This window comes from Benincasa hispida, chromosome 3 (genome assembly GCF_027475165.1).
Source record: "Benincasa hispida cultivar pf3 chromosome 3, pf3_genome.v1.1, whole genome shotgun sequence".
NCBI lineage: Eukaryota > Viridiplantae > Streptophyta > Magnoliopsida > Cucurbitales > Cucurbitaceae > Benincasa > Benincasa hispida.
This window is the reverse complement of record NC_143480.1, coordinates 65,147,806-65,219,894: the sequence shown is the minus strand read 5'-3', so window position 1 is coordinate 65,219,894 and position 72,089 is coordinate 65,147,806. Positions and strand designations below refer to the sequence as shown.

At 32.9% G+C, this 72,089-nt stretch overlaps 2 protein-coding genes across 2 annotated transcripts; one reads left to right on the top strand and one right to left on the bottom strand.

Annotated features, from left to right (window-relative positions):
• Nucleotides 1-16,243: 16,243 nt before the first annotated feature.
• LOC120074040 (pentatricopeptide repeat-containing protein At1g80270, mitochondrial-like) lies at nucleotides 16,244-20,704 on the top strand. The gene is made up of 3 exons (XM_039027019.2): nucleotides 16,244-16,466; nucleotides 17,655-18,276; nucleotides 19,352-20,704. Exons 1-3 carry the CDS (start codon nucleotides 16,432-16,434, stop codon nucleotides 20,564-20,566), a joined length of 1,872 nt encoding a protein of 623 aa, XP_038882947.2. The 5' UTR covers nucleotides 16,244-16,431; the 3' UTR covers nucleotides 20,567-20,704.
• Nucleotides 20,705-23,621: 2,917 nt separating this feature from the next.
• LOC150037469 (uncharacterized) lies at nucleotides 23,622-30,329 on the bottom strand. Its single transcript, XM_090312016.1, has 2 exons — nucleotides 30,207-30,329; nucleotides 23,622-24,209 (listed from the first exon to the last, which is right to left on the bottom strand). The coding sequence occupies exons 1-2, from the start codon at nucleotides 30,327-30,329 to the stop codon at nucleotides 23,622-23,624; spliced, it is 711 nt and encodes a 236-aa protein (XP_090168142.1).
• Between the last annotated feature and the right edge of the window lie 41,760 nt (nucleotides 30,330-72,089).

Genomic DNA, 72,089 nt, shown 5'->3' with positions numbered 1-72,089 from the left:
CGTCAACAAAACTGTCACTTTTCTGGTATTGTATGTTGATGATATTCTGCTCATTGGGAATGAGGTAGAAATCTAGCTGACGGTAAGAGATGACTGGCTTCACAATTCCAAATGATAGATTTGGGAGAAGCACAGTATGTTCTTGGAATCCAAATAGTTCGGAATCGCAAGAATAGAACATTGGCATTATCTCAAGCATATTATATAGACAAGATGTTGTTTAGGTATAAAATGTAAAATTCCACGAAAGGGTCTTTACCTTTCAGGCATGGAATTCACTTGTCTAAGGAACTTCTAAGACACCTCCAGAGGTTGAGGAGATGAATCGAATTCCATATGCATCTACAGTTGGGAGTTTGATGTATGCAATGTTATGTACTTGTCTCGATATATGCTATGTCGTAGGAATTGTCAGTTGATTTCAGTCCAATCCTGGTCATGACCATTGAACTGCTATTAAAAACATTCTCAAGTATCTTTAGAGAATTAGAGATTATATGCCTATGTATGGTCCTTAGGATCTGATCCTTACTAGATACACTGATTCTGACTTTCAGATCGATATTGATTCTAGAAAATCAACTTCGGGGTCAGTATTCACTCTTAACCGAGGAGAAGTTGTGTGGAAAAGCATCAAGCAAAGTTATATTGCAGACTCCATAATGGAAGCTGAGTATGTAACTGCAAGCGAAGCAGCAAATGAAACAGCAAAAGAAGCAGTATGGCTCAGAAAGTTCTTGACAGATCTGGAAGTAGTTCATAACATGCACCTACTTGTCACTCTCTATTGTGACAACAGTGGAGCAGTTGCAAATTCAAAGGAACCATGAAGCCATAAAAGGGGAAAGCATATTGAACAAAAGTACCATCTCATCAGAGAGATTTTACACAGAGGAGACGTTATTGTAACTCAAATTTCTTCCCAAGACAACTTAGTTGATCCATTTACAAAGACCCTCTCGACTAAAGTGTTCGAGGGTCACCTAGTAGAACTAGGTCTACGAGTTTTGTATCACTAGGGCAAGTGGGAGAATTTATGGGTATTGTAATGCCCTAGTTTATTATATTTGTAATTTTATTCTTTCCATGTAAACTCAGCATTGTATATATTTGTATATATTGATCCACTGGAGTTTTAGTCCAAGTGGGAGTATTTTTGGGTTTTATGTCCTAAAAACTCGTAGTTTGTAAAATAATAACATTTTCTATAATCAATATACTTGTTATTGATCTCATAAATTGTATGAAAATCTAAATCTAATAAACCAAGACCCATAACTATTGTATGAGTACTTGAACTTTATGTAGAGACATAAGAGTGGATCGGGATCAAGTAAATAGTCAAAATGATCTATGGTACATGAATGAGGTTGGGTACCTTATTCTGTAACACCATTGGATGCGGCCTACTCTGTAGTTGTTACAAAGAGTTGTAAAGTGCTACATACGATATGATCCTAATTCGTACATGTTGTGACATGAAAAGTGGGGGCATCCTATGCAATGAGTTTGCATAAGATCAGGACCAAGAAATAAGTCACTCTTACTTTATAACGTTGTTTACTATTTAAGACTGACTATTTCACCTAAATAACTTAGGTAACTCGATCTTAATCCTGAGCTAACTATGAACTCCTATTTATTCAAGATTACCCTTAGATTTGCATAGTTGAGGGTTGGCTCAACAACACCGGCTCAATAAGACTCCCATTTCAGGGGTAAGATTGGATAGATAGTTGGGGACATAGGGTGCAAGACGGAGTTCACGCCTACCCTATTTAGGGATAGGAGAAAGGTTGTTCTTTCAAGTACTGAATCCATGTCTTGAACAAGGGGTCCCACCCTCTCATTGGGCTGAGAGAGTTTGGTTTAGTGATTGGATCACAAAACAGTTGTTCATTAGAGGATCAGTAGGGACTTAAGGAATAAGACGTAATCTCGAGGGTAAAACAGATATTTTACCCAGTCGTTATTACGAACAACTTGTGAATGGTCGACTTGTTGATTATGATTAAATCATGTGGACATAATATATCTACAGTGAGGGGAGTGAAACTATGGGCTTTAGTGGAGTGACCCATTAGTTAATAAATGAAGATTAATCTGATCTAATGAGTTTAGCCAATTAATCTCGGATCGTTGGAGCCCATGATCTGTAGGTTTGTGAGGTCCCCCTACTAGCTCGTAACGGACTAACTCTATAACAGTGTGATAAGTTAATTTGAAACGTTCAAATTAGAATTAAAGGAATTAGTAATTATATGAGATATAATTACATGTTTAATTTAAGAATTAAATGAAATAGGAGAATTTATATATTTAAATATGATTTAAAAATATAGAAAGATGGATATGTGTTAAAATTAATTTAATATTTGATATTAAATTAATTAAGTTTTATTTAATAATTAATCTATGACATTAATTAAAATTTTCATTTTTAAAATCAAAATTTGATTTTTGAGATAAAATTGAAAAGGAAAAAACAAAACACACAAATGGAAAAATTGGTTTTTCCATTATCTATCTTTCAAGTAACTCACACAAAATGCATTCAATTTTTTCCTTGTCTTCTCCAAGCATGAGCTGCAACTCACGCAGGTCTCTCCTTCGCATGTTAATTTTCAATATAATGAAGAGATTTGAGTGAAAAGCAGGCATGCAATTTATAGAGAATTTCAGTGAAATTCGGGTTGAAGAAAGAATTCTTCAATAAGATTACTCCAGTGAGCATTTCTCCTTCATCCTTTGATTCAAGCTTGTTTTGAGTCCCACAACTCAATCTAGAGCACCAAGAGAATAGTGGGGAAGATCTTGAGGTGGTCTACAACAAGATGTGGAGAAGATAGCAGTTGGAGAAGGAGTTTTGAAGAAGTTCTACAAGGTGTATGTCTGAAGACTCACTTGTCTTTCTGCAAGAGCATGCTTAATATTTTGCCAAAATTAGTGAATTTGAATGCTTAGATGATCCTTGTGCTTCCGTTGTTGTTGATACAATCCTACAAGGATTAGTGTCCTAATTCTCCCAGTGGTCTCGTAGTTTGTAAACAGTTTGTACACATTGTTATTAATAAAATAAATATTATTTTATTTGCATTTACTCATATCGAATAAACTAAGATCCGTGGTTATTTCATGTAAACTTAAGCATGTATGTGAGACATACAAGTTGAACATGCCTTAAGTAATAACCTAAATGGTCTGTAGTATAAGGATAAAGGAGGGATATCTTATCTTGGTGACACTACGGATACGACCCGCTTTGTAGATATTTACAAGTGTTGTAAAGTACTACAAATGGTTTGATCCTTACCATTCATGTGGAGACATGCGAGCAGGGGTGTCCTATACAAAGAGTTTGTATAAGACCAGACCAAGAGATGATTTGTCTCTTTATATAACACCGTTGATAATTGAGACTTACATTTCACTAAAATGACCATAGGTGACATGACCTTAATCTTGAGTGTTTTGGGAACTCATGCCTATGAGGGCGGTTCTTTGATTAGTATGGGTGAGAGTGACCAGATTGCCAACTCAACAAGCCTAACTTTTTGGGGATTCGTCTAATTGAAGAGTTGGGAACTCAGTTACACAAGACGAAATTCACTTCTTCTTCGAAGTAGGAGTAAGTAGATAGATTGCTTCCTTAAGGACTGATTCTAGGTCTTGAACATAGTGACCACACCCTCTCTTTGGAAGAGAGGACCCAGTCATAGTAGGACTATGACTTATTGTTCATTAGAGGGATCAGTGGTACTTAAGAAGTTATATGTAAATACAGGGGCATAACGGTTATTGCCCCAGATGTACTTACGAGCGATCTGTGAAGGGTTATCGCACTGTTTATTGGTTGATATGAATACATAATATATCTGTAGTAATGAGAGTTCAGTTGTCGGTCTTTAGTGAAGTGCCTGGCAGTTAACAAATGGTGGACCCCGTGACTAAAGAGTTTTTAGTCAGTTATTCACGTACTGTTAGAGCTTCAAGCTACAGGTCCATGAGGTTGCCTTGGTAGCTCAATGGGTTCAAGTTGAGAATTAGATTTTGGGTTAGTTTGAAGTGTTCAAATTAACAAGAGGAAATTCAATTATATGTGATATAATTGGTGTGATGTATTAGATACATCAATTTTAGAAACTAATATAAATAAGATTTATATTAAGTACCATAAAAAAGAAAAAGAACTATGGTTTATATGTTTCATATGATGAAAAATTAAAACTGTAGGTTATAAACATAATATGATAAGTTGGTTATCATATTTATTCATAATATATTAATTATATGATATTTAAATTGTTTTTCTCTAATAACCAACTGAGTGGTATTGGAAGTGTTATGGTAATCGTGAGATAAAAGAAAATTGTTTTTCAAAATTAGTAGTTGATTCCATTCGAAAAATTCTCACGGAAAAGGGCTATCAAGTGAAAATTATTTTTACTAAGCGATAGCCGTTGAGAGTCTAAATGATCGTTTAAGAGTTGGTTATGCGATAGTTACTCGTTTGATCGTTGCTACAAAATCAAGTAGCAAAGTCTATGTGATAGGATTCATTTACTAAACGATCGAGTACATCGTCTATGCGATAGACAGTGTTCTTATCTCCCACTTACTCGATCGTCTATTGGATCATAGACCTCTTGTCTTCCTCAAGCCAAGATCGTACAGAGCCCACAACTCCTGAATTATCACACCGAGAATACCAAGGTAACACTTGTGGTGGTGTTCTAAACTCATTTCATGAATCGAGTTGGACTCGATTGGGTTCGAGGAGCATTTAGACGATCGTTGTGTTCATGGTCATGTTATTCCAGTCGTTCAAGGGCATTGTTGGACGCGTTGGAGATTGTTCGAGGGGTACTTGAAGAATGGTTCTTCAAATGTACGCATACTCCATCCATTGATTTTATTATACACTACAAGAATTTTCACAATTCCCCATGCAAAAAAATGTCGGGCAAAGTATTAAAAATGTCAGGATAGGTTATGCCGATGCATATTTTTGCATCAGTAGAATCGTCATCGTATCCATGTCGAGAGAAGTTCCTCCTGACGAAAACGATTCTCGTCGGCATAAATACCATTTTTGGCAACACAACGACTTACATCAACATATGTTTTTTCCCAACAAAATACAATTTGCATCGAGAAAAGCATAGTCCTACACAACAAAATTTCAATTCAATATGTAGATTTTTGCCCACGTTTATTTGCGTTGGCATAAGTTGTTTATAATTTTATATATTTTTTGTAACAATTAAATAGCCAATTTTTTATTTCGTTAATACCTAATTATACACAAATAAAAATTAATCTTCAAACAAATCAATCGAGAATGAATATAACAAAAGTAAGCTTATATATTTAAAAATAAGACTAATATTCAATACACAAGCTATAAAATTTTACGAACAAAAACTGTATATACAATTATATTTGATCTTTTCTAACTTCTTACAAATCCCCTATACCAAAAAAAGTTTAATCTTCCCTAAGCCAAAATAAATGAGATATTAAACAAAACTAAGTAGTCATCTCCCAAAATCTTCTTGCAATCTCCAAAAAAAGTATCTTTAAGAATTTACACAAATAACCTGAAATAGGAAAAACAAAATTTTTAAAATGGTTATGAGGAATGATCCCTTTCTCAAGCTACAAACAAGTTGTCAATGTTCATAATTAAAATATGAACACCACAAGCAATGATTTTGCTATCTAAAAAGTGATTAAAATGATTACAATTAAGACATGAACCCCTCCCCACATTACGAGCAACATATACAACATATACATAACGCCATTTAAACCACAAAGTAGCAACAAATACATAGAAAGCATCGAAGTGAATCATTCCCCTTTAAATCCACCTAAATTTCTTTCAAGGCTAAACCCGTCATTAGATAATCCTAAAAGCATATAACTAAACTCTCGGATCCCTACAAATAAATCCAAGAATAAAGTTCATTTAAAGTGGATAATTAGGCTTCTAGATAATCTAAAAAACAAATACAATATATACATCCTCCCCCCCCCCCCCCCCCCCCCCAAAGCTACAAAGGCATCCTAGTTCCACCTAAATGTCATTTAAACCACAAAGTGGCAACAAGTACACTAAAACACACATACTTAAAGTGGCTACCATAACTGCAAGATAGCCACAAAACAAACAAATGAAGTTCCTAAATCCACTACAGTACTTGTATTTGAAGTGGCTACCATAACTGCAGGATAGGCACACAACAACCAAATTTTCTAAATCTACTAACCAAGAACTAAAAGTTGTCATAACGTACCTAGTTATTAGAAGATCCATCTCCTTGCTTTTGTTGCACACCTAACTGTCTTGTGATTTCAGTCAATTGAGCTTGAAAACCCGAAACTATTGACTTCAGCATGACATTTTCCTCCTTTAAGCTTGTCATCTCTGCCTCAAGTTTTTCATACTTATTCCCAATAACTTTCTCAATTTGTGAGGAAGATATAGCTAAATTGGGTTTTGGGTTCCATTCAAGACCTTTAGTGTGGCCTGATCGTTTTCCCAAAACCTGTTCACAAATAATTTCCTCCGTTATTGGTTCAACCCCATCTTGTGATGACTTTCTAATCTCCTCTTGCATTGCCAACTATATTTATAATAGTTTTTTAGGTTATATATATGGATTAATATAAAACTACGCATATATGATACAATATAATTTACATATGCTTCTTTGGCGACTTCACTTATCTACCCATCCTTCTCTGAGAAGTGACTTTTGTAAAACAATTCTACTTGGCCTACTTTTTCACCCTTCTCGATCGCCTGTAATTCAATAAACAAATTTATTCTTCACATTTAATGGGAAATGAATAAAACAATAAGGAATTTACATCATACCATACCAATTCATTTTGCACTTGAAGAAAAGATTTCGACCCACAATAATGGTTGAAATTGAGACATTCTCTGCTCTTTTTGTTCTTCTCCCTTTTTTCCTACACAAATTATAATTTATTAGTACAAGCAATTTATGTAAACAATAAGTACAACAAACATATAAAATACCTGCCATTCAGGAGTCTACCATCGATCTCAAAGAATCTTCCAATCTTCTTTATTTGTTATCCTATCTGGTGGACTTTCACGAGCAATTATAGGATTCTCAAAGTTACAATAGTGCTTATGCAGTTCTAATCTATATTCTCTAAATGAGTTATGTATTTGCCAATTTATGTACTTATTGATGACATTCGAGGATAGATCCACAATAAAATATGTCTACATTTTTAATAAAAGTTATGATAAGTACATATATGAGATTAATACAATAAAAGCATAAAACTTACCTGTAAACGAGCCTTTATAGTGACAATGACATCATTAGGTACATCCTTCCACTTAGAACAACGCAATGAAATTGTGTCTCGGGTCGCGGTCCCAATGGTGTTGCTAAACTTTGTAGCAAAGTACATCCTTCCACTTAGAACAACGCAATGAAATTGTGTCTCGGGTCACGGTCCCAATGGTGTTGCTAAACTTTGTAGCAAAGACGCTTACTGGTTTTCCAACATCCTCAGAAATGGTAATTGGGATCCGCCCATGTCAATTTACATATACATCCAAATTAATGTTTCGACTGTGCCTTTGCCCACGTTTCCATTTTGTTCTAGATTTGGATCCTGTAACAAGATCAAATACACTACTTCAATTTGAGGTTACAATAATATTTAGATATTCAACCTAAGACATACTATTATCACCTGATGCGATAGTCGTTCTTGCCTCTATCGAGGGACTCATAGTCAAAGTGTTAGCTTTCCTCACTAATTCATCTGCTAGACGATCTTGACGTTGCCCTACCATAATTCTACAACCACACTTGAAATAATGAATTATTATGAATTACTCGTAGCCAAAACATGAATAACATTAAACATACTTGTACAACCACAACAAACATGAATAACATCAAACATACTTAAACATACATAGCACCTGAAATTACAAATTACACGTAGTCATCAGAATTTAGATATTGAAATTATGAATTACACTAGTGTTTTTATACAGTTATTCACTATCATGATCATCAGAATCTTGATTTGAACTAGAACTCTTCTCAGTGGATGCTTCTACATCTTCGGGTTCATCATTTATAAAATTGTCATCGTCTGAATATGGTACACTATGATTCAATTGTTGTAGATTAACTCGAGGTTCTACAGTAGTAGGATCAACGTCATCTCAACATAATATGGCATCCTGGATAGATTCATCGACCTCAATCCTTCCAACTATGTCCAACAACTCTAATTCATCATTTTCATCTCCATTTGCTTCTAAAATGTCCCATACGTATTTATTTTGGACAATTTGCACAACCTTCCAACTATTGCCAAGTTTATTATCGTTGATGTAAAAGACTTGTTTGGCTTGAGTTGCAAAGATGAAGGGCTCATCTGTATACCAATAATGAGATGTATTTATTGACATGAACCCTAAATCCTGTCGTACTTTATTTTTCTTAGGGTTTGTGTCAAACCACTTACATTTGAAAATGATCACACGTCTTCCATTACTATATTCTAAGTCCAATACATCAACTAGTATACCATAGTAATTCCTTTCAACTCCTTCTGTTTCTCTAGGAACCATGATGCCACTATTTTGAGTTCATCTTTTATTGTCACGATCAATACAGTGAAAACGAACTCCATTGACAATGCAGCCATTGTAGGAGCGGACTTGATTAGAAGGACCAAGTGATATTGAGTAAAGATCATCAGATGCTTCTCCTCTTTGATGCAGTGAGTAAACCTATTAATACTTAATGGATTTTTGGAACTCAATATTTTTTTAACTCATTATTGATGTTCAAATATCTAATTGAATAAGTATACTTACATGATCTTTGAACCAAGTAGGGAATTGTGATTAATGCCATTGAGATAATTTTGAAGTTGTGTCTGATCGAGTATGAATCAATCTCAAATGTTCCCTAGTCATAAATTTAACATTAGATATAATATCGACTTTGAAAACTAAGGATATTAACTAAACATATAGGATCCGAAACATATCTAACATATAGGATTTGAAACATCCTATGATAAGACGTTAACTCATCATCATCATTGTGTGCAGTAGGTTCTTTCCTTAATCCATCATCTGCTGAAGGAGCTAAAGGAGTCCTAACTCTTTGAAATTGAGCTAAATTTATCGATTCTCCATGATAAATCCATTAACTATATGAAGGAGATATTCCATGAGCAAATAAATGTCGTTCTACTCTATCTAATGTTTGAAACATTGAATTTTGACAATTTTTATACAGGCATCTCGTTTTCCCCTCTCCATTCACATGACACTTTGCCACTTCCATGAATCTTGCAACTCCATCAATGTACTCTCTTGAGAATCTATCTCTAAGCTTAATCCAATCGTTATTCATCGTTGAACCAAATGAATAAAGCATATCTAAGTTTTGGCTATATGAAGGAGATTTTCCATCATCTCTAAGTTTAGGCCTTTATGATGAGAACAAGAGAGAAATCACTACATTTCTAGTGTTCCTTCTTACTTTACAAAAGGGTCGGTCTACATCAATCATGTGACGAGAACATTAGTAAGGAAAAATGGTTAAATATTTACGATTGTGAACCTTTATTGATAAAAGCTAAATAAATGAAGCTAAAGGGTCAAATGTTTTATATTTTCTAATTTTACTAGTTTTTTAAAATGACTCTTTACTATATATATATATATATATATATTTTAAATGATATGATATCAAATTTACATTTACCTATCAACTTAAGTTTTTTGGGTCACACGTTGATTTAACACTAGCAAGTAAAAAGTATAAAATTTAGTTAATTTTCTTTAAACATCCTTAGCAATTTCATAAAACTTAAAGCATATTATATCCATAAAAAGGAGAGATTAAACTTCAATCTTAACAAATGAATCTCATGTACAAAATTAAAACCAAAATACACAAATAATTCATCTTTCATTATATCAATCCATATACAAACCAAAGATAGAATAACAATTTCATTCATAAACAAAGCTATATCCTAATTCGAATCTGAAACAAAACCATTTATCAGAATAATAACATAGACACAACCTATGAATAACATTTATTAGAAAAAAGCAAAGAGAAAAAGAACCAACCAATGCATACGATGGCGAGAGTAGTGTGCGACAGCATGCGTTGGTGTTCGGTATTAGAGCGGTGGTCGTTTTGTGTAAAAAATGGAGAGAGAAAGGGAAAATAATAGGAACATGAGGGAAATTTTAATCAGTGGGGGACTTAAAGGAAGGGAAATGAAATGGGTGGGGAGGGTAAGCGACTGAAAATCGAAGAAAAAAGAAAAAATTAAAAGAAATGGAAATGGGGACAGAAAAGGGGAAGGGGGCTGGGGCTGGGGAAAAAAGAATGGGAGGGATGGAAGGGAGGGGGTGGGGGGAAAAGAAAGGGAGGATAGAGGGGAGAGGGCTAGGGGATGGAGAATGGGAGGGGAGGGGACTCGACTAAGGGAGAAAGAAAGGGAGGAATGGAGGGGAGGGACAGAGGGGAAGGGGAGGAATGGAAGGGATGGAGGAAAAGAGAAGAGAAAGAAGAAGGTAAGGGTCAGCCGAAGGGAAAAAGAGAAGAAAGACGGAAAAAAAAAGAGGAGTAGGGTCGGTTGGAAAAAGAGAAGAGAAAGAAGAAGGGGGAGTGGGGATGGGGTCGGCCGAAGGGGAGAAAAAAGAAGGAAAAACGGAAAAAAAAAAAAAAGAGGAGTGGGGTCGGCCGGAAAAAGAGAAGAGAAAGGAGAAGGGGGAAAAGAGAAAGAGAAAGGAAAAAGAAAAAAAAAAAAAAGGAAAAATTGGGGGGAAAAGAGAATATGGGGTTTTAAAGACTTTTCCTCATACATATTTTTGTCGGAAAAAGTTTCAATTTTCGTCAGCATAAATTTTTTTAAAAAAATGTGCACGTTACTCTATTTTGGCCGACACATTAAATTTTCGTCGAGATAAATACGCTTATTCCAACGAAAATGAATGCGTCGGAAAAAAAAAATTGGAATAGGTAAAAATTCTTGTAGTGATAGCATGCTGTAATTTCTGTATATGCATAACCTGTTAGTTTCCATTGCTATATGCATACAGTATCACTTCCGCTGCTCATGGAGATCTCTGTTTGTGATTTTCTTCAGAAAACTCCATCCTCTCTCTCAAAATAACTCTCTCAATATCACATAATTTTTTTCCTTTATGGCTCTGATCTTTGAGATTCTTTCTCTGTAGAAAGTTTCCTCCAAGAATCCCACCTCCTTCTACCTCACTAGCCCAAGGAGAATTGATGAAACCATTTTGGTGGTGTTCACTTGTTTTGCAGTAGAGGAATCAAGCTCGTAGATCCAAAAAATTGGTGAAGCCCTTGAGTCTTTAACCAGAGTAAGGGTTTCTAAATTTTGTTTCCTTTGTTAATTTGCTATTAAAATCTGAAAATGTTCTGAAATTTTTTCCACTACGCTTGGGATTTTAACCCAGCACAAGGACACCACCACTAAAAAACTTTGTTATTCTCTGGAGAGAATCGTGATTGTGGGAAATTTACAGAACAACTTTTCTATAAAAATGTGTTGAGGGAGATCTTGGTTTTGATAGAGAGAATTTTCTTTGCAGAGACCACCAGATCAACAATTACGTTCTCCAAACTCACTCTGTAAAAAACTTCCTATTATGTTAAATGAGAAAGATGGATGGATGAAGAGTTACAACTCCCTTCCACCATCTCGTAGGGAGTTATTCTAATTTTCTATCATTAAAATAATATAAATATAATTTAATATATAATGAAAGAATAATATTAATTAATTAATAATTAACTATCATATATTTAATTTAATTTGAATCATATTCAAATAATATCCTTTCACATAATCTATGGTTTAATATGAATCTCATTCATATTAATTATAACCTATAGTTTTTGGGACAATTGCAAATATAGACATTAGACCCAAAGTATTAGCAGATATAACATATTGTAAAAAAAAATTACAAATATGACCAAATTTAAATAGTCTATCAGTGATAGACCATATTATTGACGGGAGTTTATTAGTGATAGACCATATCACTGGTAAAAGTCTATCAACAATAGAAGTCTATCAAAAGTCTATCGCTGATAGACTTAGCTATATTTTCAATTTTTTTTAAATGATATTATACACTTGATTATTATTCCTAAAAATGCTACCAATTGTAATTATCCATAATTTTAATATGAATCTCATTAATATTAATTATACCCTATAATTTTAATATGAATCTAATTTATATTAATTTTTAACCTATATATGAATCTCATTCATATAATTAATATTTGAATCTTATTCAAATGTTTATCTCTCTATGTTTAACCTATATATGAATCTCATTCATATAATTAATATTTGAATCTTATTCAAATATTTATCTGATGTGAATTCAACTATTGAACCATTGCATATACCTAAAGGACCAATTACAAGAAGAAAGGCAAAGAAGATTAAGAGGCATTCACACTAGCAAATTCACAAGAACCGATAAATAATTTTAAGGCCAAATTTTTATATAATTTTAGTTCAATAAGCCAAGAAGAGAATGACATGAAGATGACATAAGAAAAGTCATAGTTTGGCAGATGACATGGTGGTAAAAAAAAGTGTGCAGATTTTATGAAGAAAATGTTGTCAAGTGTGCGCTATATGGAAAAAAGTGATGTCAAACCTTGTCAAACGTGCACATCTACTTTACCGCCTTCTAGAGGAGATATTTAAGACAATTTGAAGACTTTATACATTTCTAGTTTTGCATTTTGACTTATAATTTAGTATGCAATTAAGTTTCAAGTTCCTAGGTGTTATTTTCTACAATTTGCAATTAATTGTATTTGAATGACTTTTGAGTTTTTTGGCCTATCCACGACACTTGGCCTATAAAATGGCTTGTAATGCTCTTAAAAATTCAGATTATCAATATTAAAAAGCTCGTGCTTATTCAACACTTTGGTGTTGTCTTTTCTTCTAAATCTTGTTTTAGATTTGATGTTTAAATCAATTCATTGGATTAGCCTTGATCAAGCTAATTCTGAAGTGAGTTGTCTTAAGATCTAAGAGTGGCCATCATAGATTCTAAATTTGATCTAAGTTAGCTTCTTTTGTGAGTGTTTTCAAGGATCCTAGAAGGACCTCTAGCTTTGCATCCAACAAGCATCGCAAGCGCTTATCGTTTGGTATTAGAGAAATTGGTCATCGTTCTTGGCCGACTTTAGAGGTGTTATCTTTACTTTATTTCAATTTATTTTCATTTGAACCGATAAACAATTTTGAGGCCAAATTTTTATATAATGTTAGTTCAATGAGTCAAGAAGAGCATGACATAAAGATGACATGGGAAAAGTCCTGTAGTTTGGAAGATGACATGGTGGTAAAAAAAAAGTATGCAGATTTTGTGAAGAAAAATCTGTCAAGTGTGCAGTGCATAGGGGACAACATTTTCTACAATTTGCAATTAATTATATTTGAATGACTTTTGAGTTTCTTGGTCTATCCATGACCATTTGGCCTATAAAATGGCTTGTAATACTCTTGAAAATTTAGATTATCAATATTAAAAAGCTTGTGCTACTTTAACCCTTTGGTATTGTCTTTTCTTTCAAATCTTGCTTTAGATTTGATGTTTAAATCAAGAATTTGGATTAGTTTTGATCAAGCTAATTCTAGAGTGAGTTGTCTTAGGATCATCATAGATTCTAAGTTTGATCTAAGTTAGCTTTCTTTGTGAATGTTTGCAAGAATCCTAGAAGGATCTCTAGCTTTGCATCCAACAAGTATCGCGGGTGCCTATCATTAACTTTCTCATATAATACAGTATAGTTTTGAATCTCATTCAAAATTAACTTTATATTATAAAGTATTTATATACATTATATTAATTATATCTTGTACAATTAATTCCCTTATTTAATTTGAACAATTCAAACTAATCAAAAAATAAGTGATTATGTTTTTAGTCTTAGTGAGTTAGCAAGAGGACCTAATGGACCTATAGATTAGAAGCTTCAATGGTACGAGATTAATTAATTAACCTCTTTATTAAATTAATCAACATTTATTAACTGTAAGCCATTCCACTAAAAACCCACAAGTGCACGATTCACACTGTAGATATATTTTTGTGCCCACGGACATATCCAATCAATAGTAAAACGACCCTTTACGAATCACTCGTAATTACAGTTGGATCAAAATACTGTTTTACCCCTGTAATTACGTCTAACTCCTTAGGGCACACTGATCCTCTAATGAACAATCTGTTTATGGTCCTACTATAAACAAAACCTTCTCGGGCCAGTGAGAGAGAGGGGCACTATTGTTTTAGACCTGAAATCAACTCTTAAGGGAGAAATTCATCTACCTCCCCTAAAGACGAGAATGAGTGGATTTCATCTTGTGTAGCTATGTTCCTAGCTTCCTACTCGGACAAATTCCCAAAATGGTAGGCATATTGAGTCAGAGAATCTGGACATTCTCACCAATATAAATAAAAGGATTGCGCTCAAAGACAAGAGTTCATAACTCACTTAAGATTGAGGTTGAGTCACCTATGGTTATCTATGAAATGTTAATCTCTTCAATGAATGGTGTTATAAAGAAAGACTAGTCATTTTGTAGTTCGGTCTTATGCAAATTCTTTGTATATGATACCTCCATTCACATGTCTCTACATGAATGATTAAAATCAAATTGTTTGTAACACTTTACAACTCTTCTAACAATTACAAAGTGGGTCATATCCGTAGTGTCATCAAGATAGGACACCCAATCTTATCCGTATACTACAAACCATTTAGGTTATTACTTGAATATGATCTACCTAATCTATCACATATTGTTTAAATTTCATAAAATAATCTTAGATCTTTCTTTAATGGATAATTGCATATATAAAATAATCAACCCTTATTTTAGATAACATATTAACTACGAGACTTTAGGGCATACATTCCAACCGATTCGCCATTAATAAGCCTTAGAAGAGACACTAAAGTCATACACAAATTGATTAGATGGATGTACTCATCATTAAAACCCATTTGTTTCATAAGCCTGCATGCCATTCAACTCTATTTAGGGTTGGCAAAATTTCCCGCGGGGAATCCCCAATTTGATTGGGGATGTGGTCAAACCGGGGATTTTTTCGAGGCCCCGTCTGGGGACGGGGATGGTATCCCCGCCCCGACCCCGACCCTGATTTTATATAGTTATATTTTTAATATTTTATAAATATATATTTATAATATATAAAATAACTTATTTATATGTATGTTTATAATGTATACTATAGACTTATAGTGTTGTGAGCCCAATATTGAATATATAACTTCTAAATTTAAGCCCAAAAGTCAAGCCCAAACTTAAAATATTAAAAGAAAAAAATGGAAAAATCCCCGCAGGGACCCCGTTTCCCCGACGGGGAATCCCCGCCCCCGTTCCTGCCTTCAAATGGCGGGGATGGGGGAATTTTCCCCACGAGGTCGGGGGTAGGGGACCCTCCTCGCCCCGCCCCACCCCGGCCTTGTTGCCAACCCTAACTCTATTATACTAACCTCAACCTAACTTAAATAGATAAGTCACTATAATTATTTTGGGGAGAGAGTCAATTTATATAGACGGGTATAAATTAAAATTCTAAACTAATAATTGTATCAATTTAAATTTCCAAATCTTCATTAGTGTGGATCAGTTTTTATCATTGACAACCTGTAACTATTTTCCACTTAATTATATCTAAAACCAGTTTAAAATCGCTTAAATAAAATTATTCTTATCTTAAACTTCTATGAAAGTTATCTTAAGAAAAAGAAAAAAAAGAAAAGAAACCTCTACAAAAATAGCCAGAAAAATTGTCCCCATGATTATTTCCAAATAAGTAAAAAAAATTAAAGATGATGGGAAGATGAAAACCTGACCATATTAATAAAAAAATAATCTACTACCTAATTTGACTCCAATACTTCTCCCTAATTTATATGCATTAATGGTTTTGAAACCAAATTCTAAAGAAGATTCAAAAATATGTTTGAGAATGATTTTGAAATTATTAAGATCACTTTTATGTTATTTCAAAACGTATTACTAATCCATCAAATTCAATTTGGATAGCATAAAAATGACATTTGAAAGTATAAAATAAAATATTATATTGACTTTGGATGATTATATATATATAGTGGGCTTACTACTTTGAAGCTTTCGGCAGTTATGTATCAATCAATTGAGATTTTGCCTTGTGAGGAGGGTTTTTGGAAGCACTAGGCTTCATTTCGTCTCAACCTCACTGATCTTCTCCAATTCCCGCCGGCACAGCTCCGAATTTCCTTTCCGTCCATTTCTCCGGTCGCCATGTGGGCTCTTCGTCGAGCTTCTACGCCCATCAGGTATTCTTCTATTCTTAAACTGTAAAACTTCTTTTAGGACGGAGAATGGCCTTTCATAATCATTCTTCCCATTTAACCGTCTCTTTGTCAATTCAACTCCTTTTCTTAATTAGAAACTGAAAACCCAAAATAAAAAGAGAAAAAAAAAAAAGGGCACCCCAGATGTGTAACGAACAATCTAAGGTAGAGTTTTGCAAGAATGACATGATTTTAACTTAAATTTAGAGAAATGAAACAGGAGAAAGGAGAATATTGTTGTTGGCTTGCTTGGCTTACTGTTTCCGTGTCATGAAGTCCATGAGTGTAAATTTATTTCAGGCTGCTAATTTTTTATGCGTACCGTATTCCCCTGAATTTACAGTGTCGAATAACGAACTTTAAATCTTTACTTGCAATTTTATATTGAGTATTAGCTTATTTTATCTTCCATTTGCTCTTTTGTATTCTTGACGTCTTAAGGGAGGAAACCCTTTCTCCAAGGGATCTTGCAGGCTTTTTTTTATTTTTTATTTTTTATGCCTTTGTATTCTTTCATTTTTTTTCAATAAAACTATTTGGTTCGATAAAAAAAAATCATAAGAAAGTCAAATTCTTTTTCTGGCATGTTTTACATGGACGTGTCAATACTACTGACCAACTTCCCAGGAAGTTGTCCGTTAGTGCCTTTCTGCTGTATTTTGTATCAACAAACAGAAGACCTGGATCACTAGGTGGGAGTTTGTGAGAACAGTGTGGAACAACGTCTTTCCAGAGTCTGGTTTTGTGGTTGCTTGTCGCAAAAAGGTCACTTTTTGTGGTTAGCAAGGTGTGTGCTTTGTTTTGAAACCTCTGAAAGGAAAGAAATAATAGGATTTTTAGAGGTGCGGAGAGAGGGATCCTTGTGGCATTTGGTCCTTGGTGAGGTTTCATGTTTCTCTTTGGGTTTCAATTTTGAAGATTTTTGTTTTAATTACTCCACAGGCAACATTATTTGTAGTTGGACACTTGGACCCCTTTTCTTTTGTGGAGTTTTCATGGACATTTGTTTTTTGTATGGCCTTGTTTTCTTCCGTTTTTTTCTCGATGAAAGCAGTCTTTCCTATAAAAAAGAATATATATTTAAGAAATAAAGGGTAATGTAGCCCTCCTCATATTTCATGTTTCAGAGATCATCTGATTTGCTTGTTCACTTTTTTTAATTGCTTTTAGGAACCAAATACTTGGAATTGGGGCTTCATGTACTTGTCTTAGATTAGATGTATTGACTACTTGCACAGATGTAAAACGTGGCATAGCTACTTCCCATGTCTCATCTGATAGTTCTCCAATTTCAAATTGGTTTCACAATGCGATTTGTGGGCCTTCAGGACATGGTGTGGACAGACGCAGTCTTTCTTCACAAGCTGGTGCAAGAAGTAGTGGGGAGGAAGATGACTTGGAAGATGGGTTCTCTGAACTTGACTCACCCAAAAGAACAATTCCAACTCAAACTACTAATTTAGAGGAAGACGACATGTTCATTTCTAATCCAAAAATCATTGAAGATGATGATGGTGATTTAGCAGGGCCCTCTCAAAATGATTTAGATTTATCAGAGGCTACGTGTCAGGACCTTCCGCCCTGTGACAGTACACATGATTTGGATGAAAAGAGACCAATAAACAGAAGGGCTTACTCAAAATTGTTTGAGGCCATAATGAGTTGTCCAGGTTTATCTGTTCATAGTGTTCTGGATAAATGGGTGAGAAAAGGAAAGGATTTAGACAGATCTGAGATATCAGTAACCATGCTTAATCTCCGGAAACGTCGACTTTATAGAACAGCATTGCAGGTGATTTCATCAATTTATCTGTAGTTCAAATTGTTTAGAAACGTGTTGATTTTTCTTGTACTTTAAGTCTCAAGTAGAATACAATAGGCTTAGCCTTGCACTTATACATGAACAGTCAACTTCCTAAGGTTTCAAAAAGAAAATAATATGCATCTTTATTCTATCCTGTTAAAAAAAAAGGGAGTAATTAGCATATAATTTTAAAGCTTGTGATACCATCAATGCAATGATTTTACATTGTAATAAATATTATTTATTTATATGTATTTTCTTTTGGAGAATAATTATGATTTGCTTATCAGGACCGGCTTGAGGTCTTCAAAGGATAAGACGTCTATTTGTATGTCGATTTTATTGAACTCTGGTGGTTACTCCCTTCACCAAAAGAACAAGATTCAAGTTCACATTTCTTCTTTTTTTCTTACCACTTGTACCGAGCTATTCAGCACCATATGATCTATGGGCTGTGAAGGTGATTGTAGACATCTGCCTGATTAGTCTATATAAATGTGTTAATGTGAATCAAATCGGGGAAAAGCTGTTCGTTACTTGGTCTGCTGCTACCTCACAATCATTCAATTATGTGGCAGTTGTCAAATATTATGGTTGCTTCTTGTATGACTTGTTCTTTCTTGTTGCTTCTTGTAGAGTTTGCTTCATTCAATTTCTGTACTCTCTTCTATGTGCCAGCTTGGTTGAAGGCAGAAAAACGTGGTTCAAACTTTGGAATATGGTTTCAAACATGTTAAAGAATCACTTGTTATTCATTTGAAGTTTCTTACCACAATATTTCTTATTTTAGTTATTTCCTAAATCTACAAGTTTTAAGTCTTGCAAAAGGACATTGGTTTCTGACGAAGATTATTATTATTGTCATTGTTTCCTTTGTTACTCTGGAATCCATATATGCATCCCATAACAATACTTAATAAGCTAATAATGTTGGTGGGTAACTGAGGTCACACCTAGGTAGTACGCTATTGTTGTAACTGTGATGCGCAGTCATAATAATTATTCTTACGATTGAATTGAAGAATTTTTTGACGGCATAATCTCTTCATGCTTGGTTTTGCAGTTATCAGTGTGGCTGGAGGTAAATAAACATCTTGACTTTATTGAAAGAGATTATGCTTCTCGCATCGACTTGATAGCAAAGGTATGTGGCTTATCAAAGGCTGAACAATACGTTGCGAAAATCCCAAAATCTTTCAGAGGTGAGACAATCTACCGAACACTATTGGCCAATTGTGTTGTTGCCAACAATGTGAAGAAAGCAGAGAAAGTTTTCAATCAAATGAAGGATCTTGGGTTTCCGATTACTGCATTTTCTTGCAACCAGTTGCTTCTTCTTTACAAGCGACACCACAAGGAGAAAATTGTAGACATTTTATTAGTAATGGAGATAGAAAACGTCAAACCCTCAGCCTTCACTTTTAAGATACTAATTGATGTTAAAGGTCAATCCCATGACATGGTAGGAATGGACCAAGTTATTGAGAAAATGAAGGCTGATGGAATTGAACTAGACATCGACACACAAGCCGTCATTATTAAGCACTATGCTTCTAGTGGGCTTAAAGAGAGAGCTGTGGAAGTTCTCAAGGATATCGAGGGGAATGACCTGAACAAGAAGCGTTGGGTTTGCCGTTTTCTCCTCCCTCTCTATGGAGTATTGCAAATGGCTGATGAAGTGGAGAGAGTTTGGAATGTCTGCAAGTCAAATCCTCGAATCAAAGAATCCATGTCTGCCATTGTTGCTTGGGGGAAGCTGCATAATATTGAACAAGCCGAAGCAGTTTTCGACCGTATGTTAAAAACATGGAAGAAGTTGTCGACGAGGCCATACCATGTGATGCTGGAGGTTTACACAGACCATAAAATGCTGACTAAGGGCAAGGATCTCGTGAAGCATATGGCAGACAACGGTTTTCACATTGGCTCCTTGACCTGGAACAAAATCGTTAAACTTTACGTGGTGGCAGGAGATGTGGAGGAGGCTGACTCTGTTTTACAAAAGGCGATCCAACAGACATCAATGAAACCGATGCAGTGTTCTTACATGATGATTTTAGATCAATATGCAGGAAGGGGAGACGTTCATAATGCTGAAAAAATGTTCCACATGATGAGAGAGGCAGGGTATGTGAGTAGGCCTCGCCAGTTTCGTTCTCTGCTGCAGGCTTATATCAACGCCAAGGCACCAGCTTTTGGCATGAGCGAGCGAATGAAAGCAGACAATATAAAGATTAATAGAACTTTGTCAACGCTTTTGGCTCAGGCGTTAGGCTAGTGTATTTACTTTTAGAAACACAGCAGTTTCTGATTTGTTTGACTCAGGATAAGTTTCCATATGTTCTTGGATTTTGTTGGTTAGGAATAATTTTGAAATTTATGATTCTATTTTGAAATTTCATCTCTATTTTGATCACTGTATTTTCGTAATATTCTGATTTTGACCTTTTGGTACTTTAACTTTCATTTCGGTTATTTTTGTTTCTTATACTCTCAAAATGAAAAATAATAGACATCCCAACGTAGTAGGATTAGGATAAATTTAAATTAACCTTGTTAAATTCTTGGATAATCTTTTTTTTTTTTTTTTTTGGTTTCTCATTTGAATTTTTGTTTTCCTTTTTATTTTAATTCCTATTTTTTTTCCATAGTTCGTTTCCAATTCTTTATCGAGGGAATCACTCTTAGTTATTCATTGATAATAAAGTCTTTGATTTGAATCTCCTTTAATCTCTTAAGCTACACCATATTGGTTTTATCTCAATCTTAAATTATATTTAATTTTTTGTTATCTTAAGAATAATGTAATTCGGTTATTTTATAAATTAAATTTCGTAATAAAATTATACAAATGAAACGAGAGAGTGATACAATGGAAGTTACAAGAATCATTAAGCACTCTAATGCATTAATTTTGGCAGAATATAAAATATACTCTGAGTTTCAAGTCATACCTTTGTAGAACCCTTGAAATCTGGATTTTCAGTTGCAAATCTCTCTAAATCTTGTTGTAGACCACCCCAAGATCTTCCCTTCTAAATTCTATTGATTGCATGACTCAAATTCACTCCAATCTTTTCAATATGTTGTATACCATCATGCAATGAAAATGGTTGCATGAGATGCAGTTAATGCTTGGAGTAATTGAAGACTTAGGTGGTGGGTTAAGGATGAGCTACTTGAAGATGATAATGGAAAAACCATTTTTTTCATTTGTGTATTTTTCTATTTCGAAAATCCAAATTTGATTTTAGAAAAATAATTTGATATAAAAAAAATTATTAATTTTATAAATTAATTTTCTAATAAAATTAATAAATAATTATTTAAACCATTTAAATAATTCTAATTAATTTAATATCAAATATTAAATTAATTTGACACAAATCCACATTCATATATTTAAATCATATTTAAATATTAATTCTCTAATTCCATTTAATTCTTAAAATTAAACATGTAATTATATCTCATATAATTACTAATCATTTAATTCTAATTTGAACATTTCAAATTAACTTATCACACTACTCTAGAGCTAATCCATTTACGAGCTATTAGGGGGAGCTCGCAGACCTACGGATCATGGGCTCAACAATCCGAGATTAATTAGTTAAACTCATTAGACCAAATTAACCCCCATTCGTTAACTAATGGGTCACTCCAAAGCCCATAGTTGAACTTCCCTCACAGATATATTATGTTCACTCGATATAACCATGATTACATTAACCCTTCACAGGTTGTTTGTAATAAGACTGGGTCAAATCTCTGTTTTACCCCCGAAATTACCTCTTGTTCCTTAAGTCCCACTGATCCTCTAGTGAACAATTGATTTGTAATCCAACCAACAAATAGAGTCCCTCTCGGGCCAATGAGAGGGTGGGGCCCCTTGTTCAAGACCCATCTACTATCCCTAATAGTGAGTAGGAGTGAATTCCATCTTGCACCCTATGTCCCAAATTATCTATTTGGTCTTACCCCTGAAATGGGAGGTTATTGAGCCAGCGCTGTTGAGCCAACCCTCACCTATGAAAATCTAAGAATAATCTCGAATAAACAGGAGTTCATAGTTAGCTCAGGATTAAGGTCAAGTTACCTAGGTCATCGCTTTGAAATAGCCAGTCTTAAACAGTAAACAACATTATAAAGTAAGAGTGACTGATTTTGTGGTCCGATCTTGTACAAACCCTTGTGCATAAGGACACCCCCACTCCTCATGTTATAACATGTACGAATTAGGATAACTTCTAGCACTTTACAACTCTTTATAACAACTACAGAGCAGGCCGTAGAATAAGGCACCCAACCTTATTCATATACTATAGTTCATTTTGACTATATACTCGAACCTGATTTACTTTTATGTCTCCACATAAAGTTCAAGTAGTCATGTAATAGTCAATGGACTTTTTAGGTTTATTGGATTTCTAATAAGTAAAACATCTATTAAATAACCATTTATTGAATTTTCAAAATAAGTTCTATTGTTTACAAACCACGAATTTTAGGACATAAAACCCAACAAACTCCCACTTGGACTAGAACTCCAATGATAACCTATATATCCAATATATAAGACTGAGTTTCTGAGTTTTATCGAGAAATAGAATAAACTAGGGCATCTCATACCCATGGTTTACCATTCGATATCCCATACCTGATATTTCTTCCACTTGCCCTAGGTTATTAATCTGGTATTCCTAGTCTTACTAGGTGATTCTCAAACACTTTAGCCAAGAGAATCATTGTAAACATGTTAGTGTCCAATAGACTTTTAATTAAACTATATGGGAATGCATCTTATTCTCAATAATGACCAAGAAATCACACTTTCCTCCTACTACATTGATATACTCTCAACTGTTTGAGTAAGACACATCTGACCTGTCTCAACAACTCTTGTTAACAGTCAGATCTAGAAATCTTTAAACTTTCTATGCTTTGATCTAGTTGTTTTTAAATATCTGTATATTTGCAAATTACTTTTAACAATTTGATTCTTAACAGAAGTTGCTATAAGATAGAACAAACATAATTTTTTGAAAATGAATATTTCATTCACAACAAAAATATATACAATTTGTTCTTTACAAGATCACAGAAGCAAGTAAGATCAAGTAGCAACATCTCCCACTAGTCAAGCTGAGCAAGCGGTCCCAGGAACTAGTTTTCTTGTTTAGCTTTCTTTGCTCTTTTCTCGGCAAGGTAGTGAGGGCAATTTCTCTTCCAGTGCCTTTCTTCATTGCAGTGGAAACACTTCCCTTTATCTGCAACATTTTTCTTGTCTTTCTTTCCAGCATGTTTCTTCTTCCTTTTCCCTTTTCCCTTCTTCAAAGGAATACTCTTACTCTGCGAAGAGGAAACAACATCAGGCTTGGAGGACTTCCCCCTTTCTCAGCATTAGCAACGTTTACTTCTGATTCTAGACCCTTTGTTCTCAACATAGTCTGGTAAGCCTGTAACTCATTCAGCAGAGTCATCAAACTATATTCAATTTTATTCATCAGTGCATTCATATAGAATTGCAGAAAATTCTTTGGAAGAGCTTCTAGAATAAAATCGACTTGACTTCTCTCATCAACAACAATGTCGTTTACTTTCGCCATATTAAAGTGGACCATCATGTCTAGGACATGTTCACGATCAGAGGCCCCCTCTTTCATGCAGTTGTTGTAAATGTATTTTATGGCATCATGCTTCAAGGTGAAGGACAGTTGTCCAAATATCCCTCGTAGAGATTCCATAATCTCTTTGGCAGTACCCATATCCTCATGTTTGTTTGCCAAAACATCTGATATGCTGGCCAGGATATAAGCATGGGCTTTATCATTTTCCCTGATCCATCTATCATACGCATCCCGAAAAGTTTGGTTTGTGTTAGAGCTCGGAATGGGAGGACAATCCTCTGTTAAGACAAACTGCAAATCGTTTATCACAAGTATTGTATTCAAATTTGATTTTCAGGTCACATAATTATCCTCGATCAGTTTATCCGACGCCAACAATTGTATTATTGAACTCGTCATTCTGAAATTATAAACAAATTTTATAAGTGAATTGCTTTTAAACCCAATTAAGTTTTAGCAAAGTAACAATAATGTACCCAAGATTATTTATTTGCAACGATACTACAACAAGACATTCTTGACTAAATACTATCTCCAGAATAACTCATATTTCGATAGTCATTTAGGTACCGCTTTTGGTCAGAGATTATTAACACTTAATAATTCTGTAAATGTAACCCTTCATTTTCATATGTCAGAGGTTGGCCCCAACTATGCTACCAAAGTGGAGAGTCAAGGTTGGGAATGGACCTAAGAAATCTTATCTATTTCTGGAGCTTGAGTTGTTCCGAATCCTATGTTACAACCCTCTGTGAGGATAGCCATCGTTAAACTACTAGCAAAGGGCCGCTTAAAGCTAACCAGCAGGTGCAACATAGGAATTTCACGATCCAAATTAACAGAAGAGATCAATAATATCATTCGACTTAATGTAGATATTAATTAACTATCATCCTCTCACTAACTAATGTGTGTAGTACTTGTTACTATCTTTGAAATTATTCTTTTTAACTATTATATTATTTTGGGACATTTATCTCATTTCTAAATTATCAGTCTAAGTACTGATGCATGAGACCTTTAATATTAATATTGTTGTTTTCAAAACTTATTAGAGAAATATTGTTGTTTTGAAACTTATTAGAGTAATATTGTTGTTTTGGGAATTCGAGGCTAGAGGTCGAATGTTGAGAACTCGACTAATGTGGAGGTCGAACGTTGAGAACTCGACAAACAAAGAAAAACTTGGAAACAATACATAAGCTGAAACTTCAACCCTCGACAAGGGAAATCTCGCGAATCTCGCTTAGGTTGTCGAAGGTTGAAGTTTTGACACACATCCACCCTCGAGATTGCAGGTTTATTACTTTTCTTTTTCCCTCATAGAGGAAATAAAGTAATGAGATGATATACTATATGTATCTATATACTCGAGCTGCTTCTAACAACCTATGTATTTTGTTATCATTTCGAATTAGATGGAGACTTGTGGGATTGACGTGAGGGGGTGGGGATGGCTATATTTCTGGGAGCGAACTCCGAACGAATATGAAGCACATGGATACAAGTTATGCCTTGGAATGAAAGACAATTCCAAATTAGCTTTGTCTACGAACAAAAAAGTAGATCCATAATCAAAAAAGTGTTTGTGATTGTTCCAGAAGAAATGAAAGCTAGTAATCATTAATGGAAAAATAACAACAATAACAGAGAGAGTGAGATATTGAAAGAGAGCGAGAGTGAGAGAGCGAGATCTTAGGAGAGAGCGAGAGTGAGAGTGAAAGGGCGAGAGCGAGAGTGAGAGCGAGATCGAGATCGAGATCGAGAGAGCAATATCTTAGGAGAGAGCGATACTGAGAGAGCGAGATCTTAGGAGAGAGCGAGAGTGAGAGAGCAAGATTTTAGGAGAGAGCGGGAGTCTTCACTTTATTTGAACTTTCTATAGAAATATATATAAAAAAAGAGAAAAAAGAGCTAATAATCATACTATAATTGAATATATTAGATTATTATACTATAATTGAATAATCATTAGACAATAAATTGAATATATTAGATTATTATACTATAATTGAATAATCATTAGACAACAAATTGAATATATTAGATTATTATGAATATATTATTAATTATACTATAATTGAATAATCATTAGACAACAAATTGAATATATTAGATTATTATACTATAATTGAATAATCATTAGACAATAAATTGAATATAATATATTAGATTATTATACTATAAATTGAATATATTAGATTATTATAATGTAAAACTTTATTGATTACAAAAAAAAAATTGAATATACAGTAGATTATTATAAAAAAATTGAATATACAATAAATTATAATAAAAAAATTGAATATACAATAAAATGAATATATAATAAAAAAAATTATTTATTATTCAATCCCTAACTATCTGGAGCCCGTCTTAGTAACGAAGGACACTTCCTTCGATTATGTCCTAACTGGTTACAAAATCCACATCGTTGTCGAGTAGCTGGTTCTGTCCAATCCATCTCGTTGTGATAACGTGAACTTTTCGGGTGTCAGTTTATGTTTATCGTGTCGGGTGTCAATTTCAAATTCAAAAGTTCAACAAAGCAATTAAAGATATCAAAGGAATAAATCGGAGCTGTCTAAGATTTTTTGACAACATTAGTTTAGAGCAATGGACTTGCACATGATGGAGGATTCAGATATGGGTGGATGACGACAAATATATCAGAGTGCATAAATGGAGTCCTCAAAGGAGCTCGAATGTTGCCTATAAATGCTCTTGCTCAGATAACATTCTTCAAATGCATGAATTATTTCGTGAAAAGAAGAGTAGAAATAAGGGAGGCATTGGAGCGTCAAGATAAACCCAGGACCTGTTGATCCCGATGTTTTGTATGACCAGTCCATTCATCGATCATATGTTGTATGGCGAGATCGTACTACTGAAGAAATATCTTGCAGACGTCGAGAGGCAGGATTTATTCAGTTGGACTGGCATCTGATCACAGCCTTGGTCGAGAGATGGAGGCCTGAGATGTATACATTCCATATGTCTGTTGGAGAGTGCACTATCACTTTACAAGATATAGAAGTGTTGTTGGGGTTACCTGTTGACGGTGAGCCGGTCACCGGAGTGATGTATGATGACTAGTTAGAAGCTTGTCAACTGTACCTCGATGCGACCCCACCTGCCGACAAGATTAAAGGATTGAGGTTAAGTTTAATATGATTAGGAACACAATTTCGTGAGCTCACAGATGATGCAGACGAGGAAACCATCATAAGATATGCGCGAGCATATATACTACAAATGATGGATGGAAGTCTATTTTCAGATAAATCAAGTCATTTTGTTCACTTGATGTTCCTGCCACTGTTAGCTAACCTCCATGATGCGGGGCTGGGGTGGAGCATGCTTGGCATGGTTGTATAGACAACTATGCAAAGCAACAAGACCTGAGGTTCGAGAGATAGTTGGGCCTCTCATACTTTTGCAACTATGGGCTTGGGAGCAATTTCCAACAATGGCTCCACAGCTACATCATGTTAATGACGCTTAGTTAGTTGGACGAGCCTATGATTCTTGGTATGTTGTTTTAATTCAATTTAATTTTTATATCACTGATCTAGTTAATTTAAATTCTAAATTATCAATTTAAAAATTTAAGTGGAGAGACAAAATTTGTGTGACTAGGACAGCCACACATGTAGTCAACCAATATAGATATATGTTTGATCTACTTCAACCTGAATAGGTACATTACACTAAACCTAATTGATTATTTTATTCACATTTTTATTGTAGTTGTCTTTAATATTCTCTAATAAAATATTTTGTGTTTCAGGTTATTTGGGAGCCGTACAAAATTATTGTGCATACTTTGCCTAATTTTTGTACGAATGGTCAAAACATATGCCGGACGATGAGTCCTCTCATATGTTTTCACATTGGTGAGTGGCATCTTCCTGACAGGGTGATGAGACAATTCAGTTTTCAGCAGGATATCCCATCGCCTTGTAATACTGAACCCGTACTGTATGATATTGACCTAAGGACTGGAGATTGGTCCGAAAAAGTTACACATCGCCTTGTGATGGCACTATTGTGCAAGGTTTATTGCAGTAGGGGTTTCTCTTGAACAGTTTGACACAATTGTCACTCCAGAATATATTCAGTGGTATAATAATATCACAAGGCGCTACGTCACTCGTCCGGGAGCAGCTGTGGATCATCTGGTAAATGAATGAATATTATCTATTTTTTTTATTTAAATTTATTTTAAATATTGTCTAATTATTTTATAATTCACAGAGATTGAACAACAGTAGACTTCGTGAGGTTGCGAATGATCTGAACCAGGTTCTTGCTATATGTAGTGACAACCAAAGCTATATGGAGGAAATTCATTATATGTACGATATACCTATTGTTTCTCCACCAGCTCCTAGACATAGAGGATCTGTTCGGGAAGATGATGAATTTGATGAGGTTGCACATAATGTGGAAGAGTTGCCCCCTATGACATAGACGCAAAGTCAAACTGATTATGTTAGTCCAATGATGATGATGCCAACATTTGGTTCAGGACATTATGACTCAGAGGCTGGTCCTTCGTCTTCATACGTGCATGGACATGGTCGGGGTCGTGGAGAGCATAATGAATATTTATATTATGAAGCGCCTGCAGAGGTACCAGAGCAACATCAAGAAGAACCTGAGCAACCTCAAGTTCGAAGTTGACGACAACAACCAGCTCGAAATCGACGACGTCTGCCTTATGGGACACATTGATTTTTGTAATTATTTTTATATAAATGAGATATTTAATTTACATTTTTTTATTTTTATGAGTTATTATTTTTTTTAATTTATTCTTTTTAGAATTTAAATAAAATAATAATAAAATAATAAATATTTTTAGAATTTTTTTTATAAAATGGAAAATTAAAAAAAAAGAAAAGATTAGAAAGAAGAAGGTGGAATGTGTAATAATTAAAAAGGAAAAAAAAGGGAAATTTGTACGGTATTCTCGCTCTATATCAAAATCTTGCTCACACTCTCGCTCACGCTCACGCTCTCGCTCAAAATCTCGCTCTCTCAAACTCTCGTTGTCTCTCATAATCTCGCTCTCGAATTTGATTGGGAAGTTCAGTGGCAAAAAGAAGGAGATTCATTAGTTCGTTATTTAGTCAGACTTGCTGAGATGACAGAATTCGTTTGAAAACAACAATATTTTTCTAAAAAAAAAAAAAAGAAGGTCGAGGGTTCAAAATTCGACCTATCTAGGTTGAATTTTCAACCCTCGACTTATTTAAAACAACAATATTTTTACAAATAGTTTGAAAACAACAATATTTTCCTAAATAGTTTCTAAAAGTACAATATCCTTTTAATTTTCCCCTGATGTATGCATATGTTTTTTTTTTTTTTTTTTTTTTTGAAGCAATGCGTATATATTTTGATATCATAATCTTGAGGTTATTTATTTCATTTAATTAATTGTCACAATGCATGGTTAATGTAAACTTTGTATGAATAACTATTTTAAAATAAATATTTAGTTAGTTCTGTAGTTAATTTCTTTGAATACACAAAAATTCTTCCCTTTAAAATTTTCATTATGATTATGCTAAAATATAAAGTTTTTAACAATTGTAATTAGTTTTTGGGTCGAGTTTGTTTGGTTAAAGCCAACAAAATTGATTTATGAATCAATTGTTATTATTTTCAATTTTAACAAAATTCATTTACTTTTTTATTTATAAAATTATCATTAGTTAATTTGTTAGTTAAGCAATATGATTTATTAAAAAAATGTAATGATAAGGTAACATAGTAAACTTAATGACTAAAGAGAAAGTACTATAACAAACCGTCAACCAAACGTAAATTGGTTAAGTTAACCCATATTTCACACTTTCAAAAATAGTGATCCAAACGCCTCTTTTATTGTCTATCTTGTGTTGCTTAGTAGACTAAATGAGTGAAGATTTTGAATAAATCATTAAAGTAATAATTAAGATGATAAACTTTTACCGAAAGACTACATGTCATCCATTTATTAAAGAGAGTTTTTGCAAATGTTTGTGACCATAGGTCATAGCTAAATGCACAAGACATTTTTTAAAGAAGGGTAGATTTTAACTTTTCATTTGCAAATATAGAAAATCAACCTTTCATTTTCAAAAGTAGAAAAATAAATGAATGTATAAAAGTCTAAACTATTCTGAACCATACAAATGAGATTACAATTGACTTATTAAGAAATATTCGTAATTACACTATAATTAAAACAATCATCTAGAGACTGCACCACACAGATCTCTTCTCCAATCAAATTGCCACCATTTTCCTCTCCAAAATCGGCTCCTCCACCAACAATGGCGACACATTCGACTTGAATTCTGTCATCATCCCTTGCTCCGTCAAGCGTGGCTCCTTCTCCTTCCACCAATACTTCACCATCAGTTTTGACTTCAACACCTTCTCCACCGACTTAATTTATTGCTCCTTCGGAGCCATTAGTGATCACTTCAATTCGATCTTTTTCTATCTCAACTCCTTCGACACAGACTCTATTGCTGACCTCAACTCAACTCCTAATAATGGTGTTGTCATGAATAGAATACTATCTCTGAATCTATCATTGCAATCATAATTTTCTCCACCCTACTACTTTGAATGTGATTGGTCTATCTTCACTCTTCGTTCTAAATTTTTCAAATTAATTAAAAAATATAATATTTCATTGTATAAAATTTTCAAACTAATTAAAAAATCAAAATGCAAAAACATAAAATAAATTGAAAAAGGATTAAAAATCAAAACAAATAAATAAAATGATATTTGAAAAAAATGGCCTAGTTTTGATATTTGAAAAAAATAACAATATGATTTGATAATTTAAAAATGAGAGATATTTTAGGAGAAGATAAAGATGTATGATAAAAGGAAAAATTAGTTAAATTTGGATGAAGGTTTGGTAGTCATAAAAGGTTTTTTGAACATTTTTTGTGATACTCCGGATGAGATATTCACATGACCTACAAATACACCTTAATTAGTCCAAACTACGCCCAACAAATACACTAAACATAAAAACAAATACACTACAATTGGAAATCAACTAACCAAACCATATAAATCGCTTTTGAACTTACCCAAAATTCTATAATAATATTTTTTGTTGTTCTAGATCCAAAATATCAGTTTATAAAATGAGGGCTAGACGGATAAAAACTGCATCTAAACAATTGCATTCATAAAGAAAGAAACCGATTTAGATTAGAGTACGAAAATCCTAATTAAAAATCGTCAATTAAATTACTAACCAATTATGATGTGGTGTTGATGTCAATTGTGGAGATCTCATGAACAGAAAAGAAACAAACCATATTTGATGATGGTATATCCTTTCTTGATCGAATATTTCAAGGTGGGTTTAAGGTCCAAAGTGCTCTACCTTTTCACAATGGCTCGATAGGAATCGCTTTGGAAAGAAGAGACTTTACGACTTGAACTCTTGGTCAACGGTTGATTAAGTCGAGCCTTTTATCTATGCATAATGGATTTGATCGATTAAGTAAAGCCTCCAAAGTAGACTTGTCATCAATTGAGAAAAAAAAAAACAAAATCAATAAAAAAAATGGAAATTGAAAAAGATGTGCTCGAAGCAACCGAAACTTCAATAAATTGGAAGTCATGATAGTGGTTATTTTCATCCCACTTACCATTGAATAAAACTCTTGATCGTTGAACATTCATAACAAGAAAGTGTTCAGAGGATGAAGAAAGCTAGGACTATGTGTTGTATTCTAATATTTTAGGTTTGAAACAAAAAGATAATAAATATAACGTTCAAAATCATTTAAAACCTGTGAATCTTGATTAAAATTAATAGAAAGTATAATAAAAAATAATAAATCTCAATCAGGATAATTAATATAATATGTTATCTTTGTTGACATTGAAAGTGTGTTGGGATATGTTTTGCTATAAGGACGATGAAAGCATTCTAAGCTTTCAAAAAATTAGACTCACGTGATATTCATATGTTTTGCTATAATTCAAAAGGTTCTCGTCTTTTACTATTTTTTCAAATGATAGTGTAGTTATTGCTATATATTTGATTATTATTATTATTATTTTATTTAATCTCAAAGGTATGTTCCATAAGATGGTGCCATAATGTGAGACATAAATGCACCTTGCATTGATCCTGTCATGAAGGCTAAAGAGCTTTTACGGTTTTTTTTTTTCTTTTTAAAATTTTTTCTTTTATATAAAGAATTCATTAAACACTAAATGGCCAAAATCGAAGCACCACAATCCTCATTAACAACGTTCACTCTTCCGAATTTGAAGATTCAAACTGCTCAAAAAGCATCCTCAAAACTAGGCACAGCACGGGCTATGCTATGAGCGACGCTATTCCCTTACCATTAAAAAATTATTCGGGTTCGATAATTATTTAATTTTTGTTTTTATTTTTAAAATTTAAGTCTATGAATACTATTTTCACTTCAAATTTTTTTATTTATTATATACTTTTTATTAATGTTTAAAAAACTAAGTCAAATTTTGAAAACTAAAAAAAATAGTTTTTGTTTTTAGAATTTGCAAGAATTTAACCATTATAATTAAGAAAAATGCAAATCATGATAAGAAATGTGGATGATATAGACTTCATTTTCAAAAACAATAATAGCAAAATAAAATAGTTATCAAACGAGACTCAATTCCACCTCGGCAATAGAGTTTTTCAACTCTGTGAGTCCTCGTGGTTACCAAAGGAGTCACGGCCAGCCATCTTCTCATTAGATGAAACTCGTCAAATCACAAAAGAGCTCGTTGACACTATCACAAGTCAATGTTGTGGGTTGTGACAACATGCTTGACCATCATTAGAAAATTGTTTATTGCGGTTAGACTTTACTAAAGATGAAATATAATGGTTAATGTTGAGATTATACGTTGGAGTTTAAAGAATCTCACATCTTATAAAATAGATGAGTTATTCCTCTCATTGTCAATTGATTTTGAGATTGAACTCCATATTATTTAATATGGTATTTGAGCCCATAAAACTCTAACAGTATTCCGTCTAATAAAAATGAAATTAGAATTCCATAAAAAATGGTGAACCCAAAATATGCATCATCTTAAAGAGGTAGATTGAGAATCTCACTTTGAAAATAAATCCAGGAATTTTACCTATAAACATGTGTATGTTACTTTGTTCAAAATTTATCGAATCTTTTGAAAAGTTGGGCTAAATTTTGTGTTTACTCGTCAATTTCGATGAGTAATATGATTTTTATTTTCCAAAGAATATTTCATTACATTAGTGTCGACGTAGACTATCGAATATTCAACCTCAAGCAAACAAAATTTACTAATGTGTCTTAATCTTTGAAATGAGCTCATACCGACAAATATATTGTATTTATCTTATAAGAAATAATATAAATCAAGAATACCATCATATATTACATTATTGTACTAATGCATATAGTGGACAAAATTCTATATTAAGAAACGAGAAAATATCAATTTACATCCCTAAATTTTAAGTGTATCAATTTAAATTTTAAATTAATAATTATACCAATTTGTATCTTTCATCACGTTTTGTTTGAAAAAACCACATGTAAAACTTATAATTGTATATATCAATTCAATCCTTTAAACTTTCATAAATGAATCAATTTAGATTATAAGCATAATTTATTTTGAGAGTCGTTTATGCATTTACTCTATGAAGAAGTTGAATCCCAATGTGGAAGCGATTTATCATTTTGTCCCAGTTTTGTTGCCGAAAAAATTACAAAATAGAAACATAAAAATTAGGCTAAACATGTTTTATATAGTAATTAGTTAGGGAAGATGAATTACAACCTTTGTAGAACTAATTCTCAAAGACCTTTTTCCAATCGTCTAGATCCACTATACGATCAAATCACGAACAAGACATGACTACCAATCTTTTCTGCTATTCTCATTGGAACAAGAAAGTTTGTGGGAGTTTTAGTATTCTTGGAGAAGGGGAAGGAAAAACTGGAGAACCTTTTTTTTATTTTTTATTTTTTATTTTTATTCACGCGAGAGCAAGAGAGAGCTATTCTATATCTATTAGTCTTCTAGGATTCAGAATAAAATGTGACTCCCCTCACCCCACTAACCATTACTTGCAATGCAGGGGAGTTGAGTGATGAATATATTTAATTTGGAATTCAAATTAAATATAAAATATTTAATTAATTTAATATTTGAATCATATTTAAATATCCTTCTCTCCCATAACATATAGTTTAATATGAATCTTATTCACATTAAAATTACTATATAAGTTTAATATGAACTAATTCATATTATTTAATATATGAATCTCAAATATTACTCTCTCATATTATATAGTTTAAAATTTGAATCTAATTTAAATAAATTAATATTATAATATTTATGTATACATTATATTAAATTGTATCATATACAAAAAATTTCCTTAAACAATAATTTGAACACTTCAAATTTACAACACCTAAATCCTTTTTAAATCATGTTATGAGCTAGCAAAGGAATCTTATGGACCTCTAGTTGTAAACTTTAATAATACTAGATTAATTAATTAAACTCTTTAACTAAATTAATCAACATTTATTAACTACAGGGCTCTCCATCATAGACACATAGCTGCACTTTTATGAACTGTAGAATATTTATAATGTCCATTGATTTCTAACCATTTCCTGTAAGTAATTTCTTTACAGGTTGTTCGTAACTACAACTGGGTCAAATTACTATTTTACCCTTGTAGTTATTTTTTGCTCCTTACATACTACTGATCCTCTAATGTATAATCTGTTGATGGTCCAACCATAAACAAAATCCCTCACAGGCCAATGAGAGGGTGAGATCTCATTGTTCAAATTTCGGAGTCAGCTCTTATGGAACAATGTATCTACTTACCGTAAATGAGGAAATGAGTGAATTTCGTCTTGTGTCTCTATGTTTCCAACTCCTCACTTGGTATTGTCTACAAGATGGTAGGCTTATTGAGTTGGCAACTAAGGCCACTCTCACCCATACAAATCAAAGGATAACCCTCATGAGCAGGAATTCATAATTCACTCAGGATTTAGATTGAGTTCGATGTTAATCATTTGAAATATTAATCTCTTTAGTTAACAATGTTACAACAAGAGACTATATATATCGTGGTTTGGTCTTATATTATCATTGCATAGGATATCTTCACTGACATGTCTCCACATGTACGATTTGAATCAAGTCGTTTGTAAAAATTACAAAATGGGTCATATCCATACTGTTACCAAGATAAGACACCCCAACCTTATCTATATACTATAGACCTTTTAGATTATACTTGAACATGATTTATATGTCAGTCACATACTGTTCAAATTACATGAAAATAACCTCGGATCTTAGTTTATTGAATTTGAGTTATACAATTAAATAAATAAATATTATTTATTAAAGATAAATAACATTTTATTTATATAGAAAAATTGTTTACAAATTTACAAACCACGGGTCTAGCCATAAATCCCATACAACTGTATGAACAGGTTTCCATATTACCTCCATTTATGTTTTTTTTTCTCAAACTCATTTTTCAATGAGTCATTTTGAGTGGTCGTAGAACAGTATATATTTTGCTAAAATGACTTTTTATTTTCAAAATTAAATATTTGAAAAGTCATTTGAAACACACTCTTAAAGTGAGCACCAAAGAAAACTTGATGATAGCTATTTGAAACCTATAGACTTAATGGAAGCTAAACTCAAAATTGAATGGTAAAAGTTTAATACTTTGAAACTCTTAAGGACCTAATAAAACGAAATTCAAAATTACTGATAAAAAATAATATTTTAAAACCTAGCAATCAAATTGAAATTAAACTCAAAATTTAGGGAACTAAATGATATTTTTCCTCCTAATTTGTTTCCATTAAGCATGTGGACATTCCCATCAACATTTGTTTGCATATCCAAAGATTCAATATTGATATCAAGATTTATCCATTTCTAAGCTTTTACTTCAACACTCGTAAGATAAGAATCTCAAAGTGAGTACAACTCAATGATAATTGATATGCACTTCTTTCCTTGAAATCGATTAGAGTTTTAAACCTCCAACCAACTTATTGTAACAAAAAAAAAAATTACAAAAGAGTCATCAAATTGTTAACCTTTAAAATAATAATAAGTACCTCAATGTACTAAGTTATGTAATGTGCTCTAATTGAACTTTTAGTTGTTATAGATTTCACCATTGCATCATTAGGTGGATATAAGAATATATTTAGCTCTAAACTCTTAAGCAAGGTGTGTATTAAATCCTAGCACATACCCTACCCTATGTTATTACTATCACTACAATAAAAAGTCTAAATTGTAGTCCAATTAGTGAAACTCCAAACTACTTCGTATTTTTTCAACAAAAAATAATGAAAATTTTTTCCTTCTCTTCTCTATTTTTTCTATTTTGCTACTGTTCATGTGTCAAGGAAAGTCTAATTATTGTAATCACTACGAGAAAATTAAGCTATTTCGATAATCTTTTATTGGAGACTATAAAAAGCATTTGAGAAAGATATACATTTATTGAAGGTATTGGAAAAACCTTTGAGAAATATGTACTTTTTATTGAAGGTTAATCAAAATACCTTTGAGAAATATAATAATGTTATCATTTATCAAAGGAGTTCAGAAAACATTTGAAAAAATTTATTCTTAATAAAATTATTAAGGATGGGATTTATTTTAATAAAAAATATATATTAACATTTATCAAAGATCGTTAAAATACCTTTGGAAATACTTATTTTTATCAAAGGTCAGTAGAAGCCTTTGAGAAAAATATGAATTTGTAATAACGATCGTGAAGATGCGCGCGACGTTAAACATTGAGGAGTGACGCGCTAGACGATCGGGCTATACGATAGGCAAAGTACTGCACGATCAGTAAAAGAGTTAGACGATAAGTGTAAAAGCTGGATGATAGCCATGCTGCGCTAAATGATGAGCAGATGCGCTACACGATAGGCAGAATACTAAGCGATGAGCGTTGGGCAATAGACGTAGGCGCTGGGTGATGACGTTAAGTGATAGGTGGATGCGTTAGACGATCGTGAAGATGCGTGCGACGTTAAACGATGAGGAGTGATGCGCTAGACGATCGGGCTATACAATAGGCAAAGTACTAGACGATCATTGAAAGCGCTAGACGATAAGCGTAGAAGCTGGAAGATAGCGCTAGACGATAGCCATGCTGTGTTAAATGATGAGCAGACGTGCTACACGATAGGCGGAATACAAAGTGATGGGCGTTGGGCGATAGACGGAGGCGTTGGACGATGATGTTAAGCGATAGGCGGATGCATTAGACGATAAGCCGTCAACACTAAACGATAGAGGTAAACAATGGGCGCGGTAGCTAAACGATAAGTTATGCGCAAGTGATATTTATTTATTTTTATTTTGAAAGAATAGTCAAATTGATTATATTTTTGGGAATTATAACAAAATATGCATGTGTAATAATTTAGAAAAGAAAACAAAAAAAAAACCTATAGGGTTTTTATTTCGTGGTTCTTCTTCATCTTGCTTGTCGCCATTCAGATCCGTATTTCATCTTGCTGTTTTGATTTCGTGGTTCTTCTTCATCTTGTGTTTACAGTTCTACTTCATTGTTTTTGTTTATTTTGTTTCGTTCATCTTCACGCTATTTTGATTTCGTTTTGTTCATCTTGTTGTTTTGATTTCGTGGTTCTTCTTCATCTTGTGTTTACAGTTTTGCTTCATTGTTTTTACTTATTTCGTTTCGTTCATCTTTGCGCTATCTTGATTTCGTTTTCGTTTCGTTTCGTTTATCTTGCTGTTTTGATTTCTGGTTCTTCTTCATCTTGTGTTTACAGTTATGCTTCATTGTTTTTTCTTATTTCATTTCGTTCATCTTCGTACTGTTTTGATTTCGTTTTCTTTTCGTTTCCTTCATCTTGCTGTTTTGATTTCGTGGTTCTTCTTCATCTTCGCGCTGTTCATTTCGCTGCTAAGCTTCATTTCGTTTTCTCTGTTCCAGCTCTGCCGAGCCATTCCATCACTTCCAGGTTCAAGCTCCGATCTTCACTCTTAGGTTCGCAGCAGCTTTGTTGAGCCATTCCATCACTTTTAGGTTCGCAAGCAGCTCCTACATTATCAACCATTCTTAGTTTTATTCATGTCACATAAAATCTGTCTAAATTGCATTTAGTTTATGAAAGGTTTATATTCTCAAATACAAATGTTTACCAGAATATTCTTTTGTGATATTTCCTCTGTGAACTGTAGTGGAGATTTTTATTTCAGTAGACGTAATGTTGGACGCATGCATTTGTAAGGTTGTAAGGTGAGAAGGCAACCATAAGATGAGAAGGCAACCATGCGTTTGTAAGGTTGGACTCATGATTGGTCGAAGTATTGGCAAGAGGCGTTGCCAAGAGTTGCTCATGCGTTGGGTATGCGTGAGCAAGAGCAGAGAAAGCGAAATGTTGAGCGCAAGGCGCTGAGCAGACGATCGTATAACAAATGAGCAGAGCTACACGATGAGGTAGACGATCGTCTAGTAAGTGAGCGGCGCTACACGATGAGGTAGGCGATCGTGTTGGTGGGCGCTGGAAATATAAGTTTACTTCCATTCATGTCATTGTCTATTTTTTCTATTCTATTCTTATACTTTGTAATTCATGGTACTACATGTAGATGAATTAGTAAAAACAACCTTCTGAGATTTGTCAATAAATGTGCTAAAAGGTTTTGTAAGAGAATTTTCGAAGGATATACAATTGTTGATAAATAAGTTTTTATGAAGGTTTTAAAAATTTTGAAAATAACATGATAAGTCTTTAAAAATAATGAAAACCTTCGAAAAAGACTACTTGATAATAGATAATTATTGATAAATAATTTGACAATTATCAAAGATATATAACATTTGAAAAATAATAATTTTCGAAAGTTAATCAACTTTTGAAAAATAATACTTTTCGAAGGTTAGTAAACCTTTGAAAAAGTTTTTTTCGACGGGATCTATTTCGACACTTTTCAAAGGTTGAGATAACCTTTGAAAAAAATGTATCGAAGGTCTATTAAATATTTTTTTCAATGGTTTTGACATTCGAAAAAGGTCAATTTTCTTGTAGTGAATGTTTTACATCTCCAAAGTATAAAATGCTTGAAAAGGAGGGAAAAAAACAGAGGACAAGTTACACTTTAGTCTTAAAGGTTTAAACTTGATTTCTATCCTTAAGTTTAGTTTACTTTGTGTGTATATATATTTATACCAATTTATATTTGTAAACTTTGAGGTTCTATCAATTAAATTAGGCCAAATTATATAAAAAAAAAATGCCTCTAAGCTTTACACTTTGTATCAAGAATACCTTTGAACTTTCAAAGGCTTTAAAAATGCCCTTAAACTTCAAAAAATATTTTAAAAATACCTTTTTCGTTGGTTTTAGATGAAAACCGTTAAAATTTTGTTTAAAAAATACCCATGAATATTCAAAAGTTTTAGAAATACCCTTAAACTTAACAAAAAAAAAAAAAGTTAAAAAATACTATCATTTTTCTTTTATTTTTTCAAATTTTACGCCAATTTTCCCATCAACCAAAATAAAAACCGAAACTGTAAGTTAAAACATAAAATTCCCAAAAATTTCAAAAAAATCCAAAATCAAAATCTCTACTTAACTATTAATTTACAACTTTGTTAAAGAAACATTTAAGTCCTAAAATCGCTTGGTGCTTCTATTGTTCTTTTTATTCTGAGTATAGTTCATATACCTTATTTAAAGTGTGCAATTTTATTTATTATTATTTTGTTGAGTTAAACAAATGTAAACATTTAACAAAAATGGAGAGTAAGAGGGTGTTCGCACAAGATTTCAAGAGAAATTTATTTCGTGGAACTTGAACTTTGTATTTGTATTAATTTTGTGGAAAGTGAGTACAATCTCTAATACATAGTATTTTGATGCTTTCAAAATAAATTATAATCTTTAAGTTGGTTGATCTTCTTGAACGATCGGCCTTTGGGCTTGTTGATTTTCTTGAGTGATCGGCCTTTGGGCTTGTTGATCTTCTTGGATGATCAACTTTTAGGCTCAATGATCTTCTTGGACGATCGACCCTTAGGCTTGTTGATCTTCTTGGACGATCAGTGTTCACACGAGGCTTATGAAAAAACTTGTTTATGGAGTTGAACTTGAGTTAGTGTTGATGTTGAGATTGGTTTGATGCGATATGGTTTGATCTCTAGTACTTGATCCTCTGATTCTCTCTTGGTTGGGTGGATGTGTTTGACTTGAAGAAAAAAAGCACCGAACGTTCATCTCTTCTACATTCTCTCTAGGCTCTCTGAATGTAGAAAATGCTGACCCCAACAAATGAAGAGAACTTCTCTATTTATAGGGTTCTCAGGTGGGCTTCATGGGCTTGGGCTTGGGCTTGGTTGACCCATGTGCCTGACTCTTAGGCCCAATTAGTTGGATTTGGATTTGATTTGACATTTGAGTCAAATTCAACATAGGGTTTAGAGACTTTAACCCAAAGAATATTAATATTAAATTGGACCAAGTTAATTTTATCCAATTCAACGGTCATGATGAAACAACGTGACACCATCGAAATTTGTCTTTAACTTCACTTTGGGGCACATGTCAACTCCTAATTGGTCACAAATTTGATGATTTTGGAATTCCGTCATTAATTTAGCAAATTACATGGCAGTCCATGGTTGGTCTGAAATTTCTCTTCCAATAGAGGGTATTGAAGAAGAGAGAGGAGAAAAAAGAAAAAAAATAGAGAAGTAAAACAATATTAATGATTTCTATTCATATAAGTATTTTTAACATTTTTTTAAAAAAATTAAGGATATTTTTAACACTTTTGAAAGTTCAGTGGTACTTTTAACACAAAATACTAACAGTAGGGGTATCTTTCAACACATTTTGAAAGTTTATGGGTATTTTTGAAACTTTTGAAAGTTCAATGGTATTTTTGAAACTTTGAAAGTTTACGGACATTTTTGACACAGAGTCCAAAGTTTTAGGATATTTTGTATACTTTAGCCTTAAAACTATGAACTAATAATTATATCAAATTTAAATATTAAACTTTCATGAGTATCCATTTACATACCCTCCTTTAGATCTCATAAAAAAAATAGTGTGTGAGGCTTAATAAACGTTTCAATTAAACTCATAGTCATAAGTTAATCAATTTATACACTTAATTAAGATTGCCTTTGAAAATCATGAATGCATATATTCTTACATGTGTATAAACTTCAAATATCGGATTAACAAAATGGATGATTAGAATTGATGCATAGACAATTTTCAAAGAAACTTTTAACTGACATACCAAATTTATTTACTTCTGAATGTTTACGGGAATACTTGATAAAATTATAAGTCTCATACAATGTTTATCAAAATGGAATGTAATAAAATGTATAAATTGATACAGTAACAAAGATTCAAAATTTAAATTAATACAATTATTAATATAATTAAAGGTTTTAATGGATATAATTCTCCTAAAATTTAGAATATAAATTGATATTTTCAAAAAAGAGTTGGTATGATTAGAAATGTTATTTTTTGAGTTCAATCACAATTGAAAAAGAGAGATTCAAACTTATAACGTCTTTTTTTCTATTTCTAAACCGAGTTTACTTGATGCTAAGGTTGGAACATATAGAATTGATTAGTTTTATATTATGTTTCTATGCCAATTTTTTCCAACGATTGGCGATTGATTCAATTTGAAACAAGTTTGTCTTATTTCTTGTCAATTGTTTGGTCTTATGCCCACTTTATATCGGAAGCAGAATGAGAATATTGGTCCTAGCGAACTCTTCTTCCTAAGTAAAAAAGAAAGAAAAATATATAGTCTGTTACGAAATCGACGAGTAAAGAATACAAAAAAACGTAAAAGAAGATCGAATTGTTACGGAATGAGAATGTTGGTCCTAGGGAACTCTTCTTCTTAATTAAAGTGTCTCTACCTCTTCTAAATGCCTGTAGATTCAAATTTTGATGCTCTTGTATATTCTCACCCAGGTACTTGCCCAAATACAAGAACTATTTTGTTTAAAAGAAATTAGTATAACATCATTTCAATTCTACTATCCTTAACCTAACTAAATAATAGTTTGAGGTTTTAACAATCCAAAAGTTAAAAGGTAATCAATTAGTTTTCTTCCATTCTGTTTTTAGTTCAACAAATGTGAGGTAAAAGATCAAACGTTCATGCTTATATTTGTAATGTTAGATTCTTTTAATAATAATAATAAGATTAAAAATCACTTTAGGCCGTTTGAACTTTAGCTTGTAACGATTCTATAAATTTATTTTAAATTTGTAACAATTAGTTCATGAACTTTCATATTTGTCATTTTAATTCATGTACTACAATTTGTAAGTATTTCTTATTTGCCAAAGATATTATTAAGACTTAACTAAATTTCTTACATATGTAGTTTGATAAAGTGATTAAATGTTTAGTTTGTTTTTAAATTATAAAAGCGAAGTCTTTACCTAATTGAAATTAACAATTAAATTTGATGATATTTATAATGAAGACTAAATTGTTACAAATTGGAAAACGTAGTTAAATTGTTACAAATTTAAAAAGTATAAGAACGAAATTTATGACAAATTTAAAAGTATACAAACTAGTATTACATGCTAAATTTTAAAGACATTTAAAAAAATAAAAATTTAAAAAAATTAGGACTAATTTCAATAAATTTATTTAAAAAATACTTTCAGAAAAAGAAAAAGTGCAATTTGTGAATTTAAGGAGCACAACGGTTCACAATGAGAACGCGGATATAGAGAAAATATAATATCATATATAAATAAATAAATAAAACAAAATATGAAATAAGAAATTTCTCTAAAATCTCCACTTTTTCCAATTTTCATGGATTTTTGCGCAATGTGTGTGCGTCTTCTAAAACCCATCAAATGCCACTATTTATAGATACTTTGGTAAGTAGGAGGTGGATTATATGAACACTAATAATGTGCAATGTTAAGACACATGGACACGTTAAGAAAAGGGGACATGACACATGATCAATGGACACTAAGCATAAGTATCTAATGGACATCTATTATCATATAATATTTATAATACTCTCTCTTAGATGTCTATTATATATATGAAATGTGCCTCTTAAAATCTTACTAGGAAAAAACCCAATGGGAAAAAAATCCTAGTGAAAGAAAAAAGTACATATTTCATATAATTTATACTCCTAAAAATTATATTTACTCTCCATCATGGAAACATCACTTGAGATATCTGAGTCGTTGTATTCCAATGTTGTGCACCAATTTTTCAAAGGTTGTGGTAGGTAATACCTTTGTAAATAAGTCTGGCAGGTTATCTTTTGAACAAATTTGTTGTATGGTGATGTTATTATTTTCTTTAAGATCATGAGCGTAGAAAAGCTTTGGTGAAATATGTTTAGTTCTATCTTTTTTAATATATCCTCATTTGATTTAGGATATGCATGTTGTATTGTTTTTGTATAATATCATTGGAAGATTTTTACTAGAAGACAAACCACATGTTTCACGAATGTGCTGAGTCATTGATCTTAGCCATACACATTCTCGACTAGCCTCGTGAATTTCAAGAATTTCAGTATGATTTGAGGAAGTAGCCGTTGTGGTCTGTTTCACTATTTGCCACGATACAGTAGTTCTCCACATGTGAATAGATAACTTGTTTGAAATCTAATTTTATGTGGATCAGACAAATATCCAAAATCTGCATAACCAACTAGATCAAAATTTGATTTATTTGAATAAAACAAACACATATCAATAGTTCCTCGGAGATACGGAGTATATGCTTAATTCCTTTCCAATGTCTTTTTGTTAGAGAAGAACTATATCTTGCTAATAAATGTATTGAAAATGTAATGTCTGATCTTGTATTATTAGCAAGAAACATAAATACACCAATTGCACTAAGATATGGTACTTTAGAACCAAGAAATTCTTTATTATCATCTTGGGGTCGAAATAAATCTTTATTCACATCTAGTGAATGAACTTCCATTGGAATGTTCAATGAATGTGCTTTGTCCAAATAAAATCTTTTAAAAATTTTCCTAAGTTGATTAATGAACAAATATCTTATCTGCTAAATGCTCAATTTGCAAACCAAGGCAAAAAAAAAAAAAAAAAAAAAAATCCAGATCTTTCATCTCAAATTCTTTCTTAAGATATTCTATTGTCTTTGAAAACACTTTAGAGTCCTAATTATATTTAAGTCATCAACATGTACAACTATAACAACAAAAACTAACTATGATTTATTTACAAAAAAACATATGGACATATTGGATTGTTTTGATATCCTTCTTTTAACAAATATCCATTCAGGTGATTATACCACATTCATCCTGATTGTTTCAATCCATATAGTGATCTTTGTAACTTTATTGAATACAATTCCCAGGAATTTGATTTATATGTTTCAGGTTGAAGGGATCGAATCCCGAGTGGAAGTGTGTGGACGTCTTGCATTTCGTTCTTTCAATTTAGGGGATAAACATTCAATAAACCAACATACTATTTGAAGAGTAGAAAGGGAAAGAAGAATATCACATACCTTCATCGATTCCCAAACTCTTCACGATTTTTTCGCCGTCTTCTCTGAAATGATTCTCCAACGAATAATAGACACCACCGTAAGTGAGACATCGCTATTCTCTAGTAACCAAGGGGAGAAGAGAATAGGGGTAAACATTCAATAAACCAACATACTATTTGAAGAGTAGAAAGGGGAAGAAGAATATCACATACCTTCATTGATTCCCAAACTCTTCAAGATTTTCTCGCCATCTTCTCCGAAACGATTCTCCAACAAACAATAGACACCACCGTAAGTGAGACATCGTTATTCTCTAGGAACCAAGAGGAGAAGAATGGTCTCTCACACCTTGGTTGAGGAAGAAGAATAGAGAATATAGGGAAGAGAAATTTTGAGAGGAAAATGATTTGGAGACTAGTGTTTCATCAAATGAAATCACCTTCTTTTCCCTAATTTGGGCAAAATAATGAATTTATATGGAGACTTTCTCCATAGCTTTTCAAAATTACCCATAGGACTAATTTAACTAAATAACCATTATTTAACTAATTAGCACATTAAATAATCATATTAAATCTAATTTAATATATATTTAAATAATTAATAAATATCATATGTTTATTTACCTCAATCTCTCAAAAGTAATTAATTAATTCTTTATGAATCAAATTCATATGAATTTAATACTTGAATCCTATTCAAATATTTCTCTCTTAATTATAGATCATATCTATAATTAACCATATCATTTTAATCTCTTTGATATGTTATTCCATCAATTGATTTGAACAATTCAAATCATTCATCTTTTCCTTTAGTGAGCTAACAATGGGACCTTATGGACTTATAAATTAGAAGGTCCAATGATATGAGATTAATTGATTAAACTCCTTTAATCCAATTAATCAATATTCATTAACTACTGACCACTCCACTAAAGATTTATAGCTACACTCTTCGTAGTGTAGATATATTTCTGTGTCCACAGATATAACCAATCAACAGCGAGTCAACCCTTCACAAATCGCTCATAACTACAGTTGGGTTAAATGACCGTTTTCCCTGTAGTTACATCTAACTTCTTAAGTACCACTAATCCCTCTAATGAACAAACAATTTATAGTTCAACTATAAACTAACACTTTTTGGGCTAGTGAAAGGTTGAGGCCTTAATGTTCAAGATTCAGAATCAACTATTAAATGAGAAATTTATCTACTTCCCCTAAAAAAGGGAATGAGTGAATTCCATCTTATGTAGCTATGTTCCCAGCTCCCTGCTCGGACAAATTCCCAAAATGGTAGAGTCAACTAATCTGGCCACTCTCACCCATACAAATCAAAGGATTGCCCTCATAGACCGGAGTTCACAACTCACTTAAGATTAAGGTCAAATCATTTATGGTCATCCTAGTGAAATGTAAGTCTCTTCTATCAACGGTGTTATATAGAGAGTTTATTCATTTTGTGGTTCAGTCTTATACAAACTTTTTGTACCCCTGCTCACATGTCTCTACATGAATGATTAGGATGAGATCATTTGTAGCACTTTACAACAACAATTGTAACATCTACAAAGTGGGTCGTATTCGTAGTGTCACAAGGATAAGGTACCCAACCTTATCCATATACTACAAACCATTTAGGTTATAACTTAAACATGATTCACTTGTATGTCTCCACATACATATTTAAGTTTTATTAGATAACCTTGGATCTTAGTTTATTGGATTGAATTAATTCAATCTAAACGTTAATAAAATACCTCTTATTTTATTAGATATGTAATTTGTCTTTACAAACGACAAGATACATGAGACTTAGGACATAAACTCCAACAATCTCCCACTTGTTCTAAAACAAGTCGAATGGACAATATCAAATATAATATAACGAATGGAGTATATATAGTATCAAATACCATGAGTGGGATGTATAGTACAAATACAATATAATAAACTAATGCATAAAATATACCCAACAAAATCTCCCACTTGTCCTAGATTAGGTGACTCATATCTCATAGACCCAGACTCTCTAGGTGAACCTTAAACACTTTAGCCATGAGAGCATTTGTAAATGGATCAGTAACGTTGTGCTCCGAGACAATCTGTGTGACAGTCACATTTTCCCGTTGCACAATCTCCCTAATGAGATGATACTTGTGCTCAATATGTTTTCCTAGTTTATGACTACGAGGCTCCTTGTGAAGGAATTGTGAGGTCCACTACAGAAGTGAGATCAGTCCCAATTCCCAATTTTCACAAAATTAAAATTACAGAGAACAAAATATGCATTATACAGAATTTACAATATGCTTTTAGAGAAGGAATAATTAGGATTAGAAATAATTACTTACCCTTGAAGCCAAAAGTCTTCATGAAACTCCTTCTCGATTCGGTCACGAACTCACCAAAACTCTTCGAACAAGAATTATAGTAATCCTAAAGATTTAGACACCACCAAAAGAGAGTCTCTTGTATTCTCTGTAGGGTATGAGAATTCTCAAGAATGTGTAGGCTCTTATATTTTTTTAGGAAGAGGGAGGAAGAATTTGAGAGGAGATTTTGCAGGGAAGATTTCTGTAGGAAAACTCAGAAAAAACATATATAGAGAACGATTCTGTGAAATCTCCTGTGAAGAAGAATAAATAGTTGAATATGATTCAAATATTAATTATGTGAATAGGATTCATATAATTAAATTTAATATAAATTTGATTTATATTAAATATCATGAATGATTGAGAGAATTAAACTGTGTGTGTGAACCTATAGTATTATATGAATCCTATTCACATAATTAATATTTGAATCATATTCAACTATTTATTTCCTCTTAAATAAACTTTATATTATAATGTATCAAATACATTATATTAATTATATCACATAATTTAAATTAATTATATCATACATAATTAATTTGATTCACTTGTATGACAACCACATACTATTCAAGTTACATGAAAATAACCTTGGATTTTAGTTTATTGGATTTGAGATATGCAAATAAATAAATATTTATTACTTTTTTAAAGATAAATAACATTTTATTTATATATAAAATTTGTTTACAAATTTATAGACTGCGAATTTAGGACATAAAACTAGTGGGATGTGCAAAACATGATAGTAAAATACAATAAACTAGAGCATACACTATACCTTATACATCTCTTACTTGCCCTAGATAAGGTAACACATGTCCTGTAGACCCAGACCCTCTAAATGACCCTCAAACACTTTAGCCATTTAGAGTATTTGTAAATGAATCAACAATGTTATGCTCCAAAGCTATCTTCATGACAATCACGTCTCCTCGTTGCATAATCTCTCATATAAGGTGATACTTCCTTTCTATGTGCTTTTCGCGCTTATGGCTACAAGATTCTTTTGAATTTTTCACAGCACCACAATTATCAAAATAAATAATGATGTGCAAGGACTTATTTGGAGCAACTTTCAAATCAGTCAAGAACTAGCCATATAGCATCTTTAGCAGCTTCACAAGCAACTTATACTCTGCCTCTATGGTGGAGTCATCTATGCATCATTGTTTGATGCTTTGCTAAACTATAGCTCCTCCATTAAGAGAAAACACTGATCCTGATGTAGATTAACTAGAATCCTTATCAGTCAGAAAATTAGAGTCAGTATATCTTGTAAGGATCAAATCCTTAGGACCATACACAAACATACAGTTCTTCGTTCTCCTAAGATACTTAAGATTTGTTTTAATCATCATCCATTGATTAAATCTGGGATTAGATTGATATCTACTTACAATCCTACTGCATGGAAAATGTTAGACCTTATACACAGCATGACATACATGAGGCTACCCACAACTGATGCATAGGTAATACGTCTCATTTTCTCAATCTCTTAAGGAGTCTTCGGACACTGCTCCTTAGACAACGCAATTCCATGCCTGAAAGGTAAGTTGTCGTTCTTGGAATTTTAGTCTAGTTCTCGACAAGCATTTTGTCAATATAAGGCACTTGAGTCAAGGCTAGCATTCTATTCTTGTGAATTCGAATAATTCGAATTCAAAGAACAATTGGTATTTATGTCGTAAACCCATAGTTCGTAAATTTGTAAACAAATTTTCTATATAAATAAAATATTATTTATCTTTAATTAATAATTGTTATTTATTTAATCTCATAACTCAAATCTAATAAACTAAGAACTGAGGTTATTTTCATATAACTTGAACAGTATTTGGCTGAGATGCAAGTGAATCATGTTCAAGTAATAACCTAAAAGAATAAGGTTGGTGCCTTATCATGGTAACACTACGGATACAATCCATTTTATAATTGTCATAAACGATTTGATTCAAATAGTTCATGCGGAGACATGTGAGTGGGGATATCCTATGCAATGAGATTGTATAAGGTCGGACCATGAAATATGTAGTCTGTCGTTATAACACCATTAACTGAAGAGATTATTTTCAGTTGATTTATATGAGTGAGAGTTTCCCTAGTTGTCGACTCGATAAGCCTACCATCTTAGAGACGATGCTAAGTGGGGAGCTGGGAACATAGCGTCATAAGACAAAATTCTCTCATTCCCTTCTCTAGAGCAAGTAGATAGGTTGTACCCTTAAATGCTGACTTCATGACTTGAATAATGGGGTCTCACCCTTTCACTGGACCGAGAGGAATTTTGGTTATGGTTGGACCATAAACAAACTATTCATTAAAAGATCAGTGCTGCTTAAGGAGCAAAAAGGAATTATAAGGGTAAAACAGTAATTTCACCCAGTTGTAGTTACGAACAACGGGTGAAGGATTAGCTTACAAAAAATGGTTAAAGTCAATGGACACATAAATATTCTATAGTTCACAAGAGTGCAACTATGGGTCTATAGTGAAGCCCGATAGTTAATGAATGTCGATTAATTTAATTAAAGAGTTTAAATAATTAATCTCGTATTATTGGGACTTATAACTATAGGTCCATAAGATCCCTCTGCTAGCTTATAATGGGATTAAACAAGGACTTAGGTGTTGTAAATTTGAAGTGTTCAAATTATTGTTTAAGGAAATTTATTGTATATGATACAATTAAATATAATGTATATAGATACATTATAATATATGGTTTATTTAAATTAGATTCAAATTTAGAATTATAAAATATGAGAGAATAATATTTGAGGTTCAAATATTAAATAATATGAATTGGTTCATATTAGACCCATATAGTAAATTTAACGTGAATGAAAATTTATAGTAAACTATAGGTTATGAGAAAGACGGATATTTGAATATGATTCAAATATTAAACGAATGAAATATTTAATAGTTAATTAAGGATTAAATAAATGTTAATATGATTAATTATTTATTTAATTTATTTAAATTAGATTATACTTATTTAAATTCTAAATTGAATACATTAATCAATCAACTCCTTTACATTGTAGGGGAATGGTAAGTGGGGTGAGGAGATTTAACTCCCCTTACATTTTATTCTAAACCCTAGGGGGCCGTTTGGATTAAGGTTTTTTCAATGCTCAGGTATTAAGGATGCCTGAGAATTATATATCTGAGAATAAAATTACTGGGAATCAAGAATGACTATGTTTGGTTGTGCATGGGAAAACAATGCCCGGGAATAGTATGTGTGGGAATTAAAGATAATGTTTGGTTGTGTAGGAAATGTTATCAACTTTTCCTAAGAATAAGTAATACATGTGTTTGGTGTTTCATGGAAATATTATTAGATCACCCAATTAAATGTTATTTTTGTTTAAATTGTGTGATCACTTTCAAAATTTTGCGCAATTATAAAGCATATAACTAATAAAAAAACTTTCCTTGCGCAATTAATTTGTATAGTTTTATTTTTATTATACAATGGAAGGCAACACTAAGCTGCTGGAAGGAAGGAAAATAGTGGTAGGAAGGGGAAGAATAAGTGAAAACCCACACTTTTCAATTGGCATGTAATTCTTTCACTTGTGTGTCTAAAAGATGCTTGAAAATTGTCTTTTCCAAGATAAATAAACAAAGCCCACCAACCAAACTGGGCTTTGTAAGCCCATTCCCATTCCCACCCTCTTTTCTCTTCAACCAAACAGCCCATAGGAGTCTAAGAGATACATTATAGCTCTCTCTCGCTTTCATGTGACAAAAAAAAAAAAAAAAAAAGAAGAAGAACAGTGAGAGTTCTCTGGTTTTTCCTTCCCATTCTCCAACAACACTAAAGCTCCCACAAGCTTCTTTGTTCCAAAGAGAATAGTAGAAAAGATTGATGGTCTTGTCTTGCTCGTGACTTGATCGTGCAGTGGATGTAGAAGATTGGAAAAATATCTTTGAGAATTGGTTCTACATAGGTTTTAATTCATCTTCCCTAATTAATTATTGTATAAAGCATGTTTAGTCTAATTCTTTATATTCCTGTTTTGTAACTTTTCTATAAAAAAAAACTTAGGGAAAAGCGACAAGTTTCTTCTACGTTGGGATTCAATCCCTTTAAGAACATATTGTGCTTCTCCAAATCTTTCATTTGGAATTGTGCAGATAACCAGTTATGAATATCAATAAGAAATCCTACATCATTCCCAATAAAGAGGGTGTCATTTATTTAAAACACAAGAAAAGCAACAGTTATTTTGACGATTTTCTTGTAAACATAAGGCTCATAAGAATTTTAATTAAAGGTATAAGATTTTACTGTAGTGTCAAATCTCATATTCCAAGATCTGGATGTTTGCTTCTACCTATAGATGAATCGTTTCAGCTTGCGTTTTTTGCTCCCGATCTTTTTTTATAAATCTCTTTGGTTGATTCATGTAGATGCTTTCATCAAGATTGTCATTCAGAAAGACAGCCTTGATGTCCATTGACCATATTTCATAGTCATAATATGTAACAATGGACAAGAGTATTTGGATAGACTTTAACATGATAATAGGAGAGAATGTTTCTTAATAGCCAAACCCCTCAACTTGGGTGTAACTTTTGCCATCAGCCTAGCCTTAAAGGTTTGTACCTTTCCATCTACATCTCTTTTTCTCTTGTAGATCCACTCGAAACCTATAGATTTTACCCCACTCGATTGGTCTACAAGATCCCAAAGTGAATTGGAGTACATAGACTTCATTTCAAGATCTAAGGATTTGACCTATTCATCTTTGTCAATATTATTCATTGCATGTTTAAAGGACAATGGATCCTTAATTTCATCATCAGATATGATGACTTGGGCTTCTGTCAAGCTCTTATATCTTGTAGGATGGGATATAATCCTCCCACTATGACGAGGCTCTCCCAACTCTTGAAAAGAATTTTGATTAGATGTGCTTACGACGTCAACAATTTTTGTTGATGTACTAGCATTATCAACAACTCTTATTGACGTACTTTCTTTTTCATTGGAAATTTCATTCAAAATCAATTTACTGCATTTTTTTGTCATATGATCTTATTCGAAGAATGTGGCATTTGTCAATACAAAAACTTGTTATCCTTAGGATCATAAAAGAGACCATCTCTGGTCTCTTTGGGATAGCCTAAGGCCTATGCTTGAACAAGGCTCTAGTTTCTTTAGGTTCGTCAATAGGACATGTGTTAGATAATCCCAAATCCTAAAATTTCGTAAACTACCTTTATGACCTTTTCACAACTCAAAATGTGTTTCATAAACACTTTTTGATAGAACGTTATTCAAGATGAATACTGCAATCTCTACTGCATAACCCCAAAAAGAGTAAGGTAAATTAGCATAGCTCATTATAAACCGAACCATGTCCAACAAGGTTCTATTTATCCTTTTTGATACATCATTCTATTTCTTGGGATTGATGCCCTAAATCTCGTGCCTTCTAGTTTGTAAATTATTTGTACAAATGAATTATTTATTTAATAAAATAAAGTGTTATTTTATTTGACATTTAGTTGCATTAACCCAAAACTAATAAATTAAGATCTTAAGTTATTTTGTGTAGCTTAAACATGTATATGATGACATACAAGTGGATCATGTTTAAGTAATAACCTAAAATGTTTGTAGTAGATGGATAAGGCTAGGTATCTTATCCAGATGACAATACAGATATGACCCACTTTGTAATTGTTACAATTGTTATAAAGTATTACAAATGATCTAATCTTGATCATTCATGTAGAGACATGCGAGTGGGGGTATCCTATACAAAGAGTTTGTATAAGACCGGACCACAAAATGATTAGTCTCACTTTATAACACCGTTACTTGAAGAGACTTACATTTCACTAACATAACCATAGGTGACTTGACCTTAATCCTGAGTGGATTTTGAACTCCTACCTATGAGGGTAGTCTTTTGATTTTTATGGGTGAGAATGGTCAGTTTCGCCAACTCAATAAGTCTATCATTTTGAGGATTCGTCCTAGTAAGGAGCTGGGAACATAACTACTGAAGAAGAAATTCACTCCTTCCCATTGTTAGCGTAGGTAGATAAATTGCTCTCTTAAGGGAGTCTTGAACAATGAGGTGTTCTCATCCTCTCACTGGCCAGAGAGAGATATAGTTATAATTGGACTATGACTAATTTGAGGGACCAGTGATACTAAAGGAGTTAGATATAACTATAGGGGAAAAACGGTAATTTTAACCGAGCTGTAGTTTTGAGCAATTTGTGAAAGGTCAACTTACTGTTGAATAGTTATATCCAATGGACATAGAAATGTATCTACTGATAGAGTAGAGTTGCATAAAATAGAAGCTAACATAATCATTAAGCACTCTAATTACACTTAATTTGAGTCAAAAGCATACTAAAACATAATTTTCAAATGAATAAGGTTTTAGATGTACAACCCACGAAATTGACCTTCAAGTTCTTCAGTAAACCACCAAAAGTATCTTCTCTACTATTCTCAGCCTTGGATTGAGTGGTGGAAACTCAGAATTGAGATGGAATAAAGTGGAATTGGAGAGGTTTGAGAGTAAAACTCAGAATTTTCAGAAGTTTCAAAACATTTTGAATGCATGAACTTCAATCTTAGAAAATTGAAGTTTTTATTCAGTTCCTTCATGTAAGCACTAAGCCTCTCAATAATTTGACACTTCAGATTGCATTTAGGTAGTGGGCTAGGTGTAAAAGTGTGGATAAATCCACTAAACAATTTAAATTGTGGGGTAAACCCACTTTCAAATTAAAAATTATTTTTAATTTCCATATTCTTATTTAATTCAAATTTGTATTAAAATAAAATTTAAATAAAACTAAATTTTAATTTCGAAATTGAAATTTATAAATTAAGAAAATGATTTATTTAAATAATTTAATTAATTAAACATATTTAATTAATTAAATAATAATTTGATATCAAATATTAAATTAATAAAATACCTAATTCACACATGAATCCTTATTCATGTAATCGATATTTAAATCATTATTTAAATATTTTAAACTCTCCTATTACGTTTAATTTCAACAAAACGTTAATTATATCGAATATAATTATCCAAACCATAAATTGAAATTTGAACATTTCAAATTCCAAACCCTAATTTTTGGAACATTTCAAATTCGTTCAATATTCTAATCCACAGTTTAATCTTTTACGAGCTAGTAGAGGGAACTTATGGACCTATAGATTATGAGTTGAACTATTTGAGATTAATCGGTTAAACTCTTTAATCCGAATTAATCAATATTCATTAACCACTGGATGTACCACTATAGCTCGATGGTTGCACTTGCCTCACTATAGATATATTTTTGTCCACTTGATTTAACCATAATCAGTAAGTCGATTTTTCACAGGTTATTTGTATTTACAGGTAGCTTAAAATTATCGTTTTATCTTTGTAAATACATCTTGTTCCTTAAGTCACCATAGATCCTCTATTGAACAATTGGTTTATAGTCCAACTAATAAATTATGTCCTTCTTAGCCATGAGAGGGGGCCCCTTTGTTCAAGATCAGTAATCAATACTTAAGGGAACAACCGATTTGCTAACCCTAAAATGGGTAGGAGTAAATTCCATCTTGTAGGACTATGTCCCCAGCTATCTATCCGGTCTTATCCTAAAAATGGGAGGCTTATTGAGTAGTGTTGTTGAACTACTCTCACCTATATAGATCAAAGGAGTTCATAGTTAGCTCAAGATTAAGATCGAGTTACCTTAGATCATCGAATTGAAATAGTCAGTTTTACTAGTAAACGATTGTTATAAAGAAAAGTGACTATTTCGTGGTCTGGTTTTATACAAACGTCTTTTGCATAGGATGCCCCACTCGCATGTCTCCACATGAACAATTTTGGGATCACATCATTTGTATCAGTATACAAAGTGGGCCGTATCCATAGTGTCCCAAGGATGAGGTACTCAATCTCATCCATATACTTATAGACCTTTTAGGCTATACACTATAACTTGATCCTCTTTTATGTCTCTACATAAAGTTAAAGTATTCATACTATAATCATGGGTTCATTTATTGAATTTTATAATAAAATGCAATTTCAATAATACTCTTATTGATAAATAGAATATGTTTCCAAAATCACGAACTGCGAGTTTTAGGATATTCCCAACATCTACAGTGTGAAGAATGTAGTTTTCGGTTTAGTGGAGTTAGCGGTAGTTCATGAATGTTGATTAATTTAATTAAAAAGTCTAATTAATTATTCTTGTATCATTGGAGTTTCTAATCTGTAGGTCCATAAGGTCCCCTGGCTAGCTCAATAAGAGTTAATGAGATCAATTAATTTTGGATTAATTCAAATTATTCAAATTAATTAAAGGGAGTTATTTGTATGAGATACAATTAATATAATGTATTTGGATACATTATAATATAAAGTTTAATGAGAGAAATAAATATTTGAAGCATATTCAAATATTTATTACATGAATGAAATTCATATAAATACTATAGGTTAAAATTAGGCTAATTGCAATTGGTAGCAATTTTAGGAATAATAACCAAGTGTATAACATCATTTTTAAAAAATTTCTATATCCAAGTCTATCAGCGATAGACTTCTATCGTTGATAGACTCTTACCAGTGATATGATCTATCACTGATAGACTACTATCAATAATATGGTCTATCACTGATAGACTATTTAAATTTGGCCATATTTATAATTTTTTTTTTTTATATTCTGTTATATCTGCTAATACTTTGGGTTTAATGTCTATATTTGCAATTGTCCCTTAAAATTAATATGAATATGATTCTTATTAAAACTATAAGTTATAAAAGAGAATATAAACTATAGGTTATATAATACATGATATAAAATGAACTATACGTTGTACATATTATATCAAATAACTCCCCATATACAAGGATTGGCAAAGAAGGGTGGTTGTTAGTTCATTACATGAAAAATCGTTTGGGATCTCTCTACATCATCTTCTTCCTAAGTAGAAATTCTCTCTCAAATTTTCCTTCTCCCTCACCAAAATTAAGAAGGCAAGCCCACACCTCTACCTTGTTTTCTCACCTTAAGGATAGCACGAAAGGGTTTATGTTGGGGTCCAGGATTCGGTTTGTTCTTGTTGTGTTCTTGTTACTTGGCAGAGGAGTTCATGTTTATAAAATAATTATCTATAAGGGACCTTTATCTAAGGAAGGTTCTTTCTAGACTGGGATATTTAAGCTGATGGAAACAAAATACCCCTATTAGAAACTGATCTAAAAGGTGAACTAGACAAGTATTTTATAAGCATACAATACATGATTAGGATTATTAAAGTGTTTAATAAACAAGAATCATACATTGTTAAACTATCCGATATAAAAGTTATAATGGGTCAATTTAACAATACACTTAGATAAATTGTTAATCAGATTTACCCAAGCTAAGAACCCTAGGATTAAAATACTTAATGGGAGGAAAATGATGTATATGATATGTCAACTTCCCTTCACATTCTTACTAATAGTTCACATCGTGAGACCTATTGCTCGGCCTCGTGGCACCATTTACTTGCGTCCCTCTAAAGAAAGTGTTTGAATAGGTCAATACCAAGGTGAATGGAGATAGTGTTTATAGTAAGTGGGAGAGGGACATGAGTCAACACATCCTCCTATGTTATCTTTCATCAATTTGTAGTAAAGTTTCATGCTCGACCTTGTGGCACATTTGCTTGTGTTCCCTTAAGGATGGTGTTTCCATGAAATTTTACTTAAATTCCAAAAATAGATAGGATCACTTTAGTTTTTGCTTCAATTGATTTTTCCCAACAGTTGGCTCATTGGGGTGAAACTCTAGAATCTAAAATGAACGGTTACACTTACGAAAAATTGTTAAGCAAGTTAATAATTTTTTGACTGAATAATGGTGACTAAACATTATAGGAATAATCGTTATTCTGGTGTAATGATTTGTTAAGAATGTCTCAATTCAGTGAAGCATCATTGCACAATTTGATGTCACATAGAGTAGATTAGAATTTTTCTAAAATTGATTGGTTTTTTTGGGTAATGCTTGATAACTAATATAATTAATTTGTATGTTTGATAACGGGCAGAAATGCACTTTATTACAGTGCTATGTTATTAAACAATGAAGGTTTGCATTGATAAAATATGTTAGATTGCATCCATAAAGCATTAAGTTCATAACATTACGGTCGCATGCGTCCATCGCATAGAAACAGTTAATTTTTGTGTTTTTATGCAGAATATGCGTTGACGCAAGGCGGAAAGCGTGATCACAAGAAATCAACAGACGAGCACAGCATTACCGCAAGGCTTTGCGGTTATTTGTGCTCGCAAACATCTGCTCAAGAAGGATTTTCGCATGGAGCCGGCGCAACTTGGTGGGCGCATCTGGGTGAAAGTATACTTAATCACGATGGGACAGAAAGCTGATGACGGTCAAATTCGAATTAAGTTGACAAGCCACTAACGATAACAAGTACACTCAGTTTTTCAGTGACAAATATTCGGCGCTTGAGTCAGAGAATTAAAGCCATCCCATCTGTGCAATCATAAGAGAGAAGCCGCCTTTCATCCGAAGGCTCTATAAATACTGAAGGTAACCTTCAGAAAAGGGGTTCGGTTCTTTTTGTTCATAGTTTAGCCTTGTCCATAGTTTTCCTTTGTATTTTAAGGTGGAAGCGAGAGAAAGAGATTGTGCCGATAGATCATTCCAGTGAACTTGGGAGAGTGCCGAAAGCTGCAAGATCAGAGAAAGGGCCAGCTCCTGCGGAAGCAGGAATATCTTTTGAACCGAATAGAGTTGATAGTGTAAAAGCCTTGGGAAGCAAGGGATTGCTATCAGGCTCTCTATCCTTATCTTCCATTGTTATTTTGTACTCAAACTCATTTATAGAAATGGAATTTACTTCTCTATATCTCTTCACTCTCTGTTTATTATGCATGAGTAGCTAAATCTGTTGAATGGGTTGAGAATCACTTAGCTAGCATAACTGGGATCTTCATTCTATGCGATTATCTTGTATTATGTATGCTTCATTCGTCCATTAGAGATACTTGGGAGGGTAGTCTAAGGACAGGATCTAGGCTTGGAAAAGTCAGGTTAGAATCTAGGCTCGGGAGAGTCAGATTAGAACGTATAATTAAGAGATAGGAGCTTAGGAATAAGCATTGTTTGCTATTAACGCATCGCATGTATCCTAGAGATAGGATATGATTGTGTGCAGTCACATTTGTGTGCATCTTGCATCATCGCATAGGAAAAGAGTAGAGACTTAGGAATAAGCTCTATGGAAATTGTTGCATTCAACGCATGCGTCCTTGAAGTAGAAGCACTACATTCGCATTGGAAAATGATCTGCTGGCGCATGAGTGTAGCATAATCGCATAGTTTAACGCATTCCTAGGAAACGCTAGCGAAAAACCTTCTCAACCCGTTCCACCTCAGTGTATTTATCGCATAATCGAACTTTTCTCAAATCCGCAGCATTCGTTTATTTTATTACCGCATACAACAACCCAACCAAATATTTGATTTATTTGGTTACCGCAAAGTCTTTTGAAAAATTATCACCGCATACCGTTTTCCCAAGTCCCTGAGTTCAACCTTGAACTTACCAGGAAACTCAATGGGGTTTATACTTGGATTCCACTGAGAAAACTTGTTGCTCAACGCAATTCCATCACCGCATTTCATTCCATATTTTTACCTCATAAAATAACACATCAATGTTTCAACAAACTTCAATCATGACTAGCATTACATTGAATCTCTTAAGTGATAATTAATTAAATGACGACAACTACACAAGTCGGAAAAACACAATTAATATTGTGTAAATAATCAATGGCTTGTGATTTATCCTACTTGAGGAGTTTTCAAGTACATGCTAAAAAAACAGCCTTCAAGACATTTACGAGAGAAGATAAGGGAAAATGAAAAGACCCGAGCGTACAAACTTGCCAACTTATCTAAAGTCTTGGCAAAGAAGTATGAATCAATGGTTGCTGCACGAGAGATCATTGAATCATTGCGAGAGATGTTTGGACAACCGTCCTTATAGCTCAAGCATGACGCTTTTAAATACATTTACAATACTCATATGAATGAAGGGACGTTTGTCAAGGAACACATTCTCAACTTGATGGTCCACTTTAACGTGGCTAAAATGAATGAGGTCGTCATCGATGAGGCCAATCATGTTAGCTTCATTCTAGAAACTCTGCCAGAGAGTTTCCTGCAGTTTCATAGTAATGCTGTTATGAACAAGCTAGACAATAACTTGACCATCCTCCTCAACGAATTATAGACTTACCAATCCTTCATGAAAGTCAAGAAGTAGAAGGGAGAGGCAAATGTTGCCACTTCATCTATGAAGTTCTACAGAGTTTTGACCTCTGAAACCAAGTTTGTGTCCTCTTCATCTGACACCAAAAAATGGAAGAGAAAAAGTGAGGTCAGGGGAACAAAGCTAACCCTGCTGCAACTCAAAGGGGTAGGAAGGTCGAGGTTGCCAAAGGAACCTGCTTCCATTACAACAAGGAAAGACACTGGAAACAGAACTGTCCTAAGTACGTGGTAGAGAAAAAGAAGGCCAAACAAGGTGAAATTTTTTTACTAGTTCTAAAAACCTGTTTAGTGGAGAATGATGATTCTACCTAGATAATTGATTAGAGGCCATTAATCATGTTTGTTCTCCTTTTCAGAAATTAGTTCCTAACAGTAGCTCGGGACTGCCGAGATGGCTATGTGAGTTGGAATTGGGCAATCGTCTTAGCAGTGACAATGGGAGGCCTTATATTACTTTTATAGAAATCATTTTTATTGCTAAACAATGCATATGTAGTTTCTGGTTTGAAAGGGAACTTGATTTCTGTAAAATCTTTGCTAGAATAAAATTATACTTTAAATTTTAATGTAAATAAAGTGTTTATTTTTTAAAAAAATGGCATTCATATTTGTTTTGAAAACTTAGTAAGTAATATTTATGTGCTAAGGATGTTAGCATCTAAGGCACTTCTAAATACTGAAATGTTCAAAACTGCAACAACTCAAAATAAAACACAAAAGATTTCTCCTAAAGAAAATGCCCAACTTTGGCACCTAAGGTTAGGTCACATAAATCTCAATAACATTGAGAAGTTGGTTAAAAATGGTCTTCTAAGCGAGTTAGAAGAAGACTTTTTACCAGTATGTGAACCATGTCTTGAAGACAAAATGACTAAAAGACCTTTTACTGAACAAGGTCATCAAGCCAAGAAACCCTTGGAACTTGTACATTCAGACCTCTATAGTTCTATAAATGTTAAGGTAAGAGGAGAGTTTAAATATTTCATCTCTTTCACAGATAATTATTCTAGATATGGGTATGTCTACCTAATGTAACATAAGTCTGAAGCTCTTGAAAAGTTAAAGGAATATAAGGCTGAGGTTGAGAATCATTAGGTAAAACCTTGAAGACACTTCGAACAAATCGAGGTGAGGAGTATATGGATTTAAGATTCCATGACTAGTTGATAAAACATGGAATCGCATCTCAACTTTAAGGACCTAGTATACCTCAGTAGAATGGTGTATAATAAATGAGAAATAGAACCTTTTTAGACATGGTTCAATCTATGATGAGTAATGCTTGTTTATCTAATTCGTTTTAGGGTTATGCAGTAATGACTACATTTTATATTTTGAACTGTGTTTGGATTTTATGCTCTAAAACTCGTAGATAGTAAATATTATTAATTGACCGTCATCGATAAAGAGTTATAGATTTTAAATCAATAAATGTTATTGTCTGTATTGTTGTTAATTTTTTCTTAAGAACCCTAAACCAATAAACTAACATCCAAAGTTGTCTTATGAGTCTTGAATTATATGCGGATACATATAGGATTCAATGTTCAAGATACAGCTTAAAGAATTCATAGTATAGGGATAAGGCTCGGTACCCTATTCTGGTAACACTATTGGTACGACCCACTTTGTTTTTGATACAAACATAATGATCCAACGCATTGGTGTAGGTGACACGCTAGTGGGAGTATCCTATGCAATGAGTTTGCATAACACTAGACCACGAAATAGTAACCACTAGATGTAACACCGTTGATTAGTTAGGTTTCTATTTCAATATGATGACCTAGGCAACTTAATCTTAATCTTGAGTATTAATGAACTCCTATTCACGAGGGATTGACCTTTGATTTGTATGGGTGAGGGTGACCAGATCCCTGATCTAATACGCCTACAATCTTGGGGACAAGATCGAGCATGAGCTGGGAACATAATAATACAAGATAAAATCCACTCCTTCCCACCTTAAGGGTAAGTAGATGAGTGTTCCCTTAAGTGGTATCTTTAGGACTTGAACAAAGGGCCCTACCCTCTCGTTGGCCAAAGAGGGGTTTTTTTTTATTGGTTGGACCATAAATAGGTTATTCATTAGAGAATCACTGGTACTTAAGGAGTCAAAGGTAACCCAAGGGTAAAATGGTAATTTGACCCAGTTGGAGTTATGAACACTCGTGAAGGACTAACTTGTTAGCATTGGTCAATATCCGTGGACACAAAAATATATATATAGTGAGAAGAGTGCAGTTGTGGGTCTTTAATGGAGTGTACCTACAGTTAACGAATATTGATTAACTTGGTTAATGAGTTTAACCAATTAATCTCATATCGTTGGAGCTTCTAATCTATAGGTCCATCAGGTCCCCTCGTTAGCTCACTAGAGAATACTTAAGATGGATAGTTTGAATTGTCTAAATTAATTTGAGGAACCTATATATTAATGTAATATATATAATTATGGATATGATCTATAATTAAATTGGAAAGTAATATTTGAATAAGATTCAAATTAATTAGTTCGAGTGAATTAGATTCCCAAGGAATTAATTAATAGAGAGGTTTTGCACATATACACGGGATGTATATGATAATTAAATGTATATATTAAATTGGGTTTAATGTATGAGTAGATATTAATTATTGTGAAAATTAACATTAAACAAGTGTTATTTAATTGTGCAAATTAAATAAGTGTTATTTAATTGGGCTAATTCATTAAATAAGTGTTATTTAATTAAATAGGTTAATTAATTAAATAAATGTTATTTAATTAATTATAGAAAAGGAAAATATATTAGGAAAGGGGTTTGGCCCTTCTCTATATAAAAAGCTCCCCATGGCTCTTTGGGAAAGTATTGAATACACAATTCTCATTGTAAAGAAACTCTGACAATACACAACTCCTTAATGTTATTGTACAAAATTTTCTCTAAGCCGTAAATCCTTTCTACTCTCCAAAACCTTTTCTCCTCTCCCTTTCCCAATAGTTGGATACCACCTATCCCTCTATTGGAATCCCAGATAATAACCAGGTAACTCTCATGGTAGTGTTCGAGATCGCTCAAGGAGTTGTTCGTGATCAAGATTGTTTGAAGATCCTTTCATTGGAACCTTGGAGAGGATTGTTCGTGGCACTTGGGAATCTACAAAGGTAATTCAGTTTAGTATAACGATTTTGTTTAATGTAAAAATCAAATAGCAGGATGCAAGGCGTTCTAACACAATGCTTTCGCTACGGGATTCGATCCTTTCAATTGGTATCAAAGTCAATTCCTTGCATCTTCATTCTCCATATTTTTCTAAACAAAATTGTTTAGAGGTGGATTTTCACATTCTGCATTATTGAATTTTTGAATGATTGGTTTGCAAAATTGGATATTTTCGATTTTGGCACTACAATACTTTTAAATTTGATTAAATTGTAAAGGGCCATTATATTTTTGGGCAATTTAATTCATGCTTCGAGTCTGTAAGTCCGTGTCGATCAATACATCAACAGTTACTAAAGAGATCGGAAAGAAACTGAAGTGTTTGAAGCAAGTTCGGAGTTGAAAATGAGAAGGATTGAAGCAATCTGCCGCACAACATCACGACACTGCAATCGCAACGTTACAACGCTGTAAGGCAGAGGCAAAGTATTGTAGTCACAGCGTTGCAACACTGCCCACAGTGTTGCAATGCTTACTAAGTTGACGGAGAAGTTGCGGTGCATATGAGGGCTTGTGTTGGCTAAAGACTCTTAACCTAATTTTCTTATTTGTATTTTAATTTTATATTAATTAATTAAATTAATATAATGGTTATATTGATTATAATTAATTAATTTTGCATTTGGGTGCCAAAATCGGTCCAGTTTTTGCTATTGTTTAATTACGCATTGGATGTATGTTTTAAATTATTTTTTTTTTTTGAATTCTTATTACATAACGTATGTCATATAGATTAAAAAATACACACCTTAGATAAACATGTACATGCATCATGATTAAATATAAAGAGTTATATTTTATAGATGCATGATTGAATTAGCATGTTCATGCATCATAATATAAGAGTAATGTTAGTGATGTATGATTAACCTAAGCATGATACTATATATTAAAATTGTTCTAATAAATAGTGGAGTGATGCATATGAATGCATGATGTGTTTATAGATTTAATAATTCATTAAATTATAAAGCATTATAATATTAATGAAATTGATTAAAATCTATAATCTAGATTGCATGCAAACATAAGTTCAAATTTTTAAAATTTTTTAAATTGACTTATGTTATTTCTCATGGGATTAGGAATAGGTTATTCTTTTCAATTTTTGTTTTAATAGGATTAAAATAAATTTGATTGAAAGATTAAATTTATAAAATAATTTCCCATAAGGGACCTTTGTCTAACGAAGGTTCTTGTCTAGGAAGGGGTATTTAAGCTAACGAAAATGGAACACCTCCACCTGGGAACCTACCTGGAAGATGAATTAGCCAAATATTTTATAACCATGCAATAAATGATTGATTTTATTACAAGAGTTTAATAAATGAAATCAAGTATTGTTAAATTATTCAATATAAATGTTATATTGAGCAAATTTAAATGACTTAGAAAAATTCATTAGTTAGGGTTTTAACTAAGTATAATAAAATCCTAATAAAATATTAAAATACTTTAGTGGGAGGAAATTAGTATATATGATATATCAAATTTCAGCTCTCATGACTCCAAGAGTTCACACCGTGAGATCCATGCTCGGCTTCGTGTCGCCCTAGGAGCGGCCTCCCTTTAGAGAGTGTATGCATGAGTAAAAAATAAGGTGAATGGGGAAAGTATTCATAGTAAATGGGAGAGGGATGCATGTCAACGTATCCCATGGTCTCCTCCATTAGGTTGCACTGTGAGATTCCTATGGTCCGCCTGCGTGTCGCCTTAGAGTGACCATCCCTTCGGAGGGCCTCATCTTAGGGCTCGGAACAACACAAACTTCAACAATGGATAAAGTTTCTTAGGTTAATCATCAACAGTTGTCTTTCCCTTTGGTAGCCTGTTGAAGCGTACCTCTAGGATCCGAAAATGAGAGGGTCATACTAACGGGGTCAATTAAGTTAGTTAATGAATCTTTGACTGAAACAATGGTAACTAAAAACTATAGGAATAAGAGTTATTCTGGTATTAGTAATTGGTTGAGATTGTCTCAATTCAGAGGAGGAGTGGTTGCTCACCCTTCGATGGTTGTTGCTCTAAACCTTTGAAGTATCATTGCAAAATTTGAAATTAATAGTTTAATTAGGGTTCTATGTTTAAATGTGTTTTTTGCTAAATTGATTGGATAATTAAGTAATGGGTTATGACAAAGAGAACTAATAAGGTCAATTGATTGTATATGTTTCAGCATGTCTTCCACAATCATATCTTTGCTTAAAAGTAAGAAATTAACCGGTGAAAATTATGCGACGTGAAAATCTAACATGAATACGACTCTGGTTGTTGATGATCTGTGATTTGACGAAGGAATGTCCTCCAGTTCCCACTCGAAATGCATCTCAAATATTCAAGGATGGTTATGACCATTGGACAAAGGCCAATGACAATTGGCAAGTCTGTCTGATGTTCTTACCAAGAAGCATGAGGCCATGATGACTGCACTTCAGATCATGGAGTCCCTCCAGAAGATGTTTGGACAATCGTCCACTCAGACCCGGCACGAGGCCCTTAAGTACATTTCTAATGTGCACATGAAAGATAGCCAATTAGTGAGAGAAAATGTTCTTGACCTGATGGTCCATTTCAATGTCGCCGAAATGAACGTTGCGGTCATAGACGAGCAGAGTTAGTTATTCTTTATTTTGAAATCTCTTTTGAAGATTTTTCTTCAGTATTGTAACAATGCGGTAGTGAACAAAATACAGTACAATTTGATTACCCTTTTGAACGAGTTATAAACTTTTCAAGCTCTTATGAAAGATAAGGGACTAGCAGAAGGAGAGACAAATGTTACCCATTCCAAAAAGTTTTGTAAGGGTTCATCCTCTGGAACTAAGTTTGTTCCTTCGACTTCTAGTACTAAGAAGATCCAAGAAAAGAAAAGAGAGAAGGGGAAGGCTCCTACTGCTAGCAAAGGCAAGGGCAAAACTAAGACTGACAAGGGCAAATGCTTCCATTGTAATGTGGATGGTCATTGGAAAAGCAATTGCCCCAAGTACCTTATTGAGAATAAGAAAGAGAAGGAATGTAAATATGATTTACTAGTCTGGGAAACTTGTTTAGTGGAAAATGACCATGATGCCTGGATACTTGATTCAGGAGCCACTAATCATGTTTGTTCTTCTTTACAGGGAATTAGTTCCTTTCAACAGCTAGAAGAGGGTGAAATGATGCTGAAGGTTGGAACAGAAGACGTCATTTCAGCTTGTATAGTGGGAACTACTGAGTTGTCTTCTGGAAATAGTTTTTTGTTTTCAGAAAACTTATTTATTGTTTCCAAGATAAAGAGGAACTTTGTTTCTATTTTTTCTTTAATTGAGCAATCATACTCTATTTCTTTTAATTCAAATGAAACATTTATTTTGAAAAATGGTGTGATTATTTTTCTTGCTAAACTAGAAGACAACTTATATGTGTTAAGGCCAACTGAATCAAAAGCACTTTTAAAATCATGAGATATTTAAAACTACTAATACTTAAACTAAAAGGTGAAGAATTTCTCCAAGTAACAATGATACAAACCTTTGGCATTTGAGATTAAGCCATATAAATCTCTATAGGATCAGAAGATTGGTAAAGAATGGACTTCTAAGTAAGTTAGAAGATGATTCATTACCTCCATGGGAATTCTATCTCGAAGGGAAAATGACTAAAAGACCTTTTAGTGGAAAAGGTTACAGAGCCAAAGAGCCCTTAGAGCTCATACATTCGGATCTTTGTGGTCCAGTGAATGTGAAGGCGAGAGTTGGGATGGCAACGGGGCCAAGGCGGGGCGGGGATGCACGCTTTTGTAAATCCCTGTTCGGGGATTCATTACCCGTTTTGGGGAGTCGAGGTCGAGGTCAGAAAATCCCTGTTCGGGGATTCAGGTCCTCGGGGGGAAAATCCCCACTTTTTATTTTATTATTTTTATTATTTAAAATTAACTAAATTTAATATTTATATTAAAATTGTAAATTGATATAGGAAATTAGTATTATTGTTACATATAGTTATTTAAATTAATCATTACTATGAGATATAGCAAATGGATATCAAGACAACTTTTTTGAATGGTCATCTTAATGAAAGTATTTTTATGTTTCAACCAGATGGGTTCATTAAAAGGGTCAAGAACAAAAGATTTGTAAGCTTAAAAGATCCATTTATGGGTTGAAGCAAGCTTCTAGATCCTAGAATATAAGATTTGACACTGCAATCAAATCTTATGGCTTTGAACAGAATGTTGACAAACCTTGTGTATACAAGAAGATAGTCAATAAAATTGTAGCATTCTTGGTCCTTTTTGTTGATGATATCTTGCTCATTGGGAATGAGACAAGTTACCTTGCTAACATAAAGAGATGGTTGGCATCACAGTTCCAAATGAAAGATTTGGGAAATGCTCAATATGTTCTTGCAATTTAGATTTTTCAAAATCGAAAGAACAAAACCTTAACACTATCTCAGGCATCTTATATTGATAAAATTTTGTCTAGATATAACATGCAAAATTCCAAAAAAGGTATGTTACCTTTTAGACATGGAATTCATCTGTCAAAGGAACAATGTCCTAAGACACCTCAAGATGTTAGAATTCCATATGCATCGACAGTTGGGAGTCTGATGTATGCTATGTTGTGTACACATCTTGACATATGCTTTGCAGTTGGAATCGTCAGTAGGTTCCAATCTAACCTAGGTCACAGTCATTGGACGACTGTCAAAAACATCCTCAAGTATCTTAGGAGAACGAGGAACTATGCGCTTATGTATGGACCTAAAGATTTGATCCTTTTCAGACTGATGTAGATTCTAGGAAATCTATGCGACTGTCAGAATACATTGATTCTAGGAAATCTAACCTAGGTCACAGTCATTGGACGACTGTCAGAATACATTGATTATGTATGAACTATGCGACTGTCAGAATACATTGATTCTGATTTTCAGACTGATGTAGATTCTAGGAAATCTACTTTAGGATCATTTTTCACTCTTAACGGAGGAGCTATAGTGTGAAGACGGATTAAATAAAGTTGTATAGCTAACTCCACAAAGGAAACAGAATATGTAGCTGCATGTAAAGCAGTTAAATAAGCAGTGTGGCTGTGCAAGTTCCTGATAGATTTGGAAGTCGTTCCAAATATGCACCTGCCTATTACTTTGTATTGTGACAATATTGGTGCAGTTGCTAATTCCAACGAACCTAGAAGTCACAAACATGGAAAACCTATCGAAAGAAAGTACCATTTCATCAGAGAGATCGTACACCGAGGAGACATGATAGTCATGCAGATAGCATCAGAAGACAACCTCACTTATTCGTTTATAAAGGCCCTCTCGGCTAAAGTGTTCGAGGTCCACCTGGTTGGACTAGGACTACGAGCAATATAATCTAGGGCAAGTGGGAGAATATCAAAGGGTATTATGGATGCCCTAGTTTATTGTATTTTTCTCTCTTTATTTCTCAACATTGTAAACATTATATATTTATATGTTTATCTCACTGGAGTATTAGACCAAATGGGAGATTGTTGGGAATGTCCTAAACTCGCAGTTCGTAAAATGTTGTTGACATATCTATTTATCAGTAAAAATGTTGTTGAGTTTTTTAGTCAATAAATTACTATTGATATTGCATCATTCTATGAAAATCCAATAAACGAATTCATGACTATAATATGAATACCTTAACTTTATGTGGCGACATAAAAATGGATCAAGTTTTAGTATATAGCCAAAATGGTCTATAAATATACGGATGAGATTTGGTACCTCATCCTGGTGACACTATTGGATACAGCCCATTTTGTATACTGATACAAATGATGTGATCCGAAAATCATTCATGTAGAGATATGTGAGTGGAGGCATCCTGTGCAATGAGTTTGCATAAGACCGGACCTCGAAATAGTCACTTTTCTTTATAACAACCGTTTACTGTTAAAATTGACTATCTCAAATTTAAATGACCTAGGGTAACTCAATTTTAATCCTGAGCTAACTATGAACTCCTATTTATTCAAGATTATCCTTTGATCTGCATAGGTGAGAATAGTCCAACAACAATGCTTAATAAGCCTACCATTTTGGGGATAAAATTGGATAGATAACTGGGGCATAGTTTTGCAATATAGAACTCACTCCTACCTGATTTAGAGTTAGCATATGGGTTGTTCTCTTAAGCACTGATGCCTTGTCTTGGACAACGGGGCCTTGCCCTCTCATGGAAGAGAGGGTTATGATCTATAAGTTGGACTATAAATCAATTGTTCAATGAAGGATCAATGGGAGCTTAAGGAGCAGGATGTATTTACAGGGGTAAAACAGTAACCTTTGACCCGGCTGTAAATAGGAGCAACCTGTGAAGGATTGACTTACTGATTATGGTTAAAACAGACAGAAATATATCTATAGTGAGAAGAGTTAAACTATTGAGCTATAGTGGAATGTCTTGGTAGTTAACAAATAGTAATTAATTCGATTTAAAAAGTTTAACCAATTACTTACAAGTTATTGGATCTCATGATCTATAGGTCCATAAGGTCCCTCTACTAGCAAATTTTGGATTAATAAATTGAGTAATCTTGATAATATTTGAAATTAGGGTTTAGAACTTGAAATGTTCAAATTCACTTAAGGTTTCTATTTATTGTATTCAATACAATTGAAATGTTTAATTTTATTGAAATTAAACAAAATTGGTGAATTGATTAATGTTTAAAATATGATTTACATATTAATTGTATAACATTAATTTCATTATGATGGAATTGTTTTTTTTATTAATTTAATATTAGATATTAAAGTAACAAAATTAATTAAAAAGTTTAATTAATTAGTTTTATTTAAAAATTAATTAGTTGAATTAATTTATATATATGTAACTAATAGTACAAATAAAATAGTTTTATTTGGAAGTTAGTTTTAGAAAACAATTTTGAAACAAAAACCAAATTTGATAAATACAAAGTGGAGATTTCCAAAAGTTGGAAATCTCCACTATGGTGCAAGGCACCTTATTCACTCAATTCCATTTTCTCCATGAAGTAGGAGCTAACCTTCATGCAAGCTTTGAATTTGCATGATGAAAGCTCTATAAATTGAAGTGCTAAGTTGAATAATTGATTCATGCTTTCAAGAACTTCTTAAAGAACTCTGTAGAAATCAATAACCCTCAAAACCCTCTTCATATCTTCAATATATCCAGCTCAATTTAGTGTTTCCACCGCACAATCCTTGCAAGAGAATAGTAGAGCAGATCTTCGTGGTAGTCTACTTGTAGATTGAAGCATTTTCACGTGGAACTCAGTTGGTATTGAAGAAGATTCTTCAAAGGTATTGTGTTCAGCAAACTCTCTTTTATAATAGTTACTTTGAAGCATGTTTTAAACTCAAATTAAGTATAATTAGAGTGTTTATTGATTCTGAATTTCTTTGCTGCACGTTAATATACTCTGACATATATATATATCAAATTCTTTCCTTTTCTTTTTCAAAATCCAAATTTCAAAATTAAATCAATTCTCCCAAATAAAATCTCAATTTTTGACATTAACTTAAAATTAAATTAATGTGACATAAAATCAAAATTTTCCTTTAAACCAACTAAATTTCAAAATTAAAAAATGTCCTCAATTATTACAAAAAAAAATACTTAATTTAATTTACGAACGCTCAGGATGTTACGAGTGAATTCCTTCTTGTGTAGCTATGTTCACACTTGGACGAATCCCCAAAATGACAAATTTATTGAGACGGCAAAACTGACCACTCTCACCCACAAACCAAAGGGCTGCTCTCATAGGTAGGAATTTACAACTCATTCATGATTTAGGTTAAGTCACATATGATCATCCTAGTGAAATGTAATTCTCTTCAAGTAACGGTGTTATAAAGAGAGATTGATCATTTCGTGGTCCGGTCTTGTACAACTCTTTGTACAGGATACCCCCACTCGTATATCTCCACATGAATGATCAGGATCAGATCATGTGCAACATTTTACAACAATTGTAACAATTACAAAGTGAGCCATATCCGTAGTGTCACCAGGATAAAGTACCCAACCTTATCCATCTACTACAGACCTTTTAGATTATTACTTAATCATGATCCACTTATATGTTACCACATACATGTTTAAGCTACATTAAATAAACTAGGATCTTAGTTTATTGGTTTTGGGTTAATGCAACTAAATGTTAAATAAAATAATACTTTATTTTATTAAATAAATAATTCATTTGTACAAATAATTTACAAACTACAAAACTATAAGATTTATGGCATCAACCCTAACAATCTCCCACTTGTCATAAAGCTAGTGGGGTATACAAATACAAAGCATAAACAGAATACAATAAATAAAAAAATAAATTAGAGCATACAATACACACCTAGTAACATCTCCCCTTGCCCTAGACTAGATGATGCATGTATCGTAGACCCAGGATCTTCATGTGACCCTCAAACAATTTAGCCGTGAGAGTTTTTCTTAATAGATCAGCAACATTGTGCTCTGAAGCGATCTTCATGACGATAACATCCCTTCGATGCACAATCTCCCGAATGAGATGATATTTGGGCCCCATGTGCTTTCCTCTCTTGTTGCTCCTAGGCTTCCTGGAATTTGCCACTACACCACTATTATCATAATAAAATGTGATGGGCTTTGACATGTTTGGAATAACTTCCATATCTGTCAAAAATTTCTTGAGCTAGACAACTTCCTTGGCAACTTCACAAGCCGCTACATACTCTGCCTTCATGGTAGAATCAACAATGCAACCTTGCTTTGTGCTTCTTTAGACTACTGCTCCTTTATTAAGAGTGAACAATGATCCCATTGTGGATCCTATAAGGATCAAATCCTTAGCTCTATACACAAGCATGTAATCCCTCGTTTTCCGAAGATACTTGATCATAGTTTTAATGCCTATCTAGTGATTTAATCCTAGATTGGACTGATATCTATTGACAATCCCCACTGCATAGCAAATTTCAGGACACTATTGTTTAGACAATACAATTCCATACCTAAAAGATAATAAACCCCTCTTGAAATTGTGCATCAAATATTTGACAAGCAGCTTGTCAATATAAGATTCTTGAGATAAGGCTAGTGTTTTGTTCTTACGATCTCCGATGATCTGAATCGCTGAACAAACCACGCCTTTTCCAAATCTTTTGTTTGGAATTGGGCTGGTGACCATTCTCTAACATTTGTCAGTAAAACTACGTTGTTCCCAATGAGTAGGATATCATCCACATACAACAATAAGAAAACTACTGAACTATTGATGATTTACTTGTAAACACAAGGCTCATCAATATTCTGGTCAAAGCCATAAGATTTCGTAGCAGTATCAAATATTATATTCCAAGATCGCGATGCTTGTTTCAATCCATAAATGGATCGATTAAGCTTTCAAACCATTTGCTCTAGATTTTGTTTAATGAATCCATCTGGTTGGTGCATATAGATGGTCTCTTCAAGATTACCATTCAGAAAGGCAGTCTTGACGTCCATTTGCCATATTTCATAGTCATAATATGTGTCAATGGACAGAAGAATATGGATAGACTTTAGCATGACAACAAGTGAGA

Bases quoted from the DNA above. Each gene is read 5' to 3' on its own strand.
- LOC120074040 (XM_039027019.2), top strand. From the start codon at position 16,432: ATGTGGGCTCTTCGTCGAGCTTCTACGCCCATCAG. The intron at 16,467-17,654 runs GTATTCTTCTAT...AATTGCTTTTAG, and splicing joins CGAGCTTCTACGCCCATCAG to GAACCAAATACTTGGAATTG. The intron at 18,277-19,351 runs GTGATTTCATCA...TTGGTTTTGCAG, and splicing joins TTTATAGAACAGCATTGCAG to TTATCAGTGTGGCTGGAGGT.
- LOC150037469 (XM_090312016.1), bottom strand. From the start codon at position 30,329: ATGGTGAAGTATTGGTGGAAGGAGAAGGAGCCACGCTTGACGGAGCAA. The intron at 24,210-30,206 runs GCAATTTGATTG...AACGATTTGCAG, and splicing joins TTTTGGAGAGGAAAATGGTG to TTTGTCTTAACAGAGGATTG.